Source organism: Primulina tabacum, chromosome 11 (genome assembly GCF_025594145.1).
Source record: "Primulina tabacum isolate GXHZ01 chromosome 11, ASM2559414v2, whole genome shotgun sequence".
Lineage (NCBI taxonomy): Eukaryota > Viridiplantae > Streptophyta > Magnoliopsida > Lamiales > Gesneriaceae > Primulina > Primulina tabacum.
This window is the reverse complement of record NC_134560.1, coordinates 4,626,369-4,696,297: the sequence shown is the minus strand read 5'-3', so window position 1 is coordinate 4,696,297 and position 69,929 is coordinate 4,626,369. Positions and strand designations below refer to the sequence as shown.

The 69,929-nt window shown below is 34.9% G+C and overlaps 7 protein-coding genes and 2 pseudogenes across 14 annotated transcripts; 5 read left to right on the top strand and 4 right to left on the bottom strand.

Annotated features, from left to right (window-relative positions):
- Window positions 1–116: 116 nt before the first annotated feature.
- Window positions 117–8,866, bottom strand: LOC142518749 (protein tesmin/TSO1-like CXC 2). 3 transcript variants are annotated; one of them, XM_075621561.1, is made up of 10 exons: window positions 8,545–8,866; window positions 8,018–8,178; window positions 7,747–7,928; window positions 3,431–3,842; window positions 3,256–3,330; window positions 2,788–2,968; window positions 2,607–2,702; window positions 2,464–2,530; window positions 715–850; window positions 117–630 (listed from the first exon to the last, which is right to left on the bottom strand). In XM_075621561.1, exons 1-10 carry the CDS (start codon window positions 8,659–8,661, stop codon window positions 312–314), a joined length of 1,746 nt encoding a protein of 581 aa, XP_075477676.1. In that variant the 5' UTR covers window positions 8,662–8,866; the 3' UTR covers window positions 117–311. The 3 variants fall into 3 exon arrangements, with proteins under 3 accessions (XP_075477676.1, XP_075477675.1, XP_075477677.1); XM_075621560.1 differs by having other exon boundaries at window positions 3,431–3,900; window positions 7,751–7,928; XM_075621562.1 differs by lacking the exon at window positions 8,545–8,866 and adding an exon at window positions 8,267–8,517 and having other exon boundaries at window positions 3,431–3,900; window positions 7,751–7,928.
- A 12,508-nt stretch (window positions 8,867–21,374) lies between these two features.
- Window positions 21,375–24,869, top strand: LOC142519252 (protein XRI1-like). Of its 4 annotated transcripts, XM_075622207.1 has the most exons (10): window positions 21,455–21,516; window positions 21,986–22,175; window positions 22,388–22,443; window positions 22,530–22,652; window positions 23,236–23,369; window positions 23,465–23,528; window positions 23,616–23,718; window positions 23,791–23,834; window positions 23,957–24,040; window positions 24,263–24,869. In XM_075622207.1, exons 4-10 carry the CDS (start codon window positions 22,556–22,558, stop codon window positions 24,535–24,537), a joined length of 801 nt encoding a protein of 266 aa, XP_075478322.1. In that variant the 5' UTR covers window positions 21,455–21,516; window positions 21,986–22,175; window positions 22,388–22,443; window positions 22,530–22,555; the 3' UTR covers window positions 24,538–24,869. The 4 variants fall into 4 exon arrangements, with proteins under 4 accessions (XP_075478320.1, XP_075478319.1, XP_075478322.1 ...); XM_075622205.1 differs by lacking the exon at window positions 21,986–22,175 and having other exon boundaries at window positions 21,375–21,516; window positions 23,245–23,369; XM_075622204.1 differs by lacking the exon at window positions 21,986–22,175 and having other exon boundaries at window positions 21,376–21,516.
- Window positions 24,870–26,514: 1,645 nt separating this feature from the next.
- Window positions 26,515–30,072, top strand: LOC142518953 (pentatricopeptide repeat-containing protein At3g22690). Its single transcript, XM_075621816.1, has one exon. The coding sequence runs from the start codon at window positions 26,642–26,644 to the stop codon at window positions 29,198–29,200; it is 2,559 nt and encodes an 852-aa protein (XP_075477931.1). The 5' UTR covers window positions 26,515–26,641; the 3' UTR covers window positions 29,201–30,072.
- Window positions 30,073–33,816: 3,744 nt separating this feature from the next.
- On the bottom strand, window positions 33,817–43,553 carry LOC142518184 (DExH-box ATP-dependent RNA helicase DExH16, mitochondrial). Of its 2 annotated transcripts, XM_075620902.1 has the most exons (17): window positions 43,514–43,545; window positions 41,333–41,609; window positions 40,405–40,528; window positions 40,192–40,313; window positions 39,904–40,094; window positions 38,842–38,982; window positions 38,119–38,241; window positions 37,003–37,080; window positions 36,629–36,797; window positions 35,973–36,085; window positions 35,788–35,868; window positions 35,549–35,614; window positions 35,383–35,447; window positions 34,950–34,995; window positions 34,753–34,869; window positions 34,481–34,572; window positions 33,817–34,387 (listed from the first exon to the last, which is right to left on the bottom strand). In XM_075620902.1, the coding sequence occupies exons 2-17, from the start codon at window positions 41,379–41,381 to the stop codon at window positions 34,249–34,251; spliced, it is 1,716 nt and encodes a 571-aa protein (XP_075477017.1). In that variant the 5' UTR covers window positions 41,382–41,609; window positions 43,514–43,545; the 3' UTR covers window positions 33,817–34,248. The 2 variants fall into 2 exon arrangements, with proteins under 2 accessions (XP_075477017.1, XP_075477018.1); XM_075620903.1 differs by lacking the exon at window positions 38,119–38,241 and having other exon boundaries at window positions 43,514–43,553.
- A 6,036-nt stretch (window positions 43,554–49,589) lies between these two features.
- On the top strand, window positions 49,590–54,180 carry LOC142518973 (type IV inositol polyphosphate 5-phosphatase 7-like). The gene is made up of 13 exons (XM_075621840.1): window positions 49,590–49,816; window positions 49,904–50,163; window positions 50,275–50,362; window positions 50,730–50,789; window positions 50,936–51,044; window positions 51,130–51,234; window positions 51,321–52,089; window positions 52,179–52,372; window positions 52,563–52,671; window positions 52,785–52,933; window positions 53,019–53,257; window positions 53,500–53,577; window positions 53,658–54,180. Exons 2-11 carry the CDS (start codon window positions 50,134–50,136, stop codon window positions 53,239–53,241), a joined length of 1,836 nt encoding a protein of 611 aa, XP_075477955.1. The 5' UTR covers window positions 49,590–49,816; window positions 49,904–50,133; the 3' UTR covers window positions 53,242–53,257; window positions 53,500–53,577; window positions 53,658–54,180.
- A 1,103-nt stretch (window positions 54,181–55,283) lies between these two features.
- On the top strand, window positions 55,284–58,528 carry LOC142518861 (proteasome subunit beta type-2-B-like; annotated as a pseudogene).
- A 275-nt stretch (window positions 58,529–58,803) lies between these two features.
- On the bottom strand, window positions 58,804–60,101 carry LOC142518895 (non-specific lipid transfer protein GPI-anchored 20-like). The gene is made up of 3 exons (XM_075621746.1): window positions 59,679–60,101; window positions 59,263–59,322; window positions 58,804–59,064 (listed from the first exon to the last, which is right to left on the bottom strand). The coding sequence occupies exons 1-3, from the start codon at window positions 60,031–60,033 to the stop codon at window positions 58,889–58,891; spliced, it is 591 nt and encodes a 196-aa protein (XP_075477861.1). The 5' UTR covers window positions 60,034–60,101; the 3' UTR covers window positions 58,804–58,888.
- Window positions 60,102–65,560: 5,459 nt separating this feature from the next.
- On the top strand, window positions 65,561–66,114 carry LOC142519926 (uncharacterized; annotated as a pseudogene).
- A 1,229-nt stretch (window positions 66,115–67,343) lies between these two features.
- Window positions 67,344–68,378, bottom strand: LOC142518561 (uncharacterized). 2 transcript variants are annotated; one of them, XM_075621355.1, is made up of 2 exons: window positions 68,037–68,378; window positions 67,344–67,716 (listed from the first exon to the last, which is right to left on the bottom strand). In XM_075621355.1, exons 1-2 carry the CDS (start codon window positions 68,305–68,307, stop codon window positions 67,439–67,441), a joined length of 549 nt encoding a protein of 182 aa, XP_075477470.1. In that variant the 5' UTR covers window positions 68,308–68,378; the 3' UTR covers window positions 67,344–67,438. The 2 variants fall into 2 exon arrangements, with proteins under 2 accessions (XP_075477470.1, XP_075477469.1); XM_075621354.1 differs by having other exon boundaries at window positions 67,344–67,719; window positions 68,037–68,370.
- Window positions 68,379–69,929: the final 1,551 nt, after the last annotated feature.

The window sequence follows — 69,929 nt, the reverse complement described above, 5'->3', positions numbered from 1 at the left end:
AAGGAACCAGTATGACTTGCTGATTTCCGGAAGAATTATGGAAATTAATTGAATTACAATTCAAGACTTGAAACACATTGAACATTTTATAATGAATTCAAGTATAAATTGGCCTCTTGAATTATAAATGGTGCATCACAGTCATTATTAAAAAAATGAAATAATAATGGTTCTATATGAAGACAGAAACACTATTATACAAGCATTATGCATATTCAATAAGCAGAACCAAGACGAACTTAACCTACAAAACTGATAGGATATGGCAAACTTTTACTCTTAAAGAGCTCGGCCCGTGATCCTCGGAAAACTCAGTTAGGAGCAAATGATGGGAGAGAGGGAATGGATCGAAGTATCAGTTTTCTACTGCTCCTTAAACCAGAAGATGTCCCGGCATTATAAGGTGGTGAAACTCTTTTATTGTTAGGAGAAGTTGACTTGACGCCACTGATTGGAGACCCTTCTCGGAGAGACTTGGGGATTTCATCTTCGTCAACAGTTTCTAAATGTCTATCAAACTTTGGTTGAGGTTGAAAGAATCTTGGCTCGTAAAAACTCGAGGGGGCACTGATGGAGGGAAAGGAACATCTTGGTGGTCTTTTATCCGAGAACAGATGTTTCACTGGTAGCCTAATAAGGCAATCACGGAATTTAGATTCGTTCAGATGGATGTTGATGGGAATTACAACGCAAGAATTTTGTTGGTTACATTACCTTCCAGTCAGCAAAGGTGTTGCAAGAGGCGCAGAATCCATGTTCTGCTCATTATGGAGTGCAGTTTCTTGGTAATCTTTTTCCAGCATACTCGTCTCCGTTGCATCTGTTTCAACTTCATATTCAGCTTCCATTCCTATTATTACAACCAATCCCAATACTAAAAGGGGTGTATTGGTTATAAACTTTTAATCTTTTATGGAGTTTAAAAGTCTAGAGGTATTCAAATTAGACTTTTATATACTCCATAAAAGTTTAGAGGTATTCAATGTAAACTTTTGTAGAATTTTAAAAAGTCATGTGGTATTCAAACTTGATTTTTAAAAACTCTACAAAAGTCTATAGGTATTCAAAATGTCAATAGATTTTTAATGACTCTATGGAATTCTATTAAGTACAAGAATTATAGCCTAAGGTATAACAATAAAATGTCAACAAAAGTCTCTGATTCAACCTAAAGATTTGGATATAGAAATCTCCCAAATTCAATACAAACTTTCATTCTTTTCTCATCTGTTTATTTTTTCTTTTATTTGTACTTTTTAAAAACATAATTAAAATTTAAATTTTTTATTAATTATTATATAACATTTTATTTTTAATTATTTTCTTTAATTTTAGTTAATCTATATATTAAATTATTGTATAAGCAAATTCATACCGATACTATACCAAAATTTTCGGTATACCGAACCAAAAAACCTTACATTTTAAAAAAATTTATAATTTATTGTTTTAAAATATTATATATTTTAAAATTTTGTATATTTTTCCGGTATTTCGGTATATACCAAAATTTTCAAATTGGATATCGTTACCATACCGAAAAATTCGGTATTGTTACCGTACCGTATCGAAATCTTCGGTATACTTAAAATTCGGTAAATTCAATATTTTTTGGTTATGGTAATCTCGGTATACCGAAAATTCGGTATTTTTTCCCACCCCTAACAGGGCTTGTATTGGCATGTATTACACAATTTTCTTTGAAAGATGTGTCAATTTGATGAATTTCAAATTGAACTAGATAATGAAGCTCAATTGTCTTCATCAGCACAAGTTTATGAAGGTGACGACTTTGATCAGTTATTTAATACTCAAAAACAACAACGAGCAAATGCTAATGCATGGAGGGATATCATAGCCAATGGAATGTAGAACGATGTTGATCAAATTATCAGTAATGATTAGATTTTTTTTATAAAAGACTACTCATTATTTTGAGTGTTCTTTTAATAAAATTTTATTATGAACTTATAAAAATATTATTTATTAATATGTTGAATTGACATAAAGAATTGAAATTTTGATTTCAATAAATTGGACAATTCATTTGTCGTTTTTCACAAATTAAATTGATTTAACTTTTAAGTAAGTAAAATTCATTTAAATTCATAAATAAAAAAAATAATTTAAAATTGAAGAGGTTATCTATGTCCATAATTATTTTAAAAAAATTAATAAAAATAAAGCACAATTATAAACTACAAAATGCACATAATTCTATGAAAAAGTTTACAAAAGTCTACAAAAAACTTGAAAAAAAGTCTATAAGAGTCTATGAAATTTGTTTTACAATTCTATGAGATTCCATAAAAGTCAATAAAAATATATCAACTCCACAAAAGTCCATCATTTAAAAAAAGTTATTAAAAATCTTTGAAAGTATTGAATAAATACACCCCCTAAGACTCGCTATAAAAATTTGGATCTGCCTAAATTATCCAAAAATCTGAAATATAAGCTCACCATCCTTTCTACCAAATGCATTTTTACATTCTTCGCATCTGCAGTTTACAGAGCATCCAACGCCACCCTTTAAAGAACCGAATTTAATATCAGCTGGCAAGCTTACAGGAAAAGCATATAACACCCAAAAGAGGGAAAGAAACCTGGTAGCATTCACAATACTTCTTCAAGCAACCAGATTTCTTGCAGTTACATCCTCTTTTATGCCGAGCAGAAGCAGGAGTGTTGCTGGAGTCATCCTGTGAGGAACGATTAAACAAATATTATAAATGCCTATAATCACAAAATGACCCAATTATGCCCTCTCAAAGTTCAGCCACTAACCTCAGTCCCAGTTATTGGATCAGAGGCCCCGATCAATTTAGGTGCAAAAGCAAGAGGATTTCTTGATTCAATTTGTCTGCGGGTTGCAAGAACGGTCCCTACATGGACTGGTTTGTTGAAGCAATCTATACAAGCACATGGCTCCACACAGTACACACCAGCGGCAAAACATTCACAGTAGCTGCATTCACTTATTATAAACATTACTTCATCAAAAAAATGTAAATCCAAATGCATATTTGTCAGTGGAGTCCGACCGTGCTCAAGCATTGAAGTAAGGGTTTAAGGGAAGAGTTGAATTGCAATAGAAAAGGTATAAAAACTGTAGGAAACGTGAGCCAATATTCCAAAAGTATAGCTGATAATAAAACTCGAATATCTTAATCTGTAGAAAAGCCCACACAACAAGGTTCAATTGATACACAGATTCTCAAAGTTCACGGAAGCTATAAAGAATAAAGAGATTACAGTTTTAAACATTTTGATTTCTTGCAGTTACATCGCATGCAGGCTCCATTTCCCCCACCTTGTTCCGATCTATGCCTGGCAACACAAATTCAAATATAAGTTGAAAAGGTCTAATATATTAAGAAAACTAGATCTCTAACTTAGATGGACCGAAGAAAGACGAACAAAAGCGCACCTCTTCTTCTTTGGACTACAAGAATTGATTTCTTCCGTTGCAACATATCCATATGGCTGGCAAGCATCTTCCCCAGGTAGAACAAATTCTTTGATGTTTTCAGCGGAAGTTACAGACAAAGTATTGTTTAACAATTCTTGAGCAGTAGGAGGATGAAAATTTAAAGATGAGCTTGGTCCAATCAAAAGTCTTCCAGAAGCTAAAGCTTCATGGTTGACAATATTGTAGTCCTCAGGAGTTGTTCCTAGAGCATTTAAATGCAAGCCCGTGCTTGGTATAATACATTGTGGAGATTCATTTATTGCCTTTGTTGGAACTAGTTGTGGGTTGTTGGAAGAAGTGTGGCGATCATATTGTCGAAAAACAGAAGAATAGGGGGCTGAATTCTTTCCCCAATTGTTTCCGAGGGCTCCTGCCATCTCAAAAACAAGACAACGTCTATTCATACCATGGCACAAACCAGAAAGATGCTACAAAAAAAAACATAAATTAGATTGCAGTAAGAAAATGAAATAGATATTCATATGAAGAAATGACATTTATATTCAATACCAAAAAAAGAAGAGTATACTAATTTCGTTTTTGGATTCTAGGAATTCAGGTGTTAAAAATGGGAGCTTGTGACAACTTCATTTTGAGATGAATGGAACAATGTGTTATTATTATAAGCATTTGTTTCTTTGATCCAAACACCTACTCGATTTAACTGGAATGCGATTCCTACCTCGTAATCCATATTTTCACTGGGATTTTCCCTTACAGAACTAGCTGTCATACCACATGTTTCGACATTTTCTATCATTTCACTTCCTTTTCCAGGTTGAGTAGACATGCTTCCTAGCCCACTTCCTCGAACTTGTTGGCCAGAATACACTGCACAAATTAAGTGTATGTTCTGCACGTCATTTCTAGTATTCGCAATGCAAGACCTTGTATCTTGTTGGTCCCAGGTGCGATATCTTGAGATAGATATATGAATAAAGAATAAAATTAGATGTCACGATTTACGTGGAAAACCCCTCTAAAAATTAATAGGGTAAAAACCATGGACAAGATGAAAATATTCTTTTTACCACCAATGTATCACGATACCGAACCAAAGAAAAAAATATTTCATTGAAGTCCATGATTTTTTTCTGCGCATACCTTTTTATGATCAATCTAGCACGATAGTGCCCCAATTGGTTATTGTCATCACGCTTAATCTTATAGACCCATATGTTGTCAATGACTTTCCTTCCTCGTGGTAAAGTAACAAGATCCCAATTTTTATTCTTGTCTTAGGCATCCAATTCTTTCAGCATTGTTGTCATTCACATGGATGCATCCGAGCGCTGAGTAGTTTAACGGAAACTCGATGGCTCATCATCATCTATTAATAAACAATATGCAATATTGTTTTTAGTGACATAATCTGAAAGCCAACCTGATGGTCTTCTGTATCGAGTTAACTGCCTCACATTCTTGTTCCTTGTGCTCTGGTACTGCTTCACAAGAAATTTGATCTTCGGCTGTCTTATTTTCCACCTGAATTCAGTGTATCTTTGATTCCTTTTACTTTATCTTCCTCGAAGATAACATCCTTACTGATAACAAGCTTGTGGACAATGGGATACTACAAGCAAAACCTTTTTACTCCATCAGCATAACCCAAGAAGATACATTTTTTGGATTTTGAATCCAACTTTAATATTTCTTGCTCGTTGAGATAATGTACACATTACACAGGACTTCTAAATATATGTAAAAAAGAGAATAGTCAGTTGACTTCTCAATCCACATCTTCATCGTACTATTCAGATCAATCGCTACTAAAAGAGAACAGTTGATGATATAACTATCAGTCTTGACTGTTTCTGCCCAAAATGACTTGGCTAGACCTGCAATGCTCAACATAACTCTTGTTCTGTTCAACAAGGTAATGTTCATCAACTCCGCCACTCCATTCTATTGAGGCGTCTGAGCCGTCGTGAACTGTCTTTTGATGCTTTCATGTTGACAAAATGCATCAAATTCATCACTATTATATTATTCTCCATTATCAGTCCCCAGACACTTGATTTTCTTTTCAAAATCAAGTTCAACCCGTGTTTTGAAATCTTTGAAGCTTTAAAAAAACATCATATTTCTTCTTGATTGGTTACACTCAATATCTCCTAGAGAAATCATCAATGAACAACACAAACGCTCCTCCTAGGGATACAACTGGTGCTTGCCAAACATCAAAATGAATCAGCTTCAATATGTTTTTGTTTTTGGCAGTTTAAGCGCCAAACTTTAATCTGTGTTGTTTACTCATTACACAATTCTCACAAAAAGATAGAGACCCCGGCAGAAGTTTCCACTCTAAGATAATTTTCAACCCTCGTTATGACTTATGTCTGAGCTTTCCATGCCATAACATTGTTAATTCTTCTCCTGCACCAATCGATGCAAACATTAGTTCCGCCTCTTTGTGTGTTTCTTTCTAAAGTACATACAGAGTTGCATGAACCTTTTTCACCTACATAACCACAAATGAGCCTTTCACAATCTTCATAATCTCGTTCTCGATACAAGTTTTGCACCGGATACCATCCAATTGCCCCAAGGACAAAAGATTATTCGTCAGCCCCTTTACATGTCGTACTTCTTGTATGGTTTGAACAAAGCCATCAAACATTTTTATTTTGATGGTACCAACCCCAACAATTTCCAAAAAATGATAATTTTCTCATGAATACAGATGCTCCTGAGACTGGTTCATACTGATCGAACCATTCTCTCTGAAACGTCATGTGTCATGTCGCTCTTGAATCCATAATACACGTGTCGCAAAATTTGTGTCGGTCTTCTGCAACTGTTGCTGCTTCGCTGAATAATATTTCACCACAGCCTAAAATACTGGCCACATTTCCTTGAGAACCCTTCTCGATACTCATACACTCTTTCTAGAGGTGCCATTTACCACCACATTTAAAGCAGAAAATATTTTACTTCTCGAATTTGATCTACCTCAATTTTGGCTCCCACTATCATCGGTAAAGCATCCGCCTGCTTCAAAATTACAAACTTATCTTACTTATTCTAGAGCCGTTTTTTTTCTCCGAGAACAGCAGTTAGACATCGTCGAATTTTACAGAGCCCATGAGGATATTGTTGGTTAAGTTGATGATAAGTTGATCATATGAATCTGGTAGACTTTGAAGTAGAAGCTCCGCACATTCATTTTCCTTAAAGCCTTCTCTTTAGGAAAATCTTGTTGTGCAGTGACTTGACATCGTACATTTTTGTCAGAGTATCCAAAATATTTTTTTCGTCTTTATCTCTGAGATACTTGACAGTACTTTGTCTGCTATGACCAAGTGTAAATTGGCAACAACATTATCATTCATCTCATTCCAATTTTCATCGTCTGTCATTTCCCACTGTTTATCTCCAATAGCCGTCAAACAATTTTCCTTTCTTAAAACTGATTGTACCTTTATTTTCTACAACATAAAATTGCCTTCATCGAACTTTGTTATCTTGTACATGTCCGTCGTTATGTCTACAATAATTTAATAGATTGGAAAAAAATCTTGTCTTAGTAAAAAAATCTCAATTTTTTTTCTTGACGTGTAAGATCATTCAAGGTTGCAACCACAAAACGACGTGTAAGATCATTCAAGGTTGCAACCACAAAACATACTAATAATTCTAAGAAATTTTAAACCAAGGTTCTAAAACTACTTGTTGGTCTCAGATGCGACATCTTGAAATATAAATATGAAAATAAAGAATAAAATTGGACACCGAGATATACGTGAAAAACTCATAAAAATTATTATGGTAAAAACTACGAGCAATATGACAAAATTTCACTATAATATTTTATAAATTAGTATTTTCAAAAAGAACACATATTTTTTTAATACTTGATATCAAATACCTCAAAACTATTATAAAACCACGCACTCGGAGATGAATACGTAGAACAATACTTATAGATTGGGATGTAGGAAATGAAGGAATATGGAACATATTTATAGGCGAATTTCTCGTGTCTGAACGCATCAGTTATCTAGTTGCCAATCATAATTCACCACCCACCCCATTAATTGCCGTAATATCTAACATGTCAGAAGCATCCACAATCAAACTGTCCCAATCACACGAAGTCGCTTCTTTGTTTTGATCGGTTTGGTGTACTCCATCCAGATTCACTTCACTACCATAAACAAGTGCTGAAGAAGCACAGGCATACTCTGCTGTATTTTTTGCTTTATGGCCACAGCTAGGTCTTAAGGGGAAGTTATGACTACTATGATCAAAATTTAAGTTTTCAGCATTGTCACCTACAACTTTCGTTGATTCATTAAATGTCGGACCCATTGCTTCATCATGAGAATTCCAAGGATCCAAATTTTCTTGTTGGTCATCCAATTTCTTAGTGGCATCAATATCCTTACTCTTAGAATCAACGGTGTTTCCATCATACGAAGAAAACTCGGGTTGTGAGGGATCTGGAAACTGGTGCCTGAGTAGGGAAAACCAGTTAAAAGTATGCTCATTTAACAAACTGTTGTAAATCAGAGGACATTAATTGTCAAAAAGCCCAATAATTACCTTCGAAGAACTCTAGATTCTCCAGAAGAATCAACATGGGCTGAACTGAAAATAGAAGGGGGAGACACGAAGCTGAGAGGATTGATCGCCTGGGTCATGTGTGTGGATTTAACTGGCTTAATAGGAGAAAGGCTGTTCAGGAAAGCAAAGACAGGGGAATCCTGCAAACAAAGAGGAAAAATGCCTTCTTCATATAACAATGTAACAGATCAATCACCACGTAAATACCATCAATCTACAACAGACTACCCCATAATTTGAAGTAAAAAAAAAAATCAAACCAAAAGAAACACAAGCGACTCGTCCTTCTGCGAGTGTAGGAACATTAGACAATTACAAGGTTAATTAAGCAAAAGGTCTTGCACATTCTTCAACAAAATCACTTAAGTAACCCAATTGTCAAAACCATTCCAGCAAAGCATCAATCGAAGACCACAAAAATGCGGACCCCGAAAAAAAATCGACCGCAAAAAAAACCAACCAAGAACAATAAAAATTCAAACTTCTTCCAAGAAACCAAACCAAACCTCAAATTCGCCAACAGTTGTCGCTATCTGTTTATTATTGCTCCTCTCCGGTGTATCCATAACCGCCTTTTCAACTTCACTGTTACATTTTACAGAACTCTCACACTTTTCTTCCATTTTGTGTTTGTAAGTATATCTGTATCTATCTATCTATCCAACCATCTTCTTGTCCCATTACACACCCCAACCCCACCCCACCCCACCTACACGCATAAACAAACAAACGAAACAATTATTTTCCCTGCGGAGAGTTGAAGAAACAAAAGCGGTTAAGTGAAACTGTGAAAGCGTAAGAAATTGGAGAAGAAGCGGGAAACAGAGTCAAGTAAGAGTGGAAGGCAAAAAAAAAAGAATGGATTTTTATGGTCGCGGACAAAGAAAAAACAACCAACGCACACAACTGCTGTTGTTGACGGGACCTTGTTCATGTGTAATCAATGCAAAGTAAAACGTCCACTTGAAAATCTGCCATAATTTAATGAAAACTATACATTTTTATGTCATTGTCATCTCCTCTTTCAAAGATATATTCTTTGACAACCCATTTATTTCTTGGATTTCATATATCACTACACGGCAATGCTGCTATTTAATGTGTGATTCGAATCAGTCAAAGAGAATTCAATCCAAATTCCTTGTATTTCTATGAATCTGATTTGGTTTTACATTTCAGTTATGCGATTTTGTAGGTTTTTTTGTTGATATTTTGCCTACTAATAAATTTTGGTTTAATGCCATTGTTGGATAATAATTAGTACTTTTAATTATGTCATTCGAACATTTTTCTTTGGGTAATAATAAAATAATTATTGCTGAAAATCTCATTGAAATATGACATATGAAACTGGTTGTAGATTGTGACCAATTTGCTAATTATTCGACGAGTATTTGTGTATTTGGTAAACTTGTACTAATTATGAAGAAATGAAGAAAAACTTGGTAAATTTGCATGATTTGGTAAACTTGAGTTACTCTCTTGAGCTTTGGATGTTTAGAAAGCTTGTTTGGATTTGATGTCTAGCAAATGAGTTCTATATATAGCAAATTTTTTCAATGTGAAAGTCAGATGTAGATTCAAACTTTACTAGCCATCATTTGGACGGTAGTGCAGACGTTCGCACTGGACGCTAATGTGAACATATTCATAATTTTCTTACTTACAATTTTGGTCAAAAACACAGTACGTAAATCTTTACATACATTGTACCCCAGTTTTTGTTAGTTATTTATACCACGATGTTGACCAAATTAATTTGTTCGTGCTGATCACTGTTACATCCAGTTTTACAAAGATGAATGGGAAAATTTTGTAATGGAACCGATTCGATTTTTGACCGGTTTAACCCAATTTAGACTGAATCGGTTTCAAATTAAACTGAATTAGGCATCAATGTACTGTTGGCTCGGATTGGGTTACTTCCAAACGGGAACTGAAACATTTTAAGTGCAATAATATATTAATTTTTTATTATGATTATTTTGTTTCATAAATAACTTCATTAGGTACACAATGGTGAAAAAAAATGAAAATTTGATTCATATTAGTCTCAATCGGATTCGATTGGGATTCGAATTGAGTTACACACTTAATTCAGTAATAAATCCGATATAATATAAAATTGTGTCGTTTCATTATCGCACAGTACGGAACTAATTTAAGCCGACTGTCCGATCCAACTTGTCAAATGACATCCCTAGTTCCTTCGTTCAAACTAAGATGTGAAAATTGGTATGATAATTTGACTAGTGACAAGGCTAACACGATTATTGTAATATGCATGGACTAACAAGTATAGTTTTTTTTTTTTTTTGAAATGAAATGTCATATATCAAAAGTTGTCCTCAATCGTGGGAAATGAAATTACATAAGATATCTGGAGGGTGAATCATAATAAAAGGGTTAGCATAAGATATGGCCTCTCGAGCAAGAGTATGTGCCACCATATTTGCTTGTCTTCTAGCATGTTGAATTTTGAATGAAGGATGCCCGTCGAGAAATGAACGTCAACCGGAGATTATTGAGCCAAACTCTGTGTGGTCAACATTCTTTGAGGTGATCGCATTTACCACCGTCTTTGAGTCGGTTTCATATATAATATCATGGAGTTCAAGAGAGGTTGTCCATGTGATAGCGTCAAGAAGGGCAAGTGCTTCGGCCTCCTTAACTTCAAACATACCGTATTTCACACTTGTTTTGCTCACCATGAATTTCCCTGTCGTGTCTCGCACCACAGCACCGAGGCCAACAGCTTGATGTTTTTTAAACATTGCCGCATCGACATTGCACTTCACATATGGATCAGGTGGTTTCGTCCATCGATCATCTGTATCCCGCCGAGAACTTGAGGCTTGTCCTTTTGTAGAGTTCTTTTGTGCTTGAGTCCAGTTCCATATCAGATCATAGCCGAGTGAGACAGTGGTTTGCGGAGGTCTAGGACACACCGTTCCATAGTTTCTCATTTCGAAAGCGCCATATGCTCCATAATGTAGCCGAGAGGATTGTTTGTGCAGACTTTGGGATTTTATTCAGACTTTCAAATACCCAATTTGAAAATGATACTGCTTCTCTTGCACAATCCTTCATTATGCGATCAAGCTTTGCAATTTTCCAACAATCCTTTGCATATGGGCAGTCAATGAAGACATGCCAATTGTTTTCCAGCCCCGATTCACATATCACGCAGCAGGAAGGTACCTCTATATTCCTTGATTGAAGTTTCAATCGACAAGGTAGGAAATCACGCGCTGCTCTCCAAAGGAATGATCGTATCTTCGGAGGTGTTGATAAATTCCATATCTTGGACCATTCCCCATCCTGGCGATGTACCTGCTCCTGGTTGGTAATGGTTTCCATGATGATTCGGTACCCTGATTTCACTGTATAGCTTCCGTTTCCACTAAAGTGCCATATACGGTCATCATTTGAGGCCATCGGATTTAATGGGATATTCATAATTTCCTGAACATCTCGTGGGGCAAAGACTTCGTGGAGTTTTCCAGTGTTCCACTGCCTAGTTTCCGGTATCAGCAGCTCCTTCACATACTTCACTTCCTCCTGCTGAGTATGCGGTGTTTGGATATAGAAGTTTCTGGAGTCTCTTAGCCATGGGTGTGTCCAGATTTTTATACTCTGCCCATCTCCGACTTTCCATCTTAATCCACGAGCCAATATCGCTTTTGAGGACCAAATACTTCGCCATATGAAGCTAGGATTCGATCCTAGGCGTGTTTCCATGAAGTCTTTTTTCGGAAAATACTTTGCTTTGAGTAATCTTGATGATAAAGTATTTGGGGTTGAAATGAGCTTCCACCCTTGTTTAGCAAGCATGGCTAGATTATAGGCTTCGAGATTACGGAAACCAAGTCCTCCGCTTTCCTTTCGAGTGCAGATTCTATTCCAATTCGTCCAGTGTATACCTCTCGAATTTTGGATGTTGTTCCCCACCAAAAGGAGTTCATCATTTTCTGAAGTTCATCGAGGAGGGATGTAGGTAATAAGAAGACATTCATGCAATAAGCCGGTAAAGCATGGGCCACCGACTTCAACAATATTTCTTTACCTGCCTTCGATAGGCCATTTCCCCGCCAATTTTGTATACGATTCCAAAGCCGATCTCGCAAGTAACTGAAAACTACCTTCTTCTTACTACCGATCAATGATGGGAGACCAAGAAATCGTCCCGTGTCCAGCGGCTGTGCCACTCCAAGAATCGAGGAGAGCTCATCTTGTTTTGGGGTTTCAATATTTTTGCTAAAGAATATTCCAGATTTTCCAAAGTTTATAGCTTGCCCACTAGCCCTTCTCATAGGTGGTTATTATCTTCCTGAATTCTGTGCATTCTTCCTTTGTTGCTCTGAAAAATATAAATGAGTCATCGGCAAAAAAGAGATGAGATATTATCGGGGCCCGACGACAGATTTTAACTCCATGCAGCGTGCCTCTGCCTTCAGCTTTCTCGATCAAAGTGGATAGCCCTTGTGTACAAATGATAAATAAATAAGGTGATAGCGGGCATCCTTGTCGCAAACCTCGTTTTGGAGTTATCGGTCCAACCAGATTTCCATTTACCCGTACTTGGTACCGCACTGTTGTTACGCAAAGCATCATGAGATCCACCCATCTATCATCAAATCCTAGCTTAAGCATCATGAGTTTCAGGAAACCCCAATCAATGCGATCGTATGCTTTACTAATGTCAATTTTCAGTGCCACATCCCCATGTTTGCCTCGGTGTTTTCGCTTCATGTGATGGATAATCTCAAAAGCTACTATCACATTATCGATGATTGAACGGCCTTGGACAAAAGCTGCTTGTGTCTCTGAAATTATCTTTGGCAATATCAGCTTTAATCGATTCGCCATCACCTTTGCTAGCACCCTATACATAACATTACAGAGGGATATAGGCCGAAGATCTTTCATAGTTTTTGGGTTTGCACACTTCGGAATGAGCGTGATAATAGTATCATTGAATTCCTTTGGGAATTTTACCTGGTTCAGCCATTGTACACCTTGATGGAAAAAATCTTCACCCATGATATGCCAACATTTCTGGAAAAATCCAGGATTATACCCATCCGGTCCCGGTGATTTGTTTGGGTTCATTTGGAACAGCGCCTCTCGGAAATCATCAATGGTGAAGGGGGACAAAAGTGTATTATTTTCAGCTGCTGTGAGCTTTAGTTCAATCTGATTTATTACCTCATCATATGAGGCGTTTTCTGATGAGAAGAGTTGGCTGAAATATTCACCAGCAATGCGTTCAAGATTTCGGGGATCATTGAATTCCTTGCCCGTGTCATCAGTCAGACTTTGGATTCTATTGTGTGCCTTTCTCCTTGTTGCCATTGAGTGGAAGAATTTTGTGTTAAGGTCTCCTTCCTTAAGCCAAAATTGTTTTGCTCGTTGTTTCCAATATATGTCATGTTGTATCATCAATTGATTTAGTCTCTGCTTCATCTCTTCAACTGTTGATACCGATTTCTTGTCTGTGAACGAGCGCATCCTATTGATCATGGTTTTGAGTTCCTCGATGCTTTTCCGATTCATTTTTGGTTGTTTTTTGCTCCATTTCGTTAGAGCAGTAGATAGCACTTTGAGTTTGTTTGTTATAGTTTCAGAGTTTGTTGTAGCCGCCCACTTGTCTGTCACAGTGCTAATGAAATCCTCTTCTTCCATCCATCTGTTCTCAAAGCGAAATGATATGCTACCCGAATTTTTTTCTTGGCCTTCAGTGACCAGGAGTATAGGTGAGTGATCTGAGCACGTAGCCACCATGTTTGATACTGAGGCCTCTGGGAATCGTGTTGCCCAAGATGTGGAAGCAAGAGCTCGATCAAGTTTTTCCTCCACAAAGTGTGCTTTGCCCCTTCCTTTTTCCCACGTAAACTGGTGTCCTTTCATATGAATATCTTGTAAATTACATTGCATTACTGCCTCTCTAAAGCCGTGAATCATCCATGTTGGGCGTTCGACTTGGCCCCGTTTTTCCCTCGAGTCAAGTATATCGTTGAAGTCACCAATAATACACCAAGGAAGATGACTAATACGCGAGAGAGCCTTGAGGAAATTCCATGCTTCTCGCCGTCTTCGTTGTTCCGGGAAGCCATAATAACCTGTTAATCTCCATTCGTATTTTCCAGGTTCTGTAATTCTTACATCGATATGGTTTCGCGAGTACCCTGTGACCGTACATTGATCCGAAAATTTCCACAGAACCGCTATACCTCCACTACGACCCTCTCTGTCAACTGAGAATGCCGCATCAAAGCCAAGAGAAATTCTAAGTTCTTCAATCTTATTTGAGTGTGTCAAAGTTTCATATAGGAATATTACCACCGGCCTGTGAGCTCTCACTAGCTCACGCATATTTGGAACCGCACGAGTATGGCCCAGTCCTCGGCAGTTCCAGCTTAGGATGATCATGGCTGCCGGCAGGCCTGGAGTCCAGGCCCTGCCGATAAAAAAGGCACAAGAGTGGTGTTATTGATGGTTTCCCTATCATCCTCCTTGTCCTCATAATTTTTGCCGTGTTCAGAGGTGTCTGACTTTGTAGCTGGTTCCTTGTCCATATCCATGTCTCTGTACTTGTCATGTTTATTGTGGGTTGCCCTTCTTCTTTTCCTGTCTTCATTTAAGGTAAGCTCAATTTCCTCATCACTTACATCTTCCTGTATGGGGGTTGATCTTGAGTTTGGTGAGTTTCCTTTTATCCGCCTAAAATCATGCATGACAATTTCTTTATTTGGAATACCACCAATTGCTCCTGATTTATCGGAAAATATTGGATTACGGAATATTGTCAAATCTTCCATATTTGTCTCATTTTTCCCTTCGCCGGAAACACTTCCCTCCGTCGTGGTTGGGCTTTCGCGTAACCATTTAGATGATTTTGGTGCTGCTGATCCTCTCCTCTCCGGTGCCCGTAGCCAAGGTCCCCATTCTTTTTTGATATTCTTGTCATTTGATGAGAACATGACTTCACAAAATCTCTCAGTGTGTCCAAGGCAGCCACACACAAAGCAGAACGAGCCTAGCTTCTCGTATTTAAATTGAGCGATGAACCAATTTCCATCTGGCTTTCGGATTTTCTTACATCTCTTAAGAGGTTTGCGTACATCCACATCCACCCTTATACGCATATAGGTGCGCCAGAACCCCGCATTGTTCGAGCTATCGTATGTAATGAATCGTCCAGCGAAGTCTCCAAGTTGTTTTCCGATAGCTTCCGAGATATAGCCGATCGGTAGTTCATAGATTTGAATCCAGAAGGGGATGGTATATAGATCAATCTGAGTTGGTACATCACCTTGTTTTAGCTGTTTTAGAATCAGGAGTTGATTGTCATACGTCCATGGTCCTCCTTCCAGAACCCGCTCCATGTCAAATTCATGGAAGAAATGGAACAAGTATCGTTGATCTCCAATCTCGCGTACAAAAACTCCTTTTACCGGACGCCATATTTCTGCCATTCGGTTTTGCATGGATTGGAAATGAATATGTTTTGTTTGTAAGAATCTGCCAACCAGACATGCCTTAGAGGGGTCACTGTGATGATCAATATTTGATGGGTCAATTTGTAGATCTTCCTCCTCTTCCACAGAGAGTGATAGATCGGCCAACGAGTTCTCCATTTTAGTTTCTAGTTTCTACTTAATATTTTATTTATATTTAAACAAATTAATAATTTTTTATCACCGTACCTCTATATATAGTCAAGTTTATATAGTGAAATATTTCAAAATAATTAGCTAATAAATAGTGCGAATAATAACTTTAGAACATGAGCGAAACCCATGCTTGATCTAGCAATTATTTTACCTTGATTTTTAAAACGGGTCGAATCCATATATCCAATTAAACGGGAAATCCAATGACCCGTTTGGGTAACGTACGACCCGGTCCAAGCTCAATTTTGGCGCGCCGGTGAATTTAAAATAGTGGTCCATACACTAAGCCCGCATTACTTATGTGTTCCCTTGTCATGGGCCCTCCATAATTTTTTAATTTTGTACTAAACGTCTATGCTTTTGTAATTTGTGGTCGAACTCAAGTCTCTCCCGACACTGTATGATAAACAGTTTATGATTCTTAAGGAGTGTTTATAAAAGAACCGTGTATCTTGTGAGACGGTCTCACGAATCTTTATTTATGAGACGGTAAACCCTATCGATATTCATAATAAAAAGTAATATTCTTTTTAGATTTTGTATCATAAAATACGATTCATGAGACCGTCTCACACAAGTTTTTACCTTAGAAAAGATTGTAAGAAACACTTTTCATATTCTAACGGTGTGAAAGTCTTTCGGAATATTTGTGAATATATGTTTCTACTTGTAAGTTTTAGCTAGAAGTGAGATTGTGATGTTTTTTTTTTCTTTTTGTTGTTTAGTTAATCATTTAAAATTATGTTTTGTCGATTGTATTATAAAAATATAATTTATTTTCGATACAAAATATTTAAAATATAATAATTAGTATATACATACGTTGTTGATAACGTTTGTACCTAAATTTAGATAATTGAAAGATACTAATGTTATACAAGTTAAAGATATTGTTGCCATTTTACTAAAAACTAAGTTTGAAAGCAATTTTTCTGCAAATAGTTTGGCTTGAGCTTATATTAACTTTGAATTTTTATTTTCAAACACTTCTTACTTTTAATTTTCACAAAAGTGATTTATAGTCTCTAAAATAATCACTTCAAAATACGTAGAAGATATTTCAAACCTTCCTTTAGACATAATCGTAAGATTCGACTTAATTTAATTTCAATCCATACGCTAATGAGATGTTGATGATGCTTATACAAAGTGATTGTGGCAAAAAAATTTAAATCAAATATCATTCACTTCTTATTTCTCCATTTCTTTGTAATTTATAAATTTAACCAGTTATATATCAACATAATCTTTTGCAAACTCTCCCTTATTGAATCGATCAAATTTTATAGCCTTGCTATATATCTTCCTGAGGATTATCATTTTCTCAACTTTGTCCAAGATCAATTCAAATCTGATCTAAACTGCGCCATATTCATTGAATAAAATTGAAATTGGACAATCTCCAAACAATGAGATTTTATGGATTTATTTGTTTGGCCCTTGGTGACCATTCTCACATTGTGTCATAGATATATATTTCGTTTAATTTCACTATGTCAGAACTATTTCAAACCCAATCAGGGAAGACTCGTCACTAGTTTTACTTCTCCCCAGTTCCCACTTACCAATAAAACCTCAATCTTAATTTATTGTTGGAATGTTTTCATGTCCAAATAGGAAGATGAACGAGAATATGAAATTAAATTTTATCAAATCAAAAGTATTTTGTATACAATTTCCTATTGGACATGAAAATATTTTTTTTAAAAATACAATGTATTACGAATAGTTTTTCCAGAATCTTATGATTTTTGAATAGGTTTATTGTGAGAGAGGTTACAATAAAAAAACAATACTTTTTCAGATGACCCAAATAGAATATTTGTATCATAAAATTGATCAATGAGACCGTCTCACATGAATTCTTGTTATTATTATATAAATTTTTTCTAGAAAAACGTGTTTTTAACACAATTCATGCAACAAATCAAGTGAAAATAACTTAATGATTGTACAAAAACAGCCTCGTTGAAAACTAAAAGTGGCAGAGATTTCATACCTACAAATTTTCGATTTTTTTTTTCTTTTTTCTTTTTTCTTTTTTATTTCTTTATTTTATATTTTTTGCTTTTACTTTGCCGAATTCTTTTAAATAATACGGTCCCCTTTCTCTGTGGGTGAATAATAGTATTGTCGCTTTTATCCGTGGTCCTTTGTTAAAAAATCCTTCCATCACGTGACTCCCCCGTACTCTTTTAATAAAGAATCGAGCTACATTTGGAGATATTTTTATTAAATTATATATATTAATTATTCAAAGTATTTAAGTGTTATTCCATATTTTTTAAATATTATATGGTATTCGTATCATATATTTATCTACCATCGAATCCTTGGATCTGTTTACTTTCACAAATTCCCACAATCTCCGCTAGAAGAAGTTCATGTGCTATGATAATGTCCACGCATGCGTAGTAATGCATGTGACAAATGATTCGTTAGCATAAATTCCAAAACAAGTTAATTAATTTATACGAAGGGTATTTGAGATGTTGATACAAATATATAGTATGAAAACACTAAGAAACATGGCCGATAGACATCAAAATCTCATATTTAAGACAGAAGTTTCTGATTTAAAATTTAATTATAACAAACATCTCGGCCGATTATTATTATTTTTTAAAAAATTCTATAAATATGACTAATACATGACATGGAGTTGTAAATTTGTTGGCTCGTTTACATTTTATTTTAGTCTTCATTAATTGCCTCCACTTGTCAACTTCATGCATATTAAAATTTAATACACTGTTAGGGAGAAAAAAAAAACGAGTACACTAGGTCGTTTTTAGACAATGTAACTCACTGGAAATTTAAGGTTAATTGAGTTAATTACAAGTTACAATAATAATAATAAAAAACGTTGGGCATGGTTAACGGAAGTTAAAAATTATCTATCGGGATTACGCATTGGATTTGAATACTCCTATAATCTCAATTATATATATATAGTCAAAAACTTGTGTGAGACGGTCTCATGGGTCGTATTTTATGAGACATATATCTTATTTGGGTCATCCATGAAAAAATATTACTTTTTATGCTAAGAGTATTGTTTTTTATTGTGAATATCGGTAGGGTTTGACTCATATCACATATAAAGATTCGTGAGATCGTCTTACAAGAGACCTATTCATATATATATATATACATATATATATAATATTTTCTATATTTACTAACATTTTTTCCTTGTGTTTTACTTATAAACATCTATTAAGTCAAAATACGAGGAACTCATATCATTTAATGAAGGGGAAATTGCATATACTACCCCCGTGATATCCCAAGTTGGCATAAATCCCCTCGTGAAAAATTTATCATCTAAAAACTCCATGTGTTTTTTAATGTCCAGCTCACGCATGCCAACCATGCTTTTAGTCAAACAAAATTTTTTATTGTCCAAAATGTCCATCTTTAAATAATAAGCTCAATTATTTCATTTTCATTTTTGCTGGGTTGGAATCCGATGAAGCTTTTGCCCTAACCTTCTCGAAACCAAGCGTTGGAGCTGGGAGATGATATTGTCAACGAAGTGCTCTTTATGACCTGTGCTGGGTGGTTTTTCATCGATTATCTCAGTAAGTTATTGTTTTTCTGATAAAATTTGTGCTTAAATTTAACTTTTTTCCCTCCTTTGAAATGAGAATTCTCTTTGCGACTTGTGTATGGTAGATCTCCTTTGTAAGTTAATGTTTTTTCTTTACAGTATAGAGACATCATGGAATCGACAGTTAGGATTGAGTTGTGGCATGGTGGGAAATTTGATCATGGAATCAATAATTATATCACTGCTTGTGCTCGTGCTCATGCTCGTGCTAGTGCAAAGGCACGTGAAAATTTAAGTGCAACCGCAAGTGCAAGAACAATTGAAAATGCAACAACAAGTGCAACAGCAAGTGCAATGGGAAGTGAAAATGTGAGTGCAATGGCAAATGCATCATGTGGAGGGAAAACTTTGATGTAAAACATTGATATGCTAACAAAGTTCATTGTGTCGTTTTGTTACTTTTGGAACCAGTGTACCTTTGATTGTAAGGAAAACTTTGATGTCAAAACTTGCAAAGTTGACATTTGCAACATATTTATGTCAATGGTATTTATTTGCATTTCATGTTGCATTCATGCTTTAAAATACTAAAAAAAGATGCAAAATACTAAAATAACAAAGATATAAATCGAAATACTTAATATTTCAGATTACATTAGAGTTGATTGAACAAAGTTTTCATAATCAACAATACATAGTTACTGCAGATTGCATTTACCCCAAATTACAAGCAAAGCACAATAACCCCAAATTACATCAACCTAACACAAGGAACCTTATTACTAAATAACTAGCATCCATTACACAAACTCATCAAAGCTTGCATCACTTCTTCATTGCCGTTGTCGAGTGAGCTCTCGGTTGCTGGCCTTGGCGTTGAGGTCGATGCATTCCCAGCGTCCATCTCAGACTTCACTTCGTAGGAACCTCCAACATCAACACCTTGTACAATTTCAGGCAAACACCAGCGGAAATAGCCACATTTTGTTAAAATAACAACAATAATACAAACGTCCCTTCGATGGTTTGGTTTCGGTTTGAACAACTCTAATCTCTGCCCTAACATTGCACTTGCACAGTGGAGTTTGGGGATATCTTACATCAACATTTGGATTCATAATTTTGGATCAATCTAGGGTTTTTAAAATGGGAAAATGCAGAAGTCGCGAAATGAAGAAGAAGAAGATGTCTTCTATTTTATATCGAACGAGGGCATTTTAGACAAAAAAAACTCATAAAACAATGACAATTCGCAACTTTATGCGCGTATTGTATAAACTATACTGGCGAGGGGGCATAAGCTGGACATTAAAAAACACAGGGAGTTTTTAGATGATAAATTTTTCACAAGGAGATTTATGCCAATTCGGGATATCACGGAGTAGTATATGCAATTTCCCCTTTAATGAATAATGACGCTGAGATATGATAGAATGACTCTAGACCGAAGATATACATAAAATTTGATCAGAGCCGCTTATCGTGCCTCCATCACTCTTTAAATGCGATAACAACTGGACTGAGCCGTATTTTTGGTTTTGCGTTTATTAATTCTTCCATTGTGCTGGATGAGTGAAACACGCCACACAATGCACAATTCAGTACCCAACTACCACTGATTGCACCCAATGCAAGACCACTGCTTAAAAGTTATGCAGGGGGTGTGCCCACTACACTACCCTCGGGGTAGCAACATTTTTAGACCCCATCGTCTGTGTGTGTCGTCGTCTCATCGATCTACTCGATCTTTGTAACTTTTTTAATAATGGAACCTATATTTTAGTGAAATGAAACATTGAATGCTTTGGCGGATCAACTTGTTTGTAAAATATTGTATGTCGAGTTACAATGATATTTTTCACTTTTGTATTTTGTTTTATTATTGCTCTATTGCAACATTGGAGTGAAATAATGTCTAATGTCATCATTTAATGAATAATTGGATCAATAAAAACTCTTAACACGAGTTGTCACGTTTTTACTCCAAATGTAACATAAACTCGACTTGTATTAATAAGGCCATATTATTTTTCTTCGAAAGAGAGAAACCGATGAACAAAAAATATAACCCGTCTAGCGATCCCACTTTACTCCCTCCAGTTTTTGTGGGAAATTTTAATTAAACCAATGAGTTTCCATTGACTTTCGTTTCTTTTCATGCTATATATATTAAAGTTGTATCGGACGAGACCTAAACTCACATGTAAAGAAATCCATCCATCCATCCTAATGACCAATAATAACGAAAAGTGAGTTGGTTTGTTTGCCTGCTGATTTTTCTTTTATTATAGATCACTGGGTTGTGTTTCGGTTTTGCATTTTTTGTTGATTATTGCACCAAATGCCATCTTTATGTGGGCTGTTAAAAATTGGAAATGCTTGTTCTTGGTGCTTGTTAAGTTTGATTCTGTGTGATCTTCGGTGTGTTCGGGTTTTATGTTGCTTTAATCGTGTGCGAAAAATGTGACGATGCTGTGGATTTCGATGGTTTTTGGGCTCAATCTCTCTCTCTCTCTCTTTTTTTTTTTGTGTGGGGTTCTGTTCTTGCAATTTTAGTTTCATACAACTGATATTTGTACGTATAATTTTAATTCATTTTTATAGAAGAATTTGTAAAAGAGCACGCTGATCATTCTGCTTGAAATGTCTGTGAAGGATTTGCTGAGGGAATTGTTTTTCTGTGCCTAAGTTAAACATCGTCTGTTGTTGGATTTAAAGGCTAGGAATAAGGGATTTGGAGCTGCCTTTTGTTGTCTTTCTTAAGTTTACGACTTGAAACTTTGTCGATTTGATGAATGTGGTGCATCTTTTTGCTCATGCTCCCCTCGACTCAATGCCGGGACCAAGTTACTACTTATGAACTGGAAGTCCGAGATATGTAATGATATGCTATTAGGCTAACTGGGTGGTAAGATGCTGTGCATTTTGTTTGTTTTTAATCACATAGATGTTCCTTACAGTTCTACTTTGATCATCAGTTCAAACTGTGTAGTTTCATTTTCTTGATTCTACCATATTTGGGATCTTCGTGTCTAATTTTTTCATGATTTATATGTTACTTTGTGATCTTAATCGTCAGCATCTCATGTTGTTGTATGAGATTTTTTTTTTGAATGACAGTGAGTCATGGGATTGGGAGTGTCAGGAGTATAATTTTGAGGACAGTACCAACATAGGTTTGGCTTATTCTCATTTTCGATCCCTCCATCCTCAAGTAAAATGCTCGTTTGAACTTGGGTGATGATTTTTGCTTGATGAGCAGAAATATCTAATTGGAATTTGGGTGGAATGAAGGAAAACGAAGACCATTTCTCTTCTATATTAGATGATGAAACTACTCCAGTCAAGGCCTGTGGGGAATTAACTTGCCATGTAATCGAAAAAGGTGGGGGTGGGGCCTTACTCATCCTGTACGTATACTAAGTGTCACCATTTCTTCTCATTTTGTAATTGCGTTTGTGCTCTTTGTTTCGAACGATTCTACTTTCTTCAAATCAGCTATCATCCTTACCCAATGGACTTACAAGCAAAGGCAGAGGTACAGATGTATCTCTGTTCCGGTAGGCGGTAGCCATGTTAAGATTAAAAATGTGAATTTATGCGACGGGTGAGGAACAAGTGACGAAACATTTATTATTGCGTTCGTAACATGCTTCTTTAACATTCTTGGTTTAAAAAACTAAGCATTGCACATATATAGCCGAATGGTTTATTGATTATTCTACATGTTTCAAATGCACGAAGAAGTTGTATAAAAGATTGTGTCCCATAAAAGTGCACACTTTTTGATTGCAAATCAGTCTTATATATTGATTCCTTCACACAACAGTTTGCATCTTGTATTTTTCGAATTTGAAGAGATGTCATCTGGCAACAGTATCTGGAAACAACAATTAGTTGATATCGGTATTGTCGCTGCACAGAAAACTCCCATCGTGGTATAAATGCATGTTGTTTAACTACTGCAGAAGTTACAGGGAAAGCAGAGTCAGAGGAATGCAGGGAGCCTTCCTCTCAAGCAAAAAGGCGTAGGATGCTTCAGTTTGAGTCTGAAGTTTTGAATGCGCCTCTTTATAACGATGACATATTTTTAAGATCCAAGGTACATTTGTTTGGTAAAAGAGTTAATTTTGCGGGCACCATCTTATGGTTCCTACCTCCTAGATAGTCAATAATCTGTGACCGTTCTTTGTTTAGGAGACACAGGATTCTCTTGAAGCTAATATACATGATATGTCAGAGTGGGTTTCTGGATTTGCAGGTTTTGTTTCTCTCAAAAAATTATTGCAAGATATATGAAAATCAAATCGACAAACATGATATCTAGTGATAATTTGTTGTTTCTTAGATGGTGCATCGGCATCCAATAATGAGTGCTTGGATCCATCGTTTGAAGGGTGGATTGCCGATTACTTTAATGAAACCGAGATACATTGCATTGCTGAAGATATGTATGTTTGCATATTCTTTGCATTATCAGTTAATTTAAAACAGATTTCTGACCGGCTTTTTGTTTTGAATAGGTGTGATCCGTCTGGAGCATCTGATGTTCAAATCAACATTAAAGGTAATTCATGAATAGTTCCAGTTATTGATGGTTAATTAATGTTAAATAATAGCATTATGTTGTTGTTTCATTGGTTTCCCGCCATTTGTCACCACTGCATAATCCATAACATGATAGTGCAGAGCTTTGTAAGATGTCTCCAGAATATGATGCTAATGCAATAACAAATCACCCCGTCAATAGTCGTCGAAGTGGTGCTTTCAAAGGTAATTGTTTACACGGCGTTTTCATTGTTACTTGTGAAAACCAAGTTAGTCAAGCTTGATCTGTGGAAGTATCCCGTTTCTTCTGTTACTTTGGTGGTAAGAATTATGGTGTTATGGCCCGATGGATATCATCTCAAATATTACTTTATATTTGGGTTTCAATTTTACAATCTTCTTCCCTAAAGTCTTATTTTCTATGTTGTTTTTTACCCTGTAATTCAGGTAGAAAATCGTACATGTGTACACTACCTAAACCATCATCATCTGTCGTCTATCCATTTGCCTTCATCAAACCCTGTGGTGCTCATGGAGACATGACTTTGGAGGACATAAACCAAAAATTACACGCTCCACCAAAATCAAAGCAAGACCAAGAAGACGATCCTTCTGTTTCTTATCCTACATCAGCATTTTCAGGGAAGCCTGTGGTGGGAAAAACAAAGATTCCAACAGAAGGCGGTGAAGGGAGCATTACAATTATGAGAACCAAAGGGTAAAAGGATTGGCACTTTTCCGATAATTTTCATGCACTATCATTCTCAGAGTTCACCTGATGTCAGATGAAATATCCAGTATTTTCTTGATTTCAGAATGATTTAGCAGTACTTAAGATTTCAACCTCTCATTAATCCTATGATTATCATTGTCTAGTGGGATGTTCCTAGTTGTTATTAAAAGCATCCCTTGACAATGTGATTTTGTAGTTGTTATGGGACTGGAGATCTTTATTAGTTCATTTAAATCCCTGTTCTAATTTCTGTTTTTCTCCTTTGTACTCAAGCTTCTATCTTATGTGCATAGACGATGAGTTACTCTGTGTATTGAATTATTATCGGAGTCTTAACTTGGTCTTATTGCAAATGATGCTTCATCCAAGCAATACAAATGAATCATGTTTAAAGATTTGGAGACCAAAAATTATTGGTAATCAAATATTTCGTAATTTTACACCCTATTTATTCAGTGTTGCACCTAGTATATTTGACGTGTAATTGTTTTTTGGTGGTGTTTTGCGTGTGCGTTTTTTTAGTTGAGTTGCTCTAATAATTCAAGGAAGCTTACCCTTTGTAGTGTGTGCATATTTATTATATTCTAAAGCTCAAATTCCTTAAACCATCCATAAAAAATTTGGAGAAAATTATAAGACAGTAACTAAATTTTTACATTTGATTTCTTTTCGTTTGGAATTGTCAGATTGTAGTGGCTTCACCGCCTACGGATGGAATTGGTTACGGATTAAATCCTTGTACTCCCCTCTTTCGTTCAAGAAATACTCCACTAGAAATGGCGTGGAACTTTAGTACTTTAATCCACTGATGATCAGTCAAGTCATGCTTGTTTCTTCAATCAGTTAAAAACGAAATAGCCCATCCCTGATGTCAGAATTGGTTGAGTGTGTGAGTCATCGATAAATGGTCAAGGAGTTTGATTTATCTTGCCAACATTTTATCAGACGATTATATTGTATATTTACCCAGCAGTGATTTACTCGACAAGCATTATTTTGCAGGCTATTATGTTAGCTCGGAGTTTACCTAATGCATATTGAAAGATAACGATCGTGAATTTCATTATCATAAACAATACCAAATAGCTATTTCTCTACTTGAATATAAATAATTAGGAAATTATTTAAGTCGCACCTTGTTTAGAGTTTACATATGCTTTTATAACAAGTAATCTCAGTTGTATGGACCGGATGCAAACACTTTTAAATTACGTAATATTTCAGTTGTATTATTTGACTGTTGAGAAAAAATTATTTAAGAAAATGACTACTTTTTTAGCAAAGAAGGAAAAGGGCAGAGCTCTTTTCGTAGTAATAATGGGCATGTCTCATTGAGAGGCATAGCGGCAACCTTGCCTTGCGTCATTCCCTGACCTAGCAATAGATAGGCAGGCCATGCCTGAACATAGCTCGACTAGGAACCTTGCCCCAACATTTTTTTTTCAGGGAGAGACGGTTGGTTATACATGATCATCACGCAAAGTAAGACACTTTTTGATATGGCTGTGAAATAGACAAAATTTTCAATAGTCGAGACCAGGAAATAGGGAAAGAAAAGAAGGATGAGCCGGGCTAGTCGGTCCTTGTCAACTTGCTTCACAAAGTAATCATGTTCGTTCACAGAAGTTGAACCGCACAAGTAAAAGTGACAGTTGGACAAATTTTTTTTTTTTTAACTTTAACCAATAATCTAAAATTTTTTGAGAAGTAAAAATATTTCATTAAACAGAAATTACATGTCACTTTTTATATATGAATGAATAAATCTCTATGATTTTTAAAAGATATTAGCAAAAAATAAATAACATTAGTTAGCAAAGAGCAATGAGCATATGGATGTAATATATCCAAATAGATATCTATCCTATATAATAGATACTAATATTATTTTTCTATTAAGATTTTTAAACAATGGGTAGTATTTTATCAAAGAAAATTATTATAAGATAAAGTATTAGCATTGGCCGCCGGTTAACAATATGATAGGCGGTAAAGAAAATATTAATCTTAAAGAAAATCACACAGTAAGTTGATTTCAGTTAGAGTTGGTTAGCTCCGGCCCGGAACATTCAACAAACATTTGAGAGACATACATGGCCTTCACCACTCTTGTATTATCTCCTCCACTCGCCACCCCCTTCACAGCTGACCCAGTAGCTCCGAGTACCCAAATTCAAATTAAATCAGCTTCCATTTCCAATAACCTCGTTCCCAAACCTGGGTCTCTTGAATCTTGCAAAAATCTTCAAGAAATCAAGCAATTACATGGTTACTTCGCTAAACAGGGGTTGGTACACGATCCCGCTGCTCTAACGAACCTCATTGTCAAGTGCTCACAAATGGGGTCTTCTGAAAGCTTAGAGTATGCAGAGAAAGCTTTCGAGATATTCAAGAACAATAAAGAGGATTGCAGCAGCACTAGTGGAGTTTATGTTTATAACTCTTTGATAAAAGGAAACTCATCAGCTGGGTCTTTTTCAAATGCCATTTTGCTGTATGTCGGTATGATGATTGAGGGTGTTGCGCCAGATAACTATACATTTCCGTTTGTTTTGAGTGCCTGTGCGAAAAGTTCGAAGCTTTTTGAGGGGATGCAGCTACATGGATCAGCTGTGAAATTAGGTTTTTATGGTGATATTTTTGTTTTGAATTCTTTGATACATTTCTATGGTGAATGTGAAGAAATTGATAAAGGGAGAAAAGTGTTTGATGAAATGAGTGAAAGGAATGTAGTGACATGGACTAGTTTGATTTGTGGGTATGCTAGGAAGAATTGGCATAAAGAGGCCATCTCTTTGTTTTTTCAAATGGTTGACGAGGACATTAAGCCAAATGAAGTTACTATGGCCAGTGTGATATCGGCTTGTGCAGAGTTGGGGGATTCGAATTTGGCGGAGAAAATTTCTTCCTATGCGGAGGCATCTGAGATAACTTTCAATACTATTTTGGTAAACGCGCTTGTTGATATGTATTTGAAGTGTGGGGCTCCTAATAAGGCAAAACGACTCTTCGATGAATGTGTGGACAGAAATTTGGTTCTTTACAATACAATCTTGTCAAATTATGTACAGCTTGGAAAAGTGAATGAAGCTCTCGATGTACTTTGTGAAATGCTTTATATGGGGCCAAAACCAGACAAGGTGACTTTGCTATCTGCTATTTCATCTTCTGCTGAACTGAGTGAATTTCGGTTTGGGAGGCAGTGTCATGCTTATGTTTTAAGGAATGGACTTGAGAACTGGGACAACATTGGAAATTCACTTATTGATATGTACACCAAGTGTGGCATGCAGGAATGGGCTTGCAGAATGTTTGATCAGATGCCCAACAAGACTACTGTGTCGTGGAATTCATTGCTTGCAGGTTTTGCTAGAAATGGTGATATCGAGTCGGCTAAGGAAGTGTTTGAGGACATGCCAGAAAAGGATCTTGTGTCTTGGAACTCAATGATTGGTGCGTTGGTACAACATAGTTTATTTCGGGACGCGGTTGAACTATTTAATTCCATGCAGAATGAAGGCATCGCACCAGACAAGGTGACAATGGTGAGCATTGCATCTGCCTGTGGTTACTTAGGAGCTCTTGATCTTGCAAAATGGACTTACAATTACATTCAGAAAGTTGGTATTCAGTGTGACATGCGGCTTAATACATCTCTTGTAGACATGCTTGCTAGGTGTGGGGACCCTAATAATGCAATGAAGGTGTTTCAAATGATGAAGGAGCGAGACGTCTCTGCTTGGACTGCAGCAATTGGAGCAATGACAATGGAGGGAAACGGGGAACAAGCAATTGAGCTCTTCAACGAGATGCTTAGTCAAGGAGTCGAACCTGATGAAGTAGTTTATGCTGGAGTACTGACAGCATGTAGCCACTCAGGGTTAGTTGAGCAAGGCAAGAACATATTCATGAGTATGAAGGAACGTGGAATGATTCCACATATTATCCACTATGGGTGTATTGTTGATTTGTTAGGTCGAGCTGGTTTGCTGGATGAAGTTCTAGATTTCATAAAGAGCATGCCTATGGAACCTAATGATGCGATCTGGAGTGCCTTTTTGGCTGCGTGTAGAATTCACAAGGACCAAGAAATGGCGGCTCTTGCTGCTGACATGTTATCAAATTCTGCTAAGGAAAGAACCGGAATCCAGGTTCTTCTGTCAAACATATATGCTTCTGCAGGCAAATGGGATGACGTTGCTAAAGTTAGGACACACATGAAAGAAAAGGGAATGAAGAAAATTCCTGGTTCAAGCTCAATTGAGGTAAATGGAGTAGTTTATGAATTCACTTCAGGTGATGAATTCCATCCAGAGAATGCTCTCACAGCATCGATGCTTGAGGAGATGAAATGTAGAATTGGAGAAGCCGGCTACCTTCCTGATTTAACAAATGTGTTGCTGGATGTTGATGAACGAGAGAAGGAATTCTTACTTGGTAGGCACAGCGAGAAGCTAGCCCTGGCATTTGGGCTCATTTCTTCTGGTCAAGGAATGCCCATACGAGTTGATAAAAATCTGAGGATGTGCTCGGACTGCCATTCATTTGCAAAAATCGTGTCAAAAGTATATGCCAGAGAGATTGTTATTCGTGATAACAACAGGTTTCACTTTTTCAGGCAAGGTTTATGTTCTTGCCGTGATTATTGGTAATAGAACTTGATGGATCTAACGTACATTGACGACATTCAGTTTAATTCTTTTCAACAGCATATGCATTTTACACAAGTACTCGATTATCCGCATTCCTTTGTGCCTATAAAGACACAAACTGTTGTTACACCTGTCCGGTAAAGAATTACCAGGATGGTATCGAATGACCGGTGACATAACTCGTCGAACATACTATATGCAACCAAGTCAGTAAAATACTGACTGCATTACACCTGATCAATGGGAGAAGCAAACCCCTGGTATCTGTCAAACATAGAGTTTAATAAAGAAATTTCTTCTCCGTCGATCTTAAGTTACACTATCAGCTACTTCCAAGAAATAGTTTCCTTCTCCCTGATGTTTGCTTCAGGAACTGAGATTCGGGAAAATGGCATCAATGAGAACATGATGCCTGGGATCAGTCTTCCAGAGTTTAGCCAGATGACATGTAGATGAAGTGTGGCGACGAACCTGTTTGATGATCCAGATGCTGGCCTCATCTTTACAAGGATGGATGATCATATCCTGGGAAACATTCTCATCATCAGCTCCAATCCTCTCCCTTTCTAACTGCTTTAGATGAAAATTGGTAAGGTAGTGCAGAGGCTGCCCATGTGTCTGCTTAATTGAGTTGCCTAACCCCATCCACCAGGTATAGGTAATAGCGGTGCCATGCTCAGTAGGTATTGTTATCAGCTTCATGTATTCTTGGTAACTTTTTGCACATCTAAATAGTAATTCTGCATTGCGGGGCACAAATGAAGCAGTGTTTGTCTGACTAACAAAATAAACAGCAGAAAATAGACAGTTTTTTGGTTGCATTGACATGTCAAATGTATTCGGAAAGAAAAGATCCAGGTTTATGTGATATATTTGACAGCATCATTCATTTACAAAAGCTGAAACACTACGCTAATATGTGCATTTTAAAGTCCGCAAGTGCATAATCTATTTTAATTTAGGAACTAGATTGCTTATTCCTTCATATCAAACATCGACCACATATGCCTGAAAGCACGGGCAAGCACATACCCATGTTTAAACACACAGTAACAGTTAAAAAACATCACCATACAAAAATGGACAAAGTGAATACATGACTTGTGAATAATCTGTTTTATTTGTCAAAATCTATTCAGTTTCAGTTTCATAAATATACATTTGACACGGGAAAAACAAGTTCACTCCTCTGGCAATCACATAATATTATGAAGATTAGTATGTGAAATATAAGAAGCCCAAACAAAATCTCATTTAAACATGCGGCAACCAATGAAAACATGATGAGATGTGTTCCCACAATTTCTCTGGAACACCAATGCTAGCAACTCTATGTGCACATATGCACATATCCGCACACAATCCAATCGCACATTGCTCGTGTGTTACAAGCTTAAGTAGAGTGACCTCAATGTCCAAATTAAAAAATAAAATAAAATCAATTGCCTCTTTTCGTGGAAATCTATGACACCTCTACCGCTTTTTGTAATGTTTATAATGATCCACTACGTTTCCTCTTTATGTTCACAAGAGCTATAGTTGTGTATTCGGAATCTACTATCCGGTGTTCTAAGAAGCGGTAGGCGTTAGTCGAGCTGCAACCCACCGCCTAGGGAATAAGATGTTTGATAACTTACAAGACTAACATTCAAAAGTGTGTCAATTGAAATGACTAAAATTATAATTTTTTTTGTTTTTTTGTTATGTATGCTTGTTTTAGCTATTTTGGACCAGATGTTATCAAATTTCAGTTTAGTCATATATCATCCTGGTTTTTTTTGGATAATTTTAGTCATTGTTCACCAAGATTGTTAATGTTACATTGCATACCTCAGTGTCACATTGGAAAAATAACTAAAATTGAAAGAAAATAAAAAAAAACAAAAGAAAAACAAAGAGAGAGATAGTATACTAAGACTGAAATTTGACTACATGGAAAATCAAAATTGCAACATCAAACATACAAGATTAAATATAATTTTTTTTCCTATTTTAAATTTATAGAACTAAGAAATGGAAGTGGAGAAGTTACTTTGTACAGGCGCAACAGCCCGACCCATTAGCACTCAAGTAGGTGTATTCTATGCTATCATGAGTATAAGAAATAAAGTTGCATATTGACTAAGAACTATAGTTTTTAACATAATGGTTAGCGTTTGATTCTAACAATTGGTATCAGAGTGAGGTTATGTGTTCAAATCTCTCGAGAAACATATTATTATATTTCTTGGTGGGAGTGATGGGTTAAGCATACATGAGTGAAAGTAGTACTGAGATGTGTGACCTTTTGGAAAGTTCTCATGCGTCAAACTGATGATGTTGTGCCGTTTGATCTGGTTGGTTAGGTGTGCTGTGAAAGAATGACCTCAGATCTTAACGAATAATATTATTATGCTAGAGACATGGTCGGCAATAGGGAAAGGGTAAGACCGATCCCTAAGTTATATGAGACAGCACCAGCATATAGACACGTATATTCTCGAACTCATTGACCTAACATCCCGACCTATTAGCATCCAAGTAGGTGCATTATGTGCTGTCATGAGTAGAAAAAAATAAATTTACTTATTAGCTAACAACTATATAACTTTAGGCATTGTAGTAAGCGCTTGATTATAACAATTAGTATCAGAGCGAGTTCATGAGTTCAAGTATCTCAAAAAATATATTTACATACTTCTTGTGGGAATGTTGTATTAAACGTGCATGCGTGAGAGTATCACTAAGATGAGTGAACTTGAGAAGTTCTCTTGTGCGTCAAGTTGCCGACATTGCGCCAGTTGATCTAGTTAACTAGGTGAGCTGTAAAAAAGTAACGTCAGATCTTAACGTAATAATGTTTTTGCTAGGGACAGAGTCGGCGGAAGTGAATGATAATACTGATATCTAAGGGATATGAAACAACATTAGCAGATAGATACGTATTTTATCGAACTCGTGAATTTAAGAGCCCGATCAATTAACACTCAAGTTTGTAAAATCGTGTTTTTAGTAATAACTATAGCTTTTGACTTAATGATAAACGTTTGATTCTAACATTATTCTATTATTTGATTACTTGAGTGATATTAATAGTTTACTTGTGATGATTGCAATAGTTTGATATTGATTAGTTGTAATAAGAAATAACTAAAATAATTATTGCTTTCTCTTTCTTTTTTAAAACACATACACACATTATTTCATGTTTTTTTAAACAAGAATGAAATGTTAATAATCCAAATCTTCAGTAATTACGCGGAAAATCAGAGTAGGCAAATGAGTAACTTGATCTATAAGACATACACAGAAACAACTTCCCTAGTCAGAGTATAGACAACCTATGACATGATCGACGTTCAAATCTATAAGGCAACTTAACGCCTCTCGAATGCATCAAAGCTATTATTTCATGTATTTAAATAAGTGAAAGTTGCAAATGAGAATGATATCATCCTTCCAAGAACTAGATAATTATGTATTGTCGAAAAGTGAATCCGTTAATGGAATTTTTTTTCAGCGCATGATATGTTTGAAAATTAAAGTTAAGGTAGGTTTCATGTGACACGATCTCACAGATCTTTATTAATGAAATGAGTCAACTCTGTCCATATAAGTTATCCGAATAGAATATTTGTCTCACAAAATTGACATGTGAGACCGTTTCACATGAGTTTTTGTGATATATAAATTCTTAGTCAAATACGTGGATGACATTTGAAAACAATAATAGTATGTATTTTTGTCGCCCTTTCAAAATATCAGAAAAATATATTAGTCATTTGAAAAAAATAATATGTATTTGTCACCCCTTCAAAATATTAAAAAAATATATTAATTCTAGTCGTTCTATTTTTTATTGACGTATTTAAACCAAAAAATCCACAAATCCAAATTAAAAATAAAAAATCGAACCAAAAGCCACAATATTTAAATTTTAGATATAAATGTTAAAATCGAAACTCATACGATTCAATTTTCAAATTATATATATCGCAATCAAATAGACCTAAAAAAGAAATTTAATTAGATTAATAAATTTAATTTATATTTAGATGATAGATTTTTTAAAATGATATTCAGTGCATTAAGTATATTTTTGCTAATTTTAATTGATTATTATTTATTTAATTCATTTATATTTTATATTTTTGCTAATTTTTAGTTGATTATTATTTATTTATATATGTTTTATAAAAAAATTTAAATATAATATATTATATTTTGATTACTAATTTAAATAATTGTGTCACCAAACCAAATCATTTTAGTGGAAAACTGAATCACGAATCGGATATTAAATTATGAGCAGATGTCTTTATGAGACGGTCTCACGAATCTTTATCGATGAGACGAATCAACCCTACCGATATTCATAATAAAAAGTAATACTCTTATCATAAAAAGTAATACTTCTTCATGGATGACCCTAATAAGAGATTTGTCTCACAAAATATGACCCGTAAGACCTTCTCACACAAGTTTTTGCCTAAATTATATACACCTATATACAGGAATGAATTTTAGCAATAATGGCTCATTGGACTGACAAATATATGACAACAGATTAAATACTGCTCCGGGGAAGCGAGAAAATCTCAAACAAACAGCACATGGGAGCATAACAGGAGACTCCATCAAAGAGAAATAAAATTGCAATTATACCAATTTCGAAAGCTCAGAATTTCTGAAAGAAATGTAACAAATGAGTTGATCTCAAAGTCGCTAGTGAAGCACCTACATCTGCCCCTATAATAACTGTACGTTCAACTGGTTCAAGTAATTTCTCCACAATATGCGGGTATGATTCAAGAACATAAGAATTTGCTCACTATATCAAGCCAAATGCTGTCATTTTGTCTCTTTCCGAATGAACCAAAGTCACTCTGGGCCCGAAACACCAAATGGGAAGCCCCAACAGAATGGATAATGTCACTGAATATGGTGAGGAGAGATCTAGAGGAAAGGAAAAAAGGCACATGAAACGCACAAGAAAACTTGATTGACGATCAATATCAAAAAGTTCCAACCGCAAGCAGTTGCAGTAAGCTCCAGCAGGTTCGTTCATATTATGAATGATCGAACATTGAATTTAATTTTTCAACTGAGGTCATAGTCCCAGCAGATGACTCAACTTGACCACGTCGGGGTAATTTTTTAAGACGTGGCTTCTGCAACAGGTTTGTTCCTAAAAACTCCTCGATCAGCCTGGAGAAAAATGAATGGTGTTAAGGTCATCATCACATCCACGTATGAAAGATACCAGGGCATTTAAGTAAAAAAGATACGTTGAACGCTCACATGCTACAAATAGCCTTTTGCGATGCTGCAAGCTCGTGATCTGGGAAGCTATCGTGCATATGAAAACTCAACCAGACGTACAGATCCAGAACCTTCAGTTACATGTTAACTTCAGAAAAATAAAAACCAACAAAAGAATCTAAACGATATTGAAGTTAAAAATACTTAAGATGGAGGGATTATGTTGGATCTCTTTTCACAAATATTACACAATGAAAAATATAGAGATTAGCGGAAAGCTGATTCCAGAGAAACTAACAAAACATGATAACCTTGTGAATTGATTCAAGCTCCTTCAGTGCATTATGTGATTTTGGGACCTTGAGCGTTCCAGGAGTAAATATTTCTTTAAGCCGGACAAAGCGGTTCTTGGAATAATTTTGCGCAAACTGTCAACAAATTTATCTTAATAATTTTTCCATTTTCAAAAAAGAAGACGATGATAATTAAAAGTGGGAATGATTCTCACCTGAGTGAGTCCCTGAGATGAGATATCATCGTTCATGTCAACTGGACTACAGAGGGAATAGTGTCAAGCATGAAAGAATTAATGTTTGTCTTCGCTTTCTTGAAGAACTTAAATAATTAATAACCAGAATCGTCCCACAAATTTGGTTAACTTTAGGACGTAAAATTGTAAACATCTTGAGGAATGGAGTGCATAAACCTATAACTTTCTTGAGAATCTTGATACATCATGACTAGCCACGAAATATGTATTTTAGAAAATGATGATTTATTGAATTCATCTCGAACTTGAATAGGTAGACCACTTCTTTCGGATTCGGATGTAGATGTTTGGCAATGTCTTATATGTATACTTGAATAAAGATAAAGAATAACAGGACAAACTTTTGAGCAAAGGAACATCATTCTTCTTCATATGAGATAAAAATAGTTACCTCACGGTAAAGAGATACTTGTCATTCAGATTAAGAGGCAGCTCATCAATAACAGCAGCGACTTTCTGTCGATAACAAACAAATTAGTGGAGTTTAAAACCACGTGAGAGTGGTAAACTGCCATTGCATGGAAAAATCGATGGAGAGAAGTCCCATTTTGTCATACCAACATCTCCTCACAATTAACGATGAAATAGTTTGGAGACACCTTCGCATTCTCCACAAAATGTTCCTGGAAGAAGAACCAGAAGGTGAGGAATCAAAGGACCGAATGATTGAGGATTGGGAGATGACTTCCTTCCGCATTTCGGCGGCGGAAACAGAACATCAGTTGTCGAATGATGATTTCTAAAAACAACTATTTATAGCAAGGGCAGGAAGAGGAGAAAGAGGAAGGTGAACTACCAATATCTGATGCAGCCCATAACTTGGATGTAAACGCGAATACATTAACAAAAGATCAAAGCTTGGAAAAAGTCCAGCTTGCTGCATGGAAAAACAAACTACACCAACATCATTTAACAATCAAGAAAAGACAACACAATCTAGCCAAGATGGAATTCCAGCTCAGGTAGTGTAGCTCCAATTACCTCAATGATTGGAGACGGGGAACTCAGAGAAGAATGTAGTAAGGGTAGATCCTCAGAATCTAGACAAGTCACTTCACCAACAGGAAATTTTGATCTATACCTGCCAGCTCGTCCTACAAGAATACCCAAGAATGCATATATGCAAGAAAATTGTGTTACTTTTTCAGGGGATGTTAAATACAACCAAGAATGGCAAAAGAAGAAAATAACAAATGCTTGCCACTAGGAATGTATCTAGAAGATTTTATCAGCAGGAGTAAAATATAATAGAAAATAACTAATATAATGCATGGCTTCTTCTAGAAGTTACAATTGGGTATTTTCACAAAAATATAATAGTAAAGGAATAAATAAGCTGTGTCACAAAAAAGCCAAGGGAGAAAATACATGTATATACATTTTCAAATTGAAAGCAAAACAAGTTATCATTCAAACCCCACAACACAAGATGTAGATTTGTCCTTGTTTCTCACACGTCTGAATCCCCAATTTTTTCTTGTGCAAACAATTTATAATACAAGTCACATATAACTTAAGTTTGCTCAAACTTCTTCTTCATCCACTTTTATCTATTTATTCCATTATCACGAAATTTAATATAAATGTTCAAAAGTTCTTTGTGAATTAGTGGTACAAAAGATGACTGGGGGACTTACCAGCAATTTGTTTAATCTCTGAAACTGTAAGCTCCCTGTTTTCCACTCCATCAAATTTTCTCAATGTCGAAAAAATAATCCTTGATATGTTGAGGTTCAGACCCATCCCAATTGCATCACTAGCTACGAGAATGTCAAAGTCGCTGTTTTCATCGTTGAACATTGTTGCCTGCAATCTTAAAGAATGGATTAATTAAGCCAATTGCTGCTTTCTTTGATAAAAGAACCAGAATGATAAAATTTGAGAAAATGAGATTTCATAGACTTGGTCCCTCTAAAATCAATGTCATGAAGTCTAAATCTGAATTGGCACCTCTGACTTATTATCAAACTGTAAGTAGAGAATACAAAAGAAAGTCCAAAGCAAAGGAAACCTGTCTAGTTCGAGTCTCTGGAGGAAGTGAACCATAAACAACAGAGCAGAGATGCTTCCTTCCACTTTCAATCTGCCTCTGTCCACAAAAAGTAATATAAGAAGTGTGATCGGCACAAGTTTATTGTTGGAGTAAATATGAATATATTAGAAGAATCAAAACTACTTATATCAACCTCTTCAATATGAATAAGAACCAGGTAAAGGAAATACCCATGGTTCACGCTAGGGTGCATCAGACCAAATCGATACGATGATATATAGTATATTTGGGTTAATGGGTTTGGATATCTAGAACATTTTTTTCATTGATACAGTAGTATATATTATAATCATGAATATACTACTATTAAATTTATAAAATATAATAAAGCCCATGAGCGGCTCGTAAGCTATCAAATAAAAATAGCTCTAATTTTTTGAATTTGAGCTAGCTTGATTTGTTTACACCCTTAGTCACATCTTCATCTTAAAGTCACAAGCTATCTATGATTGGTTCTGAGTCAAGAATACCCAACCATATCATGCAGCTAGGTAGGTCTTCAACCAGGCCTATCATGGAACTTTTCAAACAAAAAAGCAGAAAAGTCAATCATCAACGCTGTTCAACCACAACTCTATTTGTAATTTTCTTCGCCGTAATAGATCCTAGTTAAGTGTGTCTGTGTATGTTTGTATTGACTCTAATTTTTTGAGTTTGAACTAACTCAATTCGTTTGCATCCCTAGCTATCTATGATTGGTTCTGAATCAAGAACCCAATCATCTCATGCAGCTAAGTAGGTAATCAACCAGGCCTACCGTGGAACTTTTCTAACTCACAGAAATGTAGATTATCAACGCTGTCAACAACAACTCTATTTGTAATTTTATTCGCCATCATAAATCTTAGTTAAGTGTCTATGTATGTTTGTATGTGATTAAAGGGGAGAAGAAGCATGCATAAATCCAATATCATTTTCTATCATTAAACCAATAAAAATACAGAAGAATGACTCGGTCCTCATGCGCATGCAATTATCTCATGTGCTAGTTGAATGCACAAGCTTTACATCCTTTTCGTGATTGTATAACTTTTCTCTTTTCAGAAAATTCATCTTTAAATTTTAATTCCTCACCTTTATTTTATATATCTCATAACGTGAAAAGGTGACAATGCAATCACCAGTCCGTATGTTGGAAAATGATCCAAAAGGATATTTCAAAGGAACCAGAGGGGACAGCCTCTCATAGTGCCGAACCTATAACAAACAGACATGAAAAAATTAGGTTCCAAGTGTTAAAACATTAAAAAGGATCCTGCCTAAACATAGAGGGGCAAACAGAGACTCAATAAAGCTATACTCCATTTACTTCCGTTGCACCAAAAACTTTTCCCAAAGAAAGGAAAAAATTTAAGTAACCACTATCATGCACAATCTCTGATTGATACATTGTAAGGAACAGAAAATAATGTAGTCAAGACTTTTCTATCAACAATAACATAAAGAAAAAATAACATTTCTTTGTTAGAAAATACAGCTGAATGTAATATTTACACTGAACTAATATTATACATGTAGGCCACGCGTTTACTTGCTGTTGTTTCAAAGGTTTATGGCCATAGATGCTAAAGCTACATAGAAAATAAGTCTCTTTCATCATAGTTTCTTGCATCAATGGTAGGTAACTAGTTTAGATTTCTCATCCTACATCAAAACAATACCATTTTCTACATCTTTGTCCAGTTATAAGATATAGACGCGCACAAGCAAAGCGCATAATTCAAACACAAGGGATGGATAATGTCTAAGCTTGCAAAAAGAAACTGATCTATAAATGGAAAGCGGAAATGCTAATACCATGACATTGTCGTCAGTCACTTTAAGTATTTCTTGTATAAGAGGAACAGCTGCGGCATCCCCACACAAGTGTAACTCATCAGCAGATATCCCAAGTAGTGCTCGCGTAAATGAAAAACCCCTTGTTTTGCACCCCACCATCTGTTACAAAACAGATATTAACATAAAGATTAAAGATTAAGTTTTTAAAATTAATTCCCACACAAATGTAACTCATCAGCAGATATCCCAAGTAGTGCTCGCATAAATGAAAAACCCCTTGTTTTGCACCCCACCATCTGTTACAAAACAGATATTAACATAAAGATTAAAGATTAAGTTTTTAAAATTAATTCCCACACAAATGTAAATCATCAGCAGATATTTCTGGCAGTGCTCACGTAAATGAAAACCCCTGGTCTTGCACCACACCATCTGCGACACAAGAGAGATTAATATAATGATTAAAGATTAAGTTTTTAACATTTCTTTTTATAAGGTCAACACCGAGTGTCAAATTATTAGGAGTTTGCTGTCTTTTATTTATTTCATTTTATTGTTTAATTAGTTAATAAATCAAATTTGATCCTGGTCTCAGTTAAAGATTTTTGTACATGAGCATACACTCTAATACTACATACACGCTAAGACTACATACATAACAAAAAAGAGCCAACTTTGTGTCGCTGCTCCTTAGATAGCTAAAATTATCGGCATTATGTACCTGCTTTGATGATTCTTTTAGACATTGACCTAACTTGTCAATTTTTTTAGTTGGTAACCTAATTGTCATTTCTTTCACCAGAAACTTCTCACTTCTTGGAGCCACCAAAACCACAAGGATCCTCTTTCTCAGTTTTACAAAAACGCCCAAGTAAACTGATAGTTTCAGACACAGATAAGAATCATTGGGAGGTTTCAACATTAATAAGGCAACGAAATTGCCACTCAGAGATCGTGTACATTCGATAAAATAAATGTCCTCTTCGTGATAAAATAAATGTCCACTTCGTGAATTTTAGAACTTCCAACAGAAGCAGTTCATTGTCAGTGAACTATACTGCCATATGGATTTTAGCATACCTGAATTTCATCAACAACTGCACATTTGTAATCAGATGTCACATCAGCCATTTCTACAGTAACAGCCTTATGTTTTGCCCCATCAACTTCCTCCTTCTCTTGCCCAGTGATAAGATCACAAGGAACTTTAGCTCTGTTCATACGATGTGCAACCTCCCATGCTAAAAGTCTCAATGGTCCACAGTAAATACCTGTTACACAGTCATCAAGCTGATTTCTTGATGTTTCTCAAGCAATTAACACAAAATGAATCAACAACTTACAGCATACAGAAAAGGTGTCACTTACCTGAAGAACTTGACTCCAGTTGCTTCAGTGCATTATATGTTTTGCCACTATTTGTTGGGCCAACGTGTAAGATAACATTCCGCTTTTTCCTTCGAGCAATAGGATACCATGTATGAGGACGCCTAAATTGGATAGAAAATTAGTACGATAAAAAAGAAGACAGAAATCGGCTTCTCGTGATATCAAACTTCATCGGTATCATGTTTGTCTTACGTAAGGTCAGTAAAATCAAATTTTCTGGCCTGCATAGAACTGCTAAGCTGCCTTAAACATTGACAGATACCATTTGAAGTTCCAACATTTGATTCCCAGGCAGACCAATAGAAATTTGTGTTATCTGACCAAAAGGGAAAAAACAGCAACCAAACAACTATCAGTCTAAGAATTTTTCCAGAACTGAATTAATAATATTCTAGCTAAGCAACCCAAGTACATTCGCTGACATTCAAACATGAATTAAATTTAGCTAATCAAAGAATAATCTCATGGCATACTTGAGCATTGGAAAAGGATAGATTAACAATATAGTTTCCAACACCAGAGGCGTTAGAATACCGTCCTTGTGCAAATCCACGACACAAACTTCTGAGAAAGTCATTTCTTAACACAAGGCATAAATTTAGCATGATTTAATAAATAGTTGCCTGACGATTTTACAATGAAAGTTGCAGATATCTTCATGCTCTTTAGACACTTGAAGTGAAGGAATGTGTAATCTTGTTTCATATTACATTGAGATAAAACAGAAAAAATTCATAGCCAAAAAATTTAAAGTAAAATCTCCAGCTTTAAAATTTATCTGTCAGCAGGAAAGGAAACAGCAGAGGATAAAGCAAGACCTGTATCAAAATATTCAAATTCGATATCTAAATTTCTATAATAAGTGTAAGTTTCACACTCAAAAGGAACAAAGAGGACGAATGCCGCTTATGCATCAATGAATAAACTTTGTAAAACCATGAATTTCATGCTTAAAATAAGTAAAGCCGCTTCCAGCTAAACTCTTGCCTTCCACAGGAAACCACCAAAAAGAAAACCATCAGCTTTACAGTTTCTACTACATTTCTCTTACCTAACATATAATTTAAGAATTCTTCCATACTAGGTGTAACAAAACATAAACTTTGCACAAGTACATTACCAGGTAGCAGCGTACGAAAATGCCTTCTACGGAACAGCAAAGATCCCATTTTTGTTTTTGCCTTATAGTAATAATATTTTTTCAGGTGGTTCAAAGCTCAGTAAATAGGGGGGAAAATTGGAAAACCAGAGATGAATAATATAGTTAGCATTAAAAAGAGAAAGCCAATAATGGAAAATAAAATTTAGCGAAAATAAGTCGGAATCCAGCGGAGGTGAGGAATTTCGGCGATGGTGGCGGGTCTTCCCACCGCCGACTGCGTTGAACGGTTCGGTTTCTGTAAATTTACGGGAAAACGAGGGAAAATGGGAGTCTCGGAAGAGTTTATTAAGAAAAAGGGATCGAATATAATTTATTTTTTTATTTTTGTTTAAAATTTGTTTAAAAACTAATTTTTTTATTAATGTATTTTAATTTTATATATAATAAAATTTATAATTTAATTAAATAAAAAAATTTACTCGACTCAATTTTTCTATCTTTCTCGACTCAATCCTAGATTTTATTTCATTCTTTATCACACAAAAAATACTTTTCTTCTCGACCTTTCATCCTCTCATTTTTTGGTTAACAATTAACCACGAGCAACAAATCAAAAAAAAAAAGAAAACCATTTATATAAAAAAATTTATTTTAAGATATAAAATTTGTTGGGTTTCGTCGGTGTTCATGACTCAAAATGAAGAGATTCACCATGAGTCGTGAAGCCAAAGATCGTGTCACGACCCACGACTTCATGACCCTGGGTCGTGAAGCACTGTGCTTCACGACCCACACTTTGTTGGGTCGTGAAGCACAAGTGCTTCACTGTGAAGCACAAGACCCAGGGTCGTGACTTCACGACCCCGGGTCGTGACGTGAAAATTTCACGATCCATGAGTTGTGACACGACCCATTAATTTTAAATTTTTATAATTAATAAACTTTGTTTTGTTTTAAATTTATATAAATAATAATTTTATGTTTGTTTTTTTTATATGTTTATTTTCCCGCTAAACGTGGAAGGAATCAATTTTTTGTTGAATGCAAAAATTGGGTCGAGATTATACTCGACCCACGCGACCCAATTTTGGTGGGTTGCGTGGGTCGAGAAGCATAATTTTAGCTTCTTGACCCATAAAGCTAGCTATATATATGTATAGATTTTAATATATTGTAACAGATGGGTCGAGAATCATATTATTATAAAATTTGTTAAAAAATTTTGTATAATTATAAAATTTATAAAATTTGTTAATGTTTACGTACAATAAACATTAATTTCATATGCTTTGATATACATTCATTACATTAAAGTGAATATGTAATGAAATTTGTTATGAATTTTTTTAGTTTTATTATTATAAAATTTGTTAAGAATTTTAGTAGAATTATAAAATTTGTTAATGTTTATATACAATAAACATTAATTTCATATGCTTCGATATACATTCATTAAAGTGAATATGTAATAAAATTTGTTATGATTTTTTTAGTTCTATTATTATAAAATTTGTTATGAATTTTAGTGCAATTATAAAATTTGTTAAGATTTTTAGTCGAGTATAAATTCAACACACATTGTTAAAATAAGAGATACATTCTTCTACTTGTTATGAATTTTTTAACTAACATACTTAAATTATAACATATAACTAATGTTTACACAAATAAATTTTTTATATATATTTACATTCTAATCATATATAAAGTGAATTATATATTATAAAATGTTCAAAACTCAAAAATATCAAAAATTTCTATCAACTCGACCCATCTCGACCCAAACTCGATCCAAACCCTAAACCCTAAACAAAACCCTAAACCAAACCTCTAACATTATCACTCGACCCACTCTTTTTATTTTTTTTATTTAAAAAACATAAAAAAATAAAAAAAATTTAGAAGAGTCATTTTTTTTATTTAAAAAAAATAAAAAAAAATTAGAAGTTTTTTTTAGAAAAATAGAAGTAGAAGAGTGGGTCGTGCTCTTCTCGACCCACTCTTCCATTTTTTTTTATATTTTTATTTTTTAAAAAAAAAAATTAGAAGAAGAAGAGTGGCCCACTTTTCATTTTTTTTAACGAGCTAATTAATGATCTTATCTAACTAACCTATTCAACTCCTTTTTCTCGATTTAAAAAAGTCAAAATCCCTTTTATTTAATTAAATTTTAAATGGATCTTATATTTTTTATTGAACCCGTAAATTTACGGTCTCTCAATTGTTTTGTACTATAATTGAGAAGGGTATAACTGTAAATACGAAAACATGGATATATAATCAAAGGCCTATTTAGAAATCCATGTTGGACATTATTCACAAAGCAAGAAAAGGCCCATTTTAAAATATAACCAAAAGGCCCATTTCCCAAAACAAAGATCAGCTAATCAATATACGAATTTTAGCAGTGATTAGAATTTAGTAGTCTTATGTCATATGTCGAAAAGGCCAAAACTTGCGTAAAACAGTGTCACGGATCGTATTTTGTGAGATAAATCTCTTATTTGAGTCATTTATGAAAAAATATTACTTTTTAAGCTAAGAGTATTACTTTTTGTTGTGAATATCGATAGGATTGACCCGTCTCATAGATAAAGATTTGTGAGACCGTCTCACAACAGACCTACTCTATGCAAAAATATACCTATAAATTTAACTGCATTCTTTTTCATCATATTAAAATCAAAATTGATTTATTGTAATTATTTTTGTCTTATTTTTCTATTTACCAGAGAATATCCCGATAACGTAATTTCCCTTTTTATTCATATATATAATTTTGACATGTTTGAAATTATTTCTTTTCATATTTCATAATATTTTAGTAGGGAAATTCATATTTAATTAATTTAATAAGTAAAGACATATATGTATCTTTAGTTGATTCAACATATGCCTATTTTTATTTAATTGTTAATTCGCTTTATAATGTATCAAATTATTAATTAACACCTTTTTTTTTATCTTCTCAGTGATATAAAGTTGTAAAAGTTATACCCTAGATTTTATCTTAAAGTTTACATTAAATAAATGCATGTTGCCGAATGCATTTTCTTGTGCCTCGATCATGGCTCATTGGAGGGTGGAACATGACTGCTGATTACACATGATTAGCCATCACATGACTCGTGAATATGTACCATTTAAATTAAGATACAGATACACATGTAAACTTATTTGTGCATGCCACTACTCCCAAATTTTTTGTAACTACAACTATATATAAAGTTGAACAACTTTGTAACACTCTAGAATTTTGAGGTGTTTAGTCAAAATTTAATTAAATAATTTGAATAAAAATGATAAAAATATATTAATAAAATAAAATGAAATTTAGTATCCTCGACATAAATTTAAATAATTTTATGTTGAATAATAAGAAAACAGAAAATATGCTTCTAAAAGAATATTAATTAATTAAAAACAATATATTTATATATATATACGTAAATAACAAGGTATTTAAGTAGAAATAAGGAAATTTGAGAGAAATATAGCAAATCATCTAAAAAAAATTTGAAATTTAAATTTGTACACAAACTCCTTCTTTTGTCCAAACCATCAATTAATTTTTCCAAATTCAATAAAAACCACGAAAAAATTTCATGGAAATTTTCAGAAAACTCAATTTCAGGTTACTAGTTTGTAATCCTTATTTCTCCTCAATTTTTTAAAGAATTTTCCTTCGTTTTGAAATAAAAGTGTTCAAAATGTTTCTTAGTTCACAAATGTGCTGGCCAATCATCTCAACAGTAGTTGGAAGTACTGTTTTTGATCGTCCAAAATGATTAGATAGTCATCTATTGATATGTTCCGAATTTGAAAAAGTGCTCAACATAAAGTTGTATAAAATAACAACATGCATCTCCTGTAAAAATTCTGGCCGTGGATCGCAATCGGAGCTCGGCCACGAGCCGGCAAGACTGCAGGTGTGTTACACACACCGACGAGTTTCATGAATTTCCCGACTTCCAAACTGCTCTCAACTATTTTTAGACATTTCTCGAAAGTTTGATGATTTTGGACATGTATTTTAATTGTTATGATATGAATTTTTAAAGTGTTAATCAAAACTTTTATGTACAAGTTTTGTACAAAAATGAGTTTTAAAAGATTCCAACACCTACTACCGATCCTAACCAGTGTAAAATCCTTCAGATAATATTTATAAATATTATCTTGGTTTGAAATCTACAAATAAGGTGAATAGTAAGCTACTGAAGTAAGGTTTTTTCTACTTATTTATTCAATAATAGAGTTTGATATTTGGTCTGAAATTTACATTAAAATTTATAAACTACTTATTTATTTATAAATGACATCATGTTGTGCATGTCACAAATTATTTGTCATATTGTACTACATATTTGAATAGCTTGATTTATTGTTTTTGACTAGTTACCGATCGACTATTACTGATTAAATAACTGAATGATTGAATGAATTGAGCCTAGAAAATGATCTATGCACTAGATTGCTAGTCTACCGGACAACGTGATTTTGTCCAGAAAAGTGAGTATAGTGAACAACATGTTTAAAATCTGGTATATGATTCATATGAACAACGTGACTTCAGTCTGAAAATGCGAGTTCACTTTGGCTCGTAAATGATCGATTGCACATATTCTACTTGAGTGCGTGTTGAAAAGTGATACACCGAATGTTGGTGGGAGCCACATCTTTTTCTACACTATTCACTTCAAAGTTCTGAATAGTCATTACATGTCATGTGACAAGATGTTTTTATACTGATACATGCCATTTCATATTGAACTACTACATCGATATATTATTGTTTGATTTTTAACTATACATAAGCCTAATTTATTATTTCACTAAGCCCAATAGATTTAACCTCTATTTTTTTTTATGATAAATTCCAATTACATGATTTTAGGATGAAAATTGAGAAAATAGAAATATTGACTTAGAAATATCACTACTCTTCCGTTAAATTCATATATTTATTATGTTTTGTAAAATAAAAAATTGTAGACATTTCTACTCTCACAAGTAAAATATAGAGTAGGTTTCTTGTAAGATGATCTCACGAATTTTTATCTGTGAGACAGGTCAACCCTACCGATATTCACAATAAAAGTAATACTCTTAACATAAAAAGTAATATTTTTCCATAGATGACCCAAATAAGAGATCTGTCTCACAAAATATGATCTGAGACTGTCTCACACAAGTTTTTAGTCAAAAATATAACTGATAGTATTCCAAATCTAGCCCCACGAACTCGGTGAATTCGTTCAACAAACATTTCGTTGTTGTTGTCATTATTATTGTTTTCATTATTAAGTTTTATATATAGACACACACACTAGGTTGAATTTGATTCCTAAAACCTAACCACCAAATTATTTATGATATTTCTACACACACCTCCCTGAAGTACTAGTTGAATTTGATTCCTAAAACCAAACCACCAAATTATTTATCATTGATTAAACTAAAATTTAAGAATAGAATAAGACGTTTCATGATTTTTTATTTTGTATTTTTCAGTAATTAATTATAAAAATATATACTAAAATTTTGTTTTAAACAAATTATTTGTTACCAACTAAAAATTGTTAGGATTTCTGGGATACTGAAATTTTTTAACGAGTAATTTATTAATGAATAAGTCTGTCTTACAAATCTAATTTTGTTAGACGGATTAACCCGGTTCATATTTGAAATGAAAAATAATATTTTAATTATAAAATATAATATTTTTTCATAAATCAAGTCAGATTATATCGTTCTCACGAAATTAACCCTGTAATATGATACTAAGTTTTTGTGTTTATTAAATTTTCCTAGCTAGTTATTAACATGGACCATTATGGCTTTACTTTGTTGATAGCCAACTCAGCCACCAATAATAATATAAAAAATAAAAATCACAAGGATAAGAATATGTATGGCTTTATACAAAATCTTAATGATCACAATTTTGGACCCAAAATAAGTTTTAAACTGTAGCGAGTGATTCACTTATTATGGTTTTGAATATTGTTAAAAGAAATTTATTTGGTCACGCTTTAAGGAAATGGCGCCAGAAATTGCACTTCCGCCGTCAAATAAATTAAATATACAAACGAACAAACAAGATACCAAATTTATTAAATTCAAATATATATATATAATTTACCTAAAAATTCAAATTATCTCAATATATTTTACTCAAAAAGTATAAAACACAACAAAATTTAATGTTCAAGAACATATCGCATGCCTAGAGGCAATAATATATATATATAATTGATCTCATAGGCACCCAATATGAACAACTATGTGAGTATCGTCGAGACGACATCTGTCTATTGGATGTGATGAGAAAAAGAATCTCCTGAATTTATTATAGTGAAGCTATCGAAGTAGGCAAAAACTTGTGTCTCACGGGTCGTATTTTGTGAGACAGATCTCTTATTTGGGTCATCCATGAAAAATTATTACTTTTTATGCTAAAATATTACTTTTTATTGTGAATACGGATAGAGTTGAATCGTGTCACAGATAAAGACTCATAAGACCGTCTCACAAGAGATCTACTCATTGAAGTATATATGTTTTTAAATACAAAATATATATTTTTATAAAAATATAAAACATGGGTAATTTTTAAATAATAAATTTTAATTTTTTTAAATGTATAGTGTTATTCTCAACACATATCAAATTATTTATTTATTTATCATCAATTAAATTTGTATTTCGTCGATCATTTTAATGATTGCCTAATCAAACAATCATCATTCGGGAAGGAGGATTGATGGGAAAAGTTGAAAAAATCTAGCATTAAAACTGTATCAAGTGCTTTTTTTGATTTCTTGCTGTGCCTGATTTCATAAATGCCCCGCCGCTGGATTGCCGGATGGTTGCATAGTCTCCGGTAAAGGAAGGTCGTATAAAATTGCGACTCCGATGCTGCTAAAGAGTTAAATTAAAGGCGAGTGCACCCTAAATTGGGTGTAAATTTGTATTATTGTTGTGAGTTTGTAAGTGGAACCGATTAATTAATGTTTAAATTGGGGTAATCTATTCGTGGATGTACCATATACCAGGTCAAACATGTCGTAAGGGTTTATCTAGTGCAATTTATCTAGCTAGCGTAATTTGTAGGCAATTGCGTTCGCCCAAATGTTTACACAATGCACATCGAAAGATAACGACCGTGAATTATCACGTAATAAAAAAAAATACGGCTAGTTTCAAAATCAATTATTTCAATATCATTCAATGGTGGAATCAATTTTATTTTGAATAAAAGCCAAATTTCTTTTAATCAAAACTTCCTCATTTAAGTTTCAAAAGAAGGAAAAAAACAGACTTACCATGTCATAATTAAAGAACATCCAACTAAATCGTTGTTTAGTCGATTCTTCTGAACAAAAAAATATTATGTTCGGTGATCCAACAATCATACCATAATATGTTTCCCACAATTGTCTATGTCAAACATACCAAAATCCTGTTTTCAGCCTCGCATCCTCCACAACATTCCTCTCATTTCTTCAAATAATTTATTTATCAATCTCGTGAATGATTTTTGAACCCAAGCTCACACTAATCGATCTTATCCCATTAATTTTTTTTGTCACAATTTCGATTTAGATATAATTTCATGTCCCAATTCCATTACCATTAATATCAAAAAATGTAATACTATATGATGAACCAGTAGAGAAGAATGCTTTACAAGCAAACAATTGACGACATCATCCTCAAATGGACAAACCAAGTCTTTATTGACAACAAACACCACAACCCAAGGAAAGTAATCAAGACATTGTATAAAGCAAAATGGCAGCATTCCAAAAAAACTTGAGACCAAATATAATTGTTTACTATTACTGCTACATACTAAACTTTAACTTTATTTGGATTCTTTTAGCCGCTTTAACTTTGTTTGTAAGACCAAATGGCCCAAAATATGCATCTGAAAAAGGTTTGTGTTTTAACCTTTAATTTTTGCCAGTGAATGCAAAGTTTTTGTAGGAGCTTATGGATCAAATCCAATTTAAAAATACATCTATTTTAGTCATAACTCATAGCTAACTATTCAATTATACAATAAAACTTAGAAGTTGGTTTGAACTTTCTTGAAATATTTTTACACTCTTCAATTCACCATTGTGGTGGTCTGATCAGTAAATGACATATTGTTTGATATATTAATAATTCACAAATAAAAATGATTTCTTTAGAACAACTCGGGCAGAAAAGCCAATCATATTCATAACCTTAAATCTTGCTTTCAAATGTGTCACCGAGGTAGTTGTTAGAGCGTTCTCCAATAAATCATGCTGGGCCTCCATGGGGCTATGGGTTAAAAAACAAAAAACAAAAAACACGCTTTTGTGCGTGTGAGAGAGAATGCTGCACTCACTTTATTGATTCAGTTCAAATTCGATGCATTGCTGTTACCATTTTGCTACTGAGAACGAAGCAGTGTGTATGGAGAAAAAAAGGCCCCCTCAAAATTCAGTCTCCGTCACTCTCTCTCTTGTAATTGCCTTGTCTTGTTCCTAAGTTGGTCCTTGTCTGGTTTTCTATGTTATTTGCTTATGGATTACTGTATATCTGTCAACATAGTGCCTGTACAAGCTGTTGGAATGAACATCGAAGTGACAACTCTAGGAAAAAAATTGAATCTTGATTTATGGATGCATGGTCAGGTTCTTAGAATTCGGTCTGCTTTAAAATTGTGAAGGCCCATTTGCAATTTTTATTTCTTTCTGCCGGAAAGTAGAGAATTTTAAAGGGCTGAACTTGCTTTTGATTTCTGGAATTTCTCCGAGCAAAGATCAGAAATAGGTGCAACAATGAAGGATGTGGATTCCAAGAAAAACAAGGTTGTCAGTTTCTCCCGTATTTTATAATTTTTTGAAATGAAATTGAATATCCAAATCTTGTTTTTTTTTTTTTTTTGCTGAATGGATTATTGTTTTGGGTATCATGTGAAGCTCTCGTGGTCAAAGAAATTGATTAGAAAGTGGTTCAATATCAAGTGTAAAAACGGGGAATATCAAGATGATGGAGCTGTTTATGGAGGTGAGTACTCATTTTTGTTGTTGCGAGTGGCATTCTCCATTGAATTTAGCATTTTGGAGCCTGCCTTGATTTCTGTTTCGAGATTAAACTACGTTAAACATTGTACCTTTTTGGTTGGTAAAAAAAATATTATTTTTGTTCTCTTGTTTTGTTTCATGGGTTTGTCGTCTTCTTCACCGTTAATTAAATTTACAATGGTTTTGAGTCAAGTTTTAATCTATCTATCATATAATACTTGTCTTAATTTTTTTGTCTTCTTCATAAAATTGAAAGTTACGGAGTTTCTTTTGGTCAGTTTATTAGCAAGATTTGAATTATGTGAGGTCAATCGAGGTATGTATTTAGATAACGATATTTTCTTAATTAGGTGGCGAAGGTGAATGGAGGAGCAGGTTCTCTGAAAGGGGACAATTCACAATCAAGAAAGGTAAAACTGGTTTGTAGCATTACACCTCTTAACTTTGAGTTCACACTAACAGAGGTTTGAAAATATATGTTGATTTTCATAATCAGTTTTTATTTGCATGCAAATTGACTGTTTCTATTTGACGTTGACATTGATTTTGAATGCAGAAAAATTACCAAAGAATGTGGAGCGTTCCCTTTCCCATTCAGGGTCTCGTTCCAGGCGGGGGAGAGGTTATCTTGATCACCCTCAGATTATAAATATCCAGAACTATAGGTATGTTTAATCAAAAGAGTTATAATCATTTCCAGACTTTATAACCCTTGTTGACGTTCCTCTGTTTTTGAATTTTTTTTTTCAGTGTCTTTGCATCAACGTGGAATGTTGGAGGAAAATCACCGCTGAGCAACATGAACTTAGATAATTGGCTACATTCTGCACCACCTGCTGACATTTATGTACTCGGGTATGATCTCAATTCGTGATTCACATGTACAAATATTAACGACTTCGACACTTTTTTTTTAATTTTATTTTATGTTCATCTTATAGATTTCAAGAAATAGTTCCTTTGAACGCTAGTAACATCCTTGGTGCGGAGGACAATGGTCCTGCCAAAAAGTGGCTTACTCTTATCAAAAGAACACTACATAATGCTCCTGGCACTAGTGGAGGAAGTGGGTGCTATACACCGTCACCTATCCCTGATCCAATTGCCGAGTGGAATGCAGATTTCGAGGGGCCAGCCAGGCACAAAGCCTCGGCCTTCTTTCATCGTCGATCGTTCCAGGCTCCACAGCATATGGGAATGGAAAATGACTCCTCTACACCACAAACTTACCTCAACAGGCGATTCAGTGTTTGTGAAAGAACAATTTTTGGCCATAGACACAGTGACTTTGACCCAAATACGAGATGGGGTTATAGGCCAAGTGACTGTTCTTCCAGTCAGCGGCCGAGTGATTGTCGCCCGAGTGACTATTCCTCTGGTCATCGACCAAGTGACTATACTTCAAGTCGGCGGCCTAGTGACTATTCTTGGGGTCAGAGGCCTAGTGATTTCTCGAGATTGGAGTCTGATGAGGATTATTTGCCTGAGGATTCACCTAGTACGGTGTTGAATACTCCAATGTCATACAGTGCTAATCAGGGGGAAGATGCAGCTATGATGCCCGAATGCTATAGATATTCTTTGGTGGCAAGCAAGCAAATGGTCGGCATTTTTCTTACTGTTTGGGTTCGAAGCGAATTAAGGGAATTTGTACAGAACATAAAGGTTTCTTGTGTTGGTCGAGGATTGATGGGTTACCTGGGCAATAAGGTAGTCGTTTATGTTAATATAGTTATTTTTGCTTGTATTTAGGCAATTTAAAATAATTAACTAAGGGCAGTATTGTTCTTTTGTGGCAGGGATCTATTTCAATCAGCATGTTGCTGCATCAGACCAGCTTTTGTTTCGTGTGCAGCCATTTGACATCTGGTCAGAAGGAAGGTGATGAATTACGAAGAAATGCCGATGTCACAGAAATCTTAAGAAAAACAAGATTCCCACGTGTTAACTGCATCAATGATGAGAAATCCCCAGAGACAATCCTTGGACATGAGTAAGATTTTCTTAAACATTTGGTTTGTTTTAAGTAGGTAATTTTTTTAATCTTGATCAGCTAAATCAGGGGTATTTTCTCGCTGTCGAGTACCTTTGAGCATAGTCGAATGGAAAATTTTCGTTCAACTATTCTTGTGCTTATCATTGGTTAACAAGGCCTTTTCACTGATAATCTATTTTTGATGTAGTCGAACTATCTGGCTGGGAGATCTGAACTATCGTATAGCACTGCCATACCGGTCTGCTAAAGCACTCATTGAAATGCAAAACTGGAGAGCCTTGTTAGAAAAGGACCAAGTATGACATCTTACTCTTACAGAGGACATATCTTGTTCCGTTTCTTGAAATTATTTGGCTTGATTTTGTTTGTCCATCTGCCGATATTGAACTATACTTTATTTTCCTGACAGCTGCGGATTGAGCATAGACAAGGTCGAGTATTTGACGGCTGGAAAGAAGGGAAGGTATATTTTCCACCAACATATAAATATTCACATAATTCAGACAGATATGCAGGTGATGATATGCATCCAAAGGAGAAACGGAGGACGCCCGCATGGTAAATATCTTTAATACGGCTTAGTAATTGAAGATTTTTGGCTTATATCTAGCTGGAGCTGATTTCTAACTTTCCATATCTAAAGGTGTGACCGGATTTTATGGTACGGTACTGGTCTTCAACAATTATCGTACGTTCGTGGGGAATGTAGGTTTTCGGATCATAGACCGGTCTCCAGTGTTTTTTGGGCCGAAGTCGAATCTGTTCCCAGCCGGTTGAGGAAAAGCATGAGTCGTTCGAGCTCCAGAATCGAGGTGGAGGAAATGTTACCATATTCACATGGTTACACAGAACTCTCCTTCTTTTGAAGGAACTCTTATGTTGGTACGCCATTGAGATGCTCCCTTTTTATCAGCTATTGTTTTTGGTATATTACCGAACACTTGATCCTAAACATGTTATGCTCCGCTCCGCCTGTGATTCATGTATCAGCATATAGGCCTTCTTTACAATCCCTTTTTGTACCGACTCCCAGATATTGTCTAGTGATGCATCCAGTTGTCTTATCCCTTGAGTTTTTAATGTTTTCTTTGTATTTCTCTTGTATAATTGGTTCCCTTTTATAGGTCGCCAGATGCTTTTGAGTTTTGGCATACACCAATCTGACAATAGATAAGGACATCTCCTCTCGTTAACCGATGAAGGCAAGTCTGTCCTTAAATTTTACACATCCTGCAGCGTGCTTATGATTTTAGTCTAATTTTCTTCCTCGTCTTCTGATCAGACGTGATATGCTACACTCCGGAGACTAATTTGACACGGTGTGACTTGATTAATGCATACTCCTTAACTGATTACATTCTTCCAACATCCGAGTCTTCAAAACTTCTAGATTCACAATTTCCCAACACGTCGTCTCTATGTTTTTTTCAAGTAATTTGAGCCTTCGTTACTAGGTATGATCGATCACCTTCGTCAACATGAGTACCGAGGAACGAGTCCGTTCTGTGTCAAGACCATGGGATGAGTGACAGAGCAGGTGGGAATACAAGAATCTTGTTTGCTTCATCTTGTTAACTTCTGATGATTCTTTGTTTGTTAGGGTAGATATTCTTGTCCACGGGAGAAATGCATATGGCCAAAATAATGATGCCCTTTTTTACCGTTTGTTTTAAGCGAAGAAAAGACGTGAGAATCTGATGTAACACTCATTGCTAACGTGACCGAAAGCACAATATTGAATTCTGTAAAGACGGCCTTGTGCTCAATGTTTTGCTGCTAATGATTTTGACTGAAAAGTCGTTTTCTTGGCTGTCTCCCATATACGGACACCGACACACGTGCATGCAGCATCTGAGCTCGTGTCATAATTTGTTAATAATAATTATATTATTATAATGACAGTTGGTCCAAACATTTTTTAGTATTCTACTCATATGTGGTCTCACGGATACACGGTTTGATTCATAAAAATAATATTTTTTCAAGAAATCCGTCTATTCAAGTTGCGGGGGTTGGTTGGGTGAACGTATTTTATATATAGAGAGATATTTTACGAAACAACAATTTTAATTTATTTAATATTTTTGGCTATGTGTCAGTTAGTTCTGTTAAAGTATTTCGTGGTTTGACGTGGAAATACTTTTCCAATTAAGATATAAATGTCATTTGCCTTAATTAATGGCTTACATTAGAAATGTGACATGGTAGTGGTACGGTCGCATTTAATGATCCTTATTTATTTTTACGTTAGAATATTTTTTTCTCCGACAGTTTGTTTGTAAATATTATATTTTGTTCATGAAAAAATATTATATTTTGAAAAACATTAAAATCACATACTGAAATTAAAAATGATCAATTGAAGAGACAATGTTTTCTCTGAGTATCAATTGAAAATAAATGCTACCGTTGGTGTCATTAATATAAGACTAGGTCTCTTATGAGATGGTCTCACGAATATTTATCTGTGAGACAGGTCTAACTTACCAATATTCACAATTAAAAATAATAGTCTTAGCATAAAAAATAATATTTTTTCATAGATGACCCAAATAAGAAATCCGTCTCACAAGATACGACCCGTGAAACCGTCTCACACAAGTTTTTGTCTTAATATTGTTAACATATCAATAGATTGAACTTTACAAACTTGAATGATAATTTTATTTATTACAAAATAAAATTTGCAATCCTATTTTTTGTGGATGATCCTCATCAAATTAAAGGTCATGCACCTACAAAAAATAAACATTAATGTTAAGTTGAATTCAGAAAGACTATTTGATCAAATTTTATGAAAAATTAAAATTTAAATTATATTAATATATATGAAAAATATATTTTAAAATGGAACCAGAACAAGTGCGATATTGGATTGTTAAAAAAAAATAATAATAATAATAATAAAGTGCGTCTTTATTATGGCAACACGATTTTATCCTTATTGTTCTCCAAGGCCCGTCCTCTTGCCGAAGCTCGAAGTCCCGCATGGCAGAAAGGTGTGAATAAAAAGTGAGGCAACTTGGGATCTAATTTCGTTGCTGAGTATGAATTCAAAATATGGGGAATCAGTTTTTGGACTAGTGGGTAAAGATTTTGCTATAGTCGAGGTGGACATATCGGCGGTTCACAGCATCCTTGTGCACAAGGACTGACGAGGACAAAATCGTGCTCTTAGATTCTCACAAGCTCATGGGAGCATCCGGAGAGACGGGCGGCCGGTGAAATCTCTTTTTTACTTGGTTGAGGATTTATTATATTTTTTGGGTAAACTATTGCGTTTTAAATGAAGCGCGTGAAATGCTTGTAGTTTGTGACTTTTGGTTTGATGTTTTGTACATGGGTTTGTTTTGTTGTTGTGTTTGCTAGGGGTTTATGAATCAAAGCTTTGGATTTTAACTTATATTTAATTTGATTTTTCCTGTTTCTGATTATACTCTACGAATTTACACATGGTTATCATGATTAAAGTACCATATGCTAAATTAGCACCAGTATTCTCAACAGCGAAGCCTCGTCTGTTCCAGCTCTTCCGTGTGAGAGGTTTGTCACACAAAAGAGAGTTTTGGAAGCTCGCTCAAAGCTCTTTGAAGTACCGTATTCAAGTATTATCTCAAGTGATAAGCAAGATCATTATTGTGGTTGATTTATTTGTCGTTTTCCATTGGGGGTGTGTTGGTGGTCCTGAATTCGTAGGAGTTATTTCTTTGAAGTGAGTGTTCCTCGAGCAGGGACTTGCAGGAGCAACTGAATTATGAGCTATCTGTCTATCTTCGGATAATGTCTTGTTGAGCAAGATTGACTCTTTATGTTTTACAGATTGCTTTCCTATTTAATGGCTCGCACAAAACTCAATGAAATATTATCTTATGTGATAGACAAGATTACTCTATCTTTATGTGGACCATCACAAACTCACTATTTAGTAAAATACTCTCAATAACCTTTCATTATTTGATCTAAATTTCTTAGCTAGAGACAATCTTATTAATAATAATTGCATTTCAATGAAACCATCATTCTAAAAAATATATTTTACTAATTACAGATGTGGAGTATATGTTCCAAAATTTTATGCCATTTTATTGGAATCAATGATAGTTCTTATGGAGATCAATTACAATAAAGATTGAGATTTGGTATTAGAATTTGGTAATACAGTTCAATTAATCAAAGATTACGTCATCTGTGAATCCCTGTTGATAATGTATGCTTCCATTGTAATAAAACACTTTCGTAATTGACATTTTTTGACTTTTGCACGATTCACTGTGTTGTGGCTCGAGCTAAGGGTGAGTTAATTTTTTTGTGGATTGATGTGTTAGGGCTCAGTTTACTGAGTGCATGCAGAAGAATGTGGACTTGTACCAATTTTGTAATGGCATTCCTCTGACCACTGCAGCCGCTGCAAATTTCACCAGAAGTTCGTCACAGCCTTGAGAAAGGTATAAAGTTTTCTTTAGAGGTTTCTGGATAACAAATGATTTTTCCTTTTCACTTTACTGTTTTAATCTTGGGTTCAAAAATATAGTTGGTAAATACTAAAAAGCAAGGTAATTTTTTTTCCTAAAATTAAATTATAAGTGCGACCAAATTTGCATACCGAATAACTATATCTAACTACCTATCTATATTTTGTCTTCTACTTTACTGAAATAAAGTATACAATCTGATTCTCATTCAGTGTGTACATTAAATGAGAACGTTGTTTGCTACATTAATGATGTCCCTTCTTCTCTGAAAATCTATGTTTCATCACAACCCTTACCTCAAGTTCGGGTATGCAGTTGCTACACTTAGACCCAGAAGACTAGAATCCGAACACTCAAAATTTATCAATCTAAGCATATCCTCATGCACGAAGAAATACTTCATTTCAATTTTCCCTCTTGTGAGAAAGTATTTTTCGTTTCTTGGTGTTACTACATCTGTTTTAGCTGAATGTCTAGCCGATAACCTTTAACAAACACTTCCGTTGTATGTCGAGTTATCATTTTTGCCACCTAATTTACTGCATACCATTTAGTCTCTGTATTTTCAGCGACTCGGGCAAGGCATTTCTTTAACACAATTCTTCTTCCGAGAATCTATCAAATCCATTGTCGATGGATCATACTTGATATTTTAGTAACGTTCACTAGTTAGTGATGTTGTGTACCCTGGAATCTCCCCATTTCACAGGTCAATGTGTATTAGAACCATTGAAACTTAGAAAGGCTTTTTAGTTCTTTTTAGTTAGTCAAAAATGTATCAACTTGAATAATTTATAGTTTATATCACTATGCTCCTTACCTGCATACCTTTAACCTCTAATATACCTGATTTTTTAACTTTCCAGAATCCATACATGGTGAATATTTTGAATAGTTTATAGTTTATATCACTATGCTCCTTACCTGCATACCTTTAACCTCTAATATACCTGATTTTTCTGATTTTTTAACTTTCCAGAATCCATACATGGTGAATATTTTGAATAGTTTATAGTTTATATCACTGTGCTCCTTACCTGCATACCTTTAACATCTAATATACCTTGTTTTTTAACTTTCCAGAATCCATGCATGGTGAATATGATACTTGCTGGTTATGATGAAGAGAGGCCCATCCCTGTTCTTCCTTGACTACATCGCATCTCTTCGCAAGCTTGATAAAGCTGCTTTTGGCTATGGAGCGTACTTCGCTCTTTCCAGAATGGATATACACTACCGAAGAGACATGACTGTGGAAGAATCCATTGACTTGGTAGATAAGTGCATAATAGAAGTGCGTACCTACAGGCTGATTGTTGCACCACCAAATTTTGTGATCAAAATTGTTGACTAGGATGGGGCGAGAGAATATGCACAGTGTCTATCAAGGATGCCCCTGTTGCTTCAGCTTGAGTGTTTATGAAACTCTATATCTTCATTTATCAACTGGATTGACTGATGGTTCTTAGTATACTGGAACTCCTTTGGGTTTGATTTGTAATATGCCGAAAGCTCGGGTTCCAGGGAATTAAATAGTCCTTCAATGGAAGGTTTTATTTTAGTTGGCTCTAGTTAAAAGCGTTTGAGGGTGTTTGCGCGGACAATATTTGAAACTTCATCTTCATATTTCTTCTAAAAATTTCAAGAAATGCCATTTAATGTCTTTTTTTCACCTTTTAAGAATGGTTGAAATTTGATTTTTAAATATATTCTATGAGGTTGGAATATACGCATGCAAGCTGCTCATCAATATTTATTGTTGATTGTCACGAGTGGCGACGACTCCTCTTGCTCTCATTCGATTCTCTCTGGTTTGATTTATCGTGCGTATTATAAGTATAACTGCTATTTGCTAGTTTATTTTCCTGCAATCTTGTTCCTCTTTTTTTATTTGGAAGAATATTTTCCTGCAATCTTATGCTGGAGTATCTGCCACTCGTGAATTTATTTGAATAATTCAGAAGATATATATGCTGAATTTACAGTAAAAAATATATATATTTTATATTCTCGCAACTAACACGAATAGAACGAGCAAAAATCAATAGAATTTCAAGAAATAGACTCCCAACGCCGCTGCCATTAGAGAACTGAAAACGTTAACCATCTCAGCGGCCGATGGCACCAGAGTTGGTCGCATTCCTGGCGGTGTCAAGGTCGGAACCAAGTCACTTTCTGGTGCCAAAGAAGGTATTACAGGCTGTGGAATCATCGGAACTGCAATTTTGCATTTGATATCAAAAGTTAGCCCTTACCTCATAATTAAATTATACTTGGGATGTAACTCGAACTTCTCAAAGTTTACTGATAGATTTTTTTATATTTAAACTTTGCCAATGTAGGATAAATTGCCTCCCTATTGAAATTTTTGTGTTGCCACTGCGACCTCAAAAACTTAACATGGAAATAGAGTACCTCTAGGAATTGGAGGAGATGATGCAGGAGACAAATTAGGTCCACTCCCACTTGGTTTCTCTGGATTTGACAAATAAAGTATCATTTAGTGAAATGACAATCGAGTTTTAACATTTTTTAAAATAATGATTTGAAAGCATAACAGGAGATGGAACAGGAGTGGCAGTGGCTACATGAGAAAGCTAGAATATATACATAATACAAGAAGTGAATCTATTTCCAAATTGAGCATTTTCGGGTCGACCGTCATCATACAAAAGTTATATTCGGTAGCTGAGAGCTACTCTGATATTTGTAAAATTTATAGCATCTATGATAACTGCATGTAAAATGTAACTAAACGGTGATAAATAGTACTTGACAATTATTAAGTTGTCCTAGAATGTTGGCAAAGCTTCCGAATTATAAACTATCACCTTTACATTCAACGGGAACGCGAGACATCTTACAAGCACGTGGAAGAGATATAGCAAGAGTTCGATTTATAGGTATCTGTAAAGGGACACCTCCTGTAACAATGAGGCACAAGCAATCTTGTCCATTGCTGACCAGATTCTTGAGTGAACTGCAGCAATCTGGAGTTGGAGACGACGCGTTGGAGCCACCGGTCAGAAAGTTAATGCAAGGGCCAAAGCTTCGAAGCATGGCTCGCGTGCAGATAGCACGCGATTGGCCGTGAACTGGCCTAATGATGATCAGTAATGTTGCAACAAAAGCCAGTACTAGAAATTTGAAGCTTTTAAGTTTTTCCATTGGTTCGGTTTGAGGCATTCTTTAGGGGGATTGAAAGGAAATATATGAATCTCCAAGGAGTAAAATGTGAGGGATTTAGTATATGGATACAAAAAAACTTTATATTTTTTAAAATAATTAACTTGAAGCAAGAGAATTTGGGTTTCAGTTTGAGGTTCAACTACTTCAACCAACATTTGTGATATGTAGAGATTTAGGTGACCACTCCTCATAAAATTCGGCTGTCTTTTTATTGGTTTTGACATTTGTTCTTTCTTCTGAAGAATGGTGAAATTTTATGGACCAAGGAAAACAATGTGACAAAAACGGAGGACAATTTCAAAGGTGTTGATCAATGCATATCACAAATGAACTAGCATTTCAACACCTTTGAAATTGTCCTCCGTTTTACAAAGTTTTGTAATGTCATCAGGGTGTTGATCAAAGGTCTACATATCAGGGTGTCCTCCGTTTTACAAAACTTTGTCAAAGTTTTTCAAAGGTGTTGAAATTACAAAGTTTTGTAATGTCATCAGGGTGTTGATCAATGTGACAAGAACGGAGGACAATTCATCAATGCATAAATCATATTATAAGTTGAGTTTGGTAGATTGCAAATTTTGTTTCGAATATATTCAAAGTTTTTAATTTGAAAAAAAATTATTTACCGTCACACATCGAAAAGTAACTTTAAATTCTTTAAAAATAACCTAAAAAATACATCAAAACTGAACTAGCATTTCCGAATTAACAAATCATAAAAACTCAAATGAAACGATCTTACATGTCAATTTTATGAGATTGATCTCCAACCCGATCGGATTCATGAGAAATATTATTTTTTTGTGTTAAAAGTATCATTTTCACTTCAAATATGAATTCAGTTACCTCATTTCACGAAAAAATATTCGTAAAATCGTCTCACGCTTGCTCTTAAGAAATTCAATCCATTTTTTTATTTTGTAAACTGTTGTTTCACATTTTGACGTTTGAATACAAAATATAATACATTCCTCAAATGATCAACTTCACATTCTTTTCTTGTAAGAATAGGTTTTTTCATGATACAATGTCACACATCTATTTTCGTCAATTCGATCCAAATTTTACTTTTCATGAATTAAGAAAGTTGGTGATCTTTTTTCACAAATATTACCCGTGAGCTTTTGTGTTCTTGCAAAGATTTAACATATAAAACTATCCAAATTATCCAATTCCACGAACACCGCGTTCGCGGCCATTTATCCGCTTGAGTGGCGATCCCTTTTCCCAAAGAAGCAGAACCACCACGCGTCCGATTTCGGCACGGCATCCATCATCGCTCTGGAATGGCGTCACGGATATTGACCCCAGAGGCATATGGCCTTGTGCCATGGGTGGAAGGGTCACTGTGTTTATCACGCGATCAATGGCAGCTTCTTTGGTAGTATGGTGTCTCACGTGCAGAATTTGCCGACTCTTTCGTCGGAGTAACATTCCATGAAGGCGTCGGCGTCGGAATATGGATCCAGTATTTCAGTGGCGGGAGTGTGTTGACAATTTGAACTGCTTCTCATTTCGATCGAAAGAGTAGATAGGTATCCTGTCCTTCGTCTTTGTTTCTGTTTGTGACGATGAAGAAGATTGTAGCTAGAATGGCATGTATGAGTTTTTATATGATTTTGCGGTTCAATAGTGGGATTTGAGTCAGCCTGCAAAAAAAAAAACTTGATTGCTTGGTCGCAAAGAAGTTAGAAAGTAGACGTGAATTACAATGTGACATAACATAGGAAACAAGCAGAGTTCTTTTGTTGACTCGACTCTGCTTCTTAAAATTCATGGATATTTCTTCTTGAAGCATTGTGTCTCTTGGTTGAATTTTTGCAACCATAACTGCATCTCTATCAGTTGTTCACTGAAAAAATATCTTGTAAATGGATTCATCATCTCATTTAGGACACACTGCTTTATATTAGGATATCACATCACATTCTTGACTTTATATTACGAAATCACATTCTGGACCACAAGTTTGTCAACCATACAATCCTCTCCTTACTAAATGTTGGGAAATTACACTGAAGCGATGTCAATCACGATGATAATATATTACCCAAATTACGGAATAAAATAACCAACAAGAACACAAAGATTTACGTGGTTCACCCAATATAACCTACGTCCACGGAGCACTGCAACTTTTATAACCGGAAGAAATATTACAACAAGTGTATACACCAATACACTTGATATTTCTCACACTCTCAAACCCGAGTATACCGAGAAAATAATTTCTCTAACTCACACAAGAGAATCTCGCACTCAAGAAAAAAATACACTCTTTTTTCTATGCACTATCTTTTTATCAAAGCTGAAAAGCTTTTGATTTTGGGATACAATAACTGAAGGAATTGAGCTATATTTATAACTAATTCATTCATTCAGTTTTATAAGTTTTCCGATGTGGGATATGATTTTCTGAATTTTTAATTCAGCGTGGGCCCCACATCATTAAAATCTCACCTAACAATTCTCCCACTTGAAGACTTGATTTCAATCATGTCTTCACACCATCAGTGCAGCAGCTCATACCTCATTTGTTAGTTCAGGAGACCAACTGAAGTCAAACACAACTTCAGTTTTTCAATGATAACAGGTTTCGTGAGCATATCAGCTGGATTCTTGCTTCCAGGAATCTTCTCAAGCTTCAAGACTCCATTCACCCGATATCTAAGGATCCTCATTCCAAAGATTTGTTTTGCAGCACCCAAATCCTTCAAAGCAAATTCTTTTGATAACTCTTTCTCGAGTTTATCAATCTCCTCCAGACAAGCTCATGCTATCAACATATCATCTACATATATCAGTAGTATGATATAATAACCATCAAGCTTCACATAACAACAGTGATCAGCCTGATACCTCAGAAAACTATCATTATTCATTACACCATCAAACTTCTTGTACCACTGTCTTCGAGCTTGTTTGAGACCATACAAGCTCTTCTGAAGTTTGCACATCATTTTCTCTTTTCCCCGTACTTCAAATCCTTGTGATTGATTCATTTCTTCATCTAGCTTACCATGAAGAAACGTCGTCTTTACATCTAACTGTTCCAGATGTAAATCTTCTTTTACCATCAATCCAAGTACAGTCCTAATAGTAGTTAAATTTACCACCAGAGAGAAAATAGCAGTGTAACCAATGACTTCCTTTTCACCTTTTACAACAAGTATTTCTTTGTACCGCTTGCTACCGTCGTGTTCTAACCGGTACTCCCACTTGCTATGTAAAACATTTTTACCTTCAGGAAGTTCTGACAACTCCCACATGTGATTGAATGACAGTGAATCCATCACATCTTCTATGGCTAACTCCACTGTTTAAAAGTCTCATAAACATCCGATTTATTTTTCACAAAATAAACCCAAAATTTCCTGCTCGAATCGTCAACAGTAGTGCCATAATATCTTGAGTGATCTCCAAGGGATGTCACAGGAGATGGTCCACACACATCAGTATGTACCAGCTCCAAATCAGCTGATTTCGGTTCTCTAACCTCTTTTGAAAAGCTCACCTTTTTCTGCTTTCCAAAAAATACAGCTTCACACAGCTTGTGTTCAACGATCTTTAATTTCGGTAGCTTTCTGTTTGAAACAAGCATCTTCATTCCCTTCTCACTCGTATCCCTAAGCCTACTATGCCATAGACTTGAATTAGCTCCAGCATCCACAGCCGCTAATTTATTTCCCAAACTGGAAGTCATATAAAGTGTTCCAGTTTTCTTTCCTCGAGCAACAATCATGGCTCCTTTGTTCACTTTCCTGGAACCATCACCGAAGGTCACATTGTGGCCTTCATCATCGAGCTGTCCCACCGAGATCAGTTGCGTGTCAATTTTGGTACATGCCTGACTTTGTTGATTTTCCAGACAGATCCATTTGACATCTTCATCCGTACATCACCCATACCAACAATTTCCAAGGGTTTTCCATCAGCCAGGAAAACTTTTTTGTAATCGCCAGCGATGTAATTATCAAATACATTGCGATCACCAGTGGTATGAAACGAAGCTCCCGAGTCCATAACCCAAGAATCAACAGGGCTTTCCATGGATAATAGCAGAGCATCATGTACTTCCTCAGTGACAACATTGGCATTATTCTTTGTTGTTCTGCAGTTCTTTTTTAAGTGACCAGTTTCACCACAGCTTCAGCACTTCAAATTCTTTTCAAAGTTGCTTTTGTCTTTTCCATTTCTTGACTTGGACCTACCACGCCATCGGTTAGAATTCTTTTCGCTACTCCTGCCCCTTCCTCTGTTCTCGAGATTTAGAGCAGATCTCGATGATGTTCCTTCACCCGAATCCATCCTGCGAACTTCTTCAGCAAGAATTTGATCTCTGACATAATTGAATTGTAGCTTTCTTTTTCCAACAGAGTTGCTAACCGCTGCCCGCATTGGTTCTCAAACATTTGGTAAAGACACCAAAAGAATAAGTGCACGAATCTCATCATCAAAATTAATTTCAACCGATGTTAGCTGAGAAACAATCGTATTGAACTCATTGATGTGTTTAGCCACCGAAGCACCTTCACCCATCTTCAAGTTGAATAACATTTTCATGAGATGTACTTTGTTGTTTGCTGATGGTTTCTCGTACATGTTCGATAAAATGGACATCATCTCTTATGTGGTTTTTGCCTCCGCCACATTATGTGCCACATTCTTCGTTAGGGTCAGTCGTATCACACCTAACACCTATCGGTCAAGGAGCTCCCAATCATCATCCTCCATCTTTTCTGGTTTCTTTCCTGATAGAGGTTGATGCAGCTTCTTACTGTACAGATAATCTCTTATCTGTAACCGCCAGAACGAAAAATCTGTTCCGTCGAACTTGTTGATTCCCGGTCCCGATCCATCATCTCCGGCCATCACTTCTCTAGCCTTAGCAAAAAATCTAAAAAATCTTTTCTGATGTGGAAGATCAGACAAAGCTGCAACCACATAGCATACTCAGAATTCTTAAGAATTTTCACAACAAGGCTCTGATACCAATTGTTGGGAAATTACACCGAAGCGATGCCAACCACGATGATAATATAGTACCCAAATTGCGGAATAAAATAACCAACAAGAACACAAAGATTTACGTGGTTCATCCAATATAGGCTACGTCCACGGAGCACTGCAATTTTTATAACCGAAAGAAATATTACAACAAGTGTATACACCAATACACTCAATATTTCTCACACTCTCAAACCCGAGTATACCGAGAAAATAATTTCTCTAACTCACACAAGAGAATTCCCTCACTCAAGAAAAAAATACACTCTTTTTTTCAATGCACTCTCTTTTTATCAAAGCTGAAAAGCTTTTGATTTTAGGATACAATAACTGAAGGAATTGAGCTCTATTTATAACTAATTCATTCATTCAGTTTTATAAATTTTTCGACGTGGGATATGATTTTCTGAATTTTTAATTCAGCGTGGGTCCCACCTCATTAAAAATCTTAGCTAACACTAAATTCATCCCCATATCAGACTTGTAGCCCTTTCGGGTCCTCTTGAATTGAGTTTATATGGATTACTCCTCAAGGATAACTTTTAGACCCTACGACCTTTCTGATATTGATGACTTTCTCAAATGGGCGAGTAATGATAAGGTGATACATTACTTAAGATGGGCACCATAACCTCTAGAGAAGAAGCCTTACGTTATATCAAGGATGTTGCTATTCCACATCCGTGGCACCAATCCATTTGCATAGACAATCGTTCCACTAGGTATGTCTCCATCAAGGCTGTATCTGGGGTGATCAACACCGTGCCCACGTGGGGTTTGCCATCGGGTACGAGTATTGGGGGCAAGGAATTATGACTGAAGCTATGAGAATGGCGATTCCATGTGTTTTCAGAAAGTTCCCATTTTCAGTAGGGTTGGAGGATTTGGTGGAGCAGAATGTAGGGTCTCAGAGGGTGTTGGAAAAAGTTGGATTTACAAGGGAAAGTTTTCTGAGAAAGTATGATTTAACAAAGGTGGAATTAGAGACATGTTTGTTTATAGTTTCTTGTCTACAGATAAAGTTGCCCAGTAGAGTACCGTTAGTTCATTTTTGGAATAGAAGAGCGACGTGCATAATTTCTTGTGTTGCGCTTTCCTGGTTTCTTGATTTTGTTGGATAAATGAATAAGAAGAGTATGAAGGGTAAAGGAAGTGGGAGTTGTCCCACATTGTAAAAGTAGACAAGTGAAGTCTTCCTTATTAACTCTAAGTTTGAGTTAAGGGTTTGGGCCCCAAGGAGTACAAGAAGTTTTTAGACGGGAGAAGACGCTAGTGAGCTATGTCCTCGGTGTATTAAACACACGCGTGCGCCCGGTCGCCTCGGCGCGACGCGGTGTGGTGTGGTCTTTGATCAATATTAATCTTTTTGGACAAAATTTGTTTGAAATTAAATTTTGTTGCGCCAAGATGAGAGATGAGGAAGGCCTTCGGAACAGAGATGTGCGCGCGGGTGCGCCACATCCTGCGCGTATGCGCGCTAGGTTCTGGATTTTGGTCATTCGAACAGAACGTTGCGCGTGGTTGCGCCAAATCTCGCGCGGGTGCACGCGAGTTCCTGTGCGGGATGGCAGAATGTTGCACGCGGACGCGCAGGCGCGCGCGCCTTGCTGGGCATGTGCTGTGCGTGGACAGAATGTCGCGCGCGGCCGCGCGTAATGTCGCGCAGCCGCGCGCGAGGCGCTGTTTCCGAAAGCACCAATCAGTGTGTGCATCTCTTGGCTATGTTTGCACCTGCTCTAGGCTGCTTTTCCACCAAACCATGTGTCCTTTGCCTAGAAATGTGTCTCTTCTACGCATCCGGTTTGGAGAAACGTGTCTCCTCAACGCAACCAATGATCATCTATAAATAATCCCTCAAACCATGTTCAAAGGCTGCTGAATTTTTGCTTCATCTTCTCTTCTCATATTGTTGCATCATTTTCGAAAATTACTTGAAAGTTCTTGCATATTTTTGTTTGCTGATTTCGAGATTTGAAGTGCTGCAAACTCTCGACGTGAAGTCGTTGTATCTTGGGGACGATTGTCTGCGATGTATAGCACTATATACAGGCAATTCCGTCTTGCGGAGAAAAGATCCTCCTTGCCTCGACTTGATCTTATTGTTGCTGTGGTTGGTTCGAGATTCAAGTTGCTGCTTTTGTTCGTGAATCAAGACATCCAACATATCCAGGGTAATATCCTACAAACAGATTTTCATTTCAAATTGTTCGTTGCACTTTCTTTTTCTTTTCTGATAAAATCTAAATATGAGAATGTGAAGTTATTTGAATTTAGAGGGGTGCATGGGTATGCGTATGGACTGTAATACAGAACCAGTGCAAATCTTAGAAACAAAGTTTAGTTTACAATTCCTTGCAACAAATAAACCAGCTTAAAAATACAGAACCAGTGAAAGTCAAGAAACTAAATCGGTACAGAGAAAGCTAAAAATCACCATATCGCTACATCTTCCCTTTGTAGTCAGATACTTCCTCAGAACACCTTCCCTTAAAAATCCAGCCTTTTCCAGCACCCTTTGAGACCCCTTGTTCTCTACATTCACCAAAGCCTGAAGCCTTTTCAACTCCGGCCATTCCTTAAAAATGTTGGATGCCACCATTTTTACAGCTCTTGTTACAATCTCTTTTCCCCAGTGCTCAAAAGCTAGTACATAACCAAGTTCAGCTCTGCACCCTTCTGTTGTATACGCCATAATTCGGAAGGCAAAAATCAAATAGTGTTAACTTGTCATTCTTCTTTGTGTTAATTTGGTTAAAAATTCAACTAAAAAAGAATTACAGATATCAAAATTTGTGCATATGAGGGTCAGAACTTTGAAGCCTCGATAAAAGTTCCATTAAAAACGAAACTCTGCCTCAACTACGCTCAATGTGATTTTAGCTGATCTTTTCCTCTTTTTTCTCTCTTCTTTCATTTCTCCGCCAGTCCATGTATTGTTGTTTATACAAAGAACCGAAACAAAAACAAATAAACACACGAACGAAGAACCTTACCAGAATTTGGTGTGACGGATATAGAGCCAACTGCCCGATTATTGATGCAGATGACTCGAAACCAAGGATGAGGAATGGCAACATCGTTGATGAATTGGAAAGCTTGGTGTTTGGAAGTGTAAGCATCCCATGTGCAGAAATTGCTTACTCTGTCATCTGTTGCCCACACCATGAAATCATCTATGTCGGACAATGCTATAGGTCTCAAGGTGATCTCGTTGGATTCTTCATCGCGTTCTTCTGATTTTGATTCTGGAGATATTCCAGCCATCGGTTCCCTCTGTTTTTCAATCTTAATTTTCTTGATTTTCACACTGTTAAACTTTATTTTTTAGATTAGGAAACTATCTCAAATATATTTTTAAAAAATAATGTATAATCATGTATATAAATCTCATTTATATACTTAGTATTCCTAATATATTTTTATAAAATTATCTCAAATTTATTTTAAAATACCATGTGTAATCGTGTATGTCACTTTCGTTATATGTCTGTAATGTTTGCACGGCAAGTAAGAAAGTCTTGATCAAAGGCTTTTTTTTCTTTCTTTTTTTATTAGTAAGCGAAAATGACTCTATCCCAAAAATTTTGATCTTAATATTCTATTGTAAATATGGATAAAATTGACTCGTCTCACAAATAAAGATTTGTGAAACCGTCTCACAAGAAACTCACTCCACAACTAAATCAAAGCGTGTGATTCAGAAACAAAATTGGAAAATCGATAAATTATAGTACATAAATAATTTAATGGCATATCTAAATGTTGTTGCGAGTCATTGTTCAACAAATTAACTGTATATTCAATTCAGAGTTTTGATTAATTTTTTAAATAATAAATTTTAATGGATTTGATAGATTTTATTAACTTTTATATAATCTTATAAATTTGAAAAAAAATTTATTTGGATTTATGTAGACTTTTTACAAAAAATTTATAGACTTTTGCAAATTTTTTTATATAATTCTATGTAGATTTTGTACTTAATTATAACATTTTATTTTTTATAATTTTTTTGAACTAATAATTGACATATATAACATATTCAAATTAAAATATTTTTAAAAATTATATATTAATAAATAAATTACTTATTTAAAAGTTAAATCATTAAATGCATACGTATATATATGTGGATTTATATATATTTTTGTAAATTTTAAAAATGCATCGCTGTATAAATTTGTAATAATTTTAAAAATCAATTTTTATTTAAAATTTAATAATAATTTAAAAATTATTTATTAAAAAAATTAATACTAATTTCAATTCTATGAGCCAATTTTATTTATGATTTTCTTGAAAATAGTGTAATAATTTTATTAAAAAATTCATAATAACAATTTTAAACCACGTTAAATTTCAAGATTAACAATCATAAAATAAAGAAATAAAATTTTTTTAAACAACAAATGAAAAAAATTATTCTATCAATTATATCATAAATTGTTTTTATAAATTATAGCTTAAAAATTTTATTTTATTTTTTTATCATGTTTTTTGCGAGATTATTCAACTATTAAAAATTAGGCGACGTTATTTTTTGGATAATCTTTTGTTATTATTGAGTATTACATTTATTTGTATGAATCATAAATTAAAATCACAAAATCAATTATAGAATTCAAATTTTTTTATGATATTAAAATAAAAAAATTATTAAATAAGCAATTAACAAAAAATGAAAAATCTGAAAAGAAAAAAAGAAAATGTATATAACATAAATTTTGAAGATTGGAGAGTGATAGAGAAATATGATATGAGAGAAGATGTAAAGAGAGGAGATGTAACGTGAGAAAGAAAAAAAAGAAAGAGCTTGTGTAAGAGTTAGAAATTTTAAAAATCTATCGAAACTTTGTGTTTAACCAAAGACAATTTGACAATTTATA

What these genes read in the sequence shown, in the direction of transcription:
- LOC142518749 (XM_075621560.1), bottom strand. Translation starts at nt 8,661, where the DNA reads ATGGAAGAAAAGTGTGAGAGTTCTGTAAAATGTAACAGTGAAGTTGAA. An exon ending in AGTATTGTGAATGCTACCAG is followed by an intron (nt 2,531 to 2,606) that starts GTTTCTTTCCCT and finishes GGTTCTTTAAAG; the next exon opens with GGTGGCGTTGGATGCTCTGT. An exon ending in ACACCTTTGCTGACTGGAAG is followed by an intron (nt 631 to 714) that starts GTAATGTAACCA and finishes TTGCCTTATTAG; the next exon opens with GCTACCAGTGAAACATCTGT.
- LOC142519252 (XM_075622204.1), top strand. Translation starts at nt 21,425, where the DNA reads ATGCTATATATATTAAAGTTGTATCGGACGAGACCTAAACTCACATGT. An exon ending in ATGACCAATAATAACGAAAA is followed by an intron (nt 21,517 to 22,387) that starts GTGAGTTGGTTT and finishes TTTGAATGACAG; the next exon opens with TGAGTCATGGGATTGGGAGT. An exon ending in CATTGCATTGCTGAAGATAT is followed by an intron (nt 23,719 to 23,790) that starts GTATGTTTGCAT and finishes TGTTTTGAATAG; the next exon opens with GTGTGATCCGTCTGGAGCAT.
- LOC142518953 (XM_075621816.1), top strand. Translation starts at nt 26,642, where the DNA reads ATGGCCTTCACCACTCTTGTATTATCTCCTCCACTCGCCACCCCCTTC.
- LOC142518184 (XM_075620902.1), bottom strand. Translation starts at nt 41,381, where the DNA reads ATGGGATCTTTGCTGTTCCGTAGAAGGCATTTTCGTACGCTGCTACCT. An exon ending in CCCCGTCTCCAATCATTGAG is followed by an intron (nt 35,869 to 35,972) that starts GTAATTGGAGCT and finishes TTTTCCATGCAG; the next exon opens with CAAGCTGGACTTTTTCCAAG. An exon ending in AGCTTGAATCAATTCACAAG is followed by an intron (nt 34,573 to 34,752) that starts GTTATCATGTTT and finishes ATGTAACTGAAG; the next exon opens with GTTCTGGATCTGTACGTCTG.
- LOC142518973 (XM_075621840.1), top strand. Translation starts at nt 50,134, where the DNA reads ATGAAGGATGTGGATTCCAAGAAAAACAAG. An exon ending in TGATGGAGCTGTTTATGGAG is followed by an intron (nt 50,363 to 50,729) that starts GTGAGTACTCAT and finishes TTTCTTAATTAG; the next exon opens with GTGGCGAAGGTGAATGGAGG. An exon ending in ACAATTCACAATCAAGAAAG is followed by an intron (nt 50,790 to 50,935) that starts GTAAAACTGGTT and finishes TTTTGAATGCAG; the next exon opens with AAAAATTACCAAAGAATGTG.
- LOC142518895 (XM_075621746.1), bottom strand. Translation starts at nt 60,033, where the DNA reads ATGCCTCAAACCGAACCAATGGAAAAACTTAAAAGCTTCAAATTTCTA. An exon ending in CGTTCCCGTTGAATGTAAAG is followed by an intron (nt 59,323 to 59,678) that starts GTGATAGTTTAT and finishes TGTCAAATCCAG; the next exon opens with AGAAACCAAGTGGGAGTGGA. An exon ending in ATCTCCTCCAATTCCTAGAG is followed by an intron (nt 59,065 to 59,262) that starts GTACTCTATTTC and finishes GCAAAATTGCAG; the next exon opens with TTCCGATGATTCCACAGCCT.
- LOC142518561 (XM_075621354.1), bottom strand. Translation starts at nt 68,307, where the DNA reads ATGGCTGGAATATCTCCAGAATCAAAATCAGAAGAACGCGATGAAGAA. An exon ending in ATCCGTCACACCAAATTCTG is followed by an intron (nt 67,720 to 68,036) that starts GTAAGGTTCTTC and finishes CGTATACAACAG; the next exon opens with AAGGGTGCAGAGCTGAACTT.